The sequence below is a fragment of the Eleutherodactylus coqui genome, chromosome 9 (genome assembly GCF_035609145.1).
Source record: "Eleutherodactylus coqui strain aEleCoq1 chromosome 9, aEleCoq1.hap1, whole genome shotgun sequence".
Classification (NCBI taxonomy): domain Eukaryota; kingdom Metazoa; phylum Chordata; class Amphibia; order Anura; family Eleutherodactylidae; genus Eleutherodactylus; species Eleutherodactylus coqui.
Genome location: NC_089845.1, coordinates 71,860,763 through 71,932,851, shown reverse-complemented (window position 1 = coordinate 71,932,851; position 72,089 = coordinate 71,860,763). Strand labels below are relative to the sequence as shown.

The window sequence follows — 72,089 nt, the reverse complement described above, 5'->3', positions numbered from 1 at the left end:
CCCTCTGGCGGGATGACGGCGATCATGTAACAGAGACAGCAGATCCAGGAAACAATTTTGTGCAAGCCTGCTGTAACGCTTAGCTGCGTATTAATTAGGACTACAACCCCCAGCAGATAGATACTGTAGGCAGCGTATAATATTATGTATACTGTTTCCCTCTGGCGGGATGACGGCGATCAATTTTTTGGAAAAAGCCCACTGCGTATATAGCCTGAATATCTCTTTCCCTGCCTCACCAGTACTGCCCCTATACTCTGTACAATGACTGCAGACTGCGGACGCAATGCTCTGCGCAGCCGATATACAAAAAAAAAAAATTGTGCAACACTGCTAAAAGCAGCCTCAACAGTACTGCACACGGTCAGATGTGGCCCTAAGAAGGACCGTTGGGGTTCTTGAAGCCTAAAATAACTCCTAACGCTCTCCCTATAGCAGCAGCACCAGCAGCAGCACTTTCCCTGAGCTATGTCAGAATGCATCTGTGGCGAGCCAGGGGGGTGGTATAGGGCTTGAATGTCGTAGGGGGAAGTTGTAATGCCTTCCCTGTCTTTCTATTGGCCAGAAAAGCGCCCTAACGTCTCAGAGATGAAAGTGAAAGTAACTCGAACATCGCGTGGTACTCGTCACGAGTAACGAGCATCTCGAACACGCTAATACTCGAACGAGTATCAAGCTCGGACGAGTACGTTCGCTCATTTCTATTGCCTAAACTTTTATTTCTGCGAGGAACACATAATACACCTTGTTCTAAGATTTTTTTGACGCCAGAATCTTACTTTAATATTAGTAAAAACATGTAAAATAATTTTCCTATTTCTGAAAATTCTTTACTGTAAGCAGTTACAAACATGAGGCCAGAAGATCAAATATACTTACCTCGCCGGACGCTGCGGGTCTTCCCTCCGTCGCGGCCAGATCTTCTTTCTTCGACCCGGCGTACGCGCTCGGCACGCCGGCTGCAAGCCGCTCGCATGCACTGTGCACATTTCTCTTTTTTTGAACTCATGCTTTCCCGTGGTCCCACAGCACATCAGAAATACAGTGCCGCTGGACCAGATGGCTTCAATGGAAGCCACGGGAGCTGTCCATGCGGGAGACCGACACAAAATGAAGCATGCTTCAGGTGCTTTCCCGCGCTCCAGGGAAAAATGACATTCACAGGTATTTAATTACTTGCAGGTGTCCAATAATTCCCTATTGGCGCGGATCACGTGTGCGGGACACCCGCACTTATTTCTAAATTCCATTTTGCCTGTGGACATTCGGCCTTAGCCCTGATTAATTCACCTGTGGATATAGCATGAATAGTGTGTGTCGGGTTGCAGCTATAAGCTTGTAGAATGGTATTGCCTGACCCAGGTTTGCGAAATAATGAAATATCAATGGTGTTTTTAGACAGATTGACCTCTAAAAAGAGATCCAAAAAGGCAATATGCTTGAAGTCACAATTAAGTGTAAATTTTCAATTGTAATCATTATTATTGACGTAACTCAAAAAATCTTGAAGTACCAAAGAAATATGCATAGTGATGTTACTGGAAATGTCTGATTGAACATTATGATTCCATATTAGGATGATATCGTCTATGTACCTGGCATACCACACCACACTGCCAACAAATGGATTCTCAAAGGAAAAAATATGGTGCACCTCCCACAGGGTCAGATATAAATTTGCCAAGGTGGGGGAAAATTTAGAGCCCATCGGGGCTCTGACCAGCTGCATATAGAAACAGTTGTTGAACATAAAAAGATTATGCTTGAGCAAAAATTCAGTACAAATAAGGATACATTCTTTTAAATTATTACCATAATTACTGTGCATAGTTAAATGAAAATGTAAAGCTTGTATGGCAGTGTGATGTGGTATGCAGGTGTACAAACCCACCACATCCCAAGTGATCCACATATATTCATTGCACCAAGGAAAACCTTCTAGTTGCTTCAGCACGCTCCTACTGTCTTTCAAATATCCAGGAATTTTCAAAATGAGAAGTTGAAGAGCTTTGTCTACCCATGTGCTCAGTCTCTCACAAAGAGAATGAATACCTGATATAACTGGGTGCATTGGAGAAGGAAAACCTGCTTGGTGAATTTTGGTAAGACCATACATGATAGGTATAGTGGGATTTTCAGGTATGAGATATTCAGCCTCTTTAGGGGTTAACACACCCACACTTAGACCTTCATGTATAATAGCATCCAATTTGTTAGAAATTTTTTTGTTGGATCAGAATTTAATTTTTTGTACATAACCTGGTCCCACAACTATGTTTCCTCCTTTGTTGGCCTGATGTATAATGATACTGTTATCCTTTGATAAATTGGATAGTTCCACTTTTTCTCTGTTAGTAAGGTTCCTCAAAATAGATTTTTTTATATTTTTCCTCCTGTGTTTGTTCGTAGAATAATCTTAGTTCTTTTTCCATTATTATTTGGAAATCTTCCACTGATTGAGTCCTGATTAGAGATGAGCGAACGTACTCGGTATGGGCGATTTCGCAATCGAGCACAGCGATTTTCGAGTACTTCACTACTCGGGTGAAAAGTACTTGGGTGTGCTGTGGGGCGGGGGGTTGCAGAGGGAAGTGGGGGTAGCAGCGGGGAACAGGGGGGAGCCCTCTCTCTCTCCCTCTCCCCCCCCCCACTCCCCGCTGCAACCCCCCGCTCACCCACAGCGCACCCGAGTACTTTTCACCCGAGTAGTAAAGTACTCGAAAATCGCGGTGGTCGATTGCAAAATCGCCCTTACCGAGTACGTTCGCTCATCTCTAGTCCTGATATTTGTGGGATAAAACTGTGCAGAGGGAATTCTTGTGTATACCATCTCAATTGGAACTGGAGTTGTAGCAATTTCTTTCTCTAATTGCTGCAGATCTTAAAGCAGAGAAACAGCCACCAGATTGCAACCAATAAATTCATTATCAATTATTTGAGATGTTGTGGATCCCTGTATGTTCTGTGGGAAAGTTTCCGAATTGTTGAAAAAAAATTTTAACCATCAAACTGCGCACAAATGTATTGAGGTCCAAGATGGTTTCAAACAAATTGAAAGATACATCTGGAACAAAATGTAGTCCTTTGTTGAGAACATTGATTTGACACTGCGTGAGAATGCAAGGGCTTAAGCATATAACGTTATTTGTTTCTACTTGCCCTTCCTCACACAATATTTTCTTCTTGGTTCTTTTGCGCTTTCATCGTTTTTTGATGCCTGTGACTTGTTTTGCATCCTAGCCTCAGAGTCATCCGAATATGAATGCTTCAGGCTGGATGTTTCATAATGTTGATCGGATTTTTCTTGTACAGAGGAATAGAGAGTAACAGTGGGTTGTTGTCTTTTGGATTGCTTCCTTGTTTTTAAGATGGACCTGGGTCGGTGTGAAAAAATTATTTTTCCATGTATAGATAGTGTTGTCCATATAGTCCTTTCTATATTGAATTCAATGCCTGTGATTGGCTGAGTGCTGTGACCAATCACAGGAAGCGCTCAGCTGTCATTAAATGAATGGCTGAGCACTGCCTGTGATTGGCTGAGCGCTCAGCCAATCAGACACAGCCCTTTCAGCAGGCGAGGATTTTAAATCCCGCCTGCTGAAAGAACTTCATTACAGTGCCGGGACCCAAGCGGCTAGACATGCCTGACCCCTGGCAGCGGCGGGGAGGTGAGTATATATATTTTTTATTTTTTACACAAGCTAGGAATGATTTTCAGGGAAGGGCTTGAATTTAAAGCCCCTCCCTGAAAATCACTGCAGGGGTGTTGGCATCTTATTACTTTCAACAGGTCCGCCGACAGCAGCTGCAGCCCCATTGGAAGCAATGGCAGAACATCACGATCCTCTGCCACAACTGTTACAGCGGTGATAGCTGTGGCAGGGGATTCTTTACCCCCGCAGAGAGTCCACTTGTTAATGAACACAGTGACAGTGCTGTCACAGTATTCAGTGACAAGGGGACTCTCCGCGGGGAATATTAATGTGCACCACGGACCAATGGTGCACGCATGTCCTATGTTTTGCAGGTACGTACGTTTGCACGCCTGTAACACAGACATGTGAATACACCATAGGGAATCAATGGTTCTGATAGACATGTGGTTTTGTGCGGACGTATGTACGCACATAAACATGCTCGTCTGAATGAGGCCTTAAGTTGTTTTCTTCTAGTTTTTTTTAAGTTGTTTTTAATTTTTTCTTGAATATTAACATACTCTGTGGTGGCAACCATATTTTCTACCAACTAAGGGAATTCCGAACAGCAGCACATTTTACATTTAAGAAAATTGTCTATTCTCGCTATATTTCGTGCAAGTAGCCGCAATTTTTTAGCGCAGCTATTAGAATGCGAGAACGACACCCATGTGTTGGAGCCCTTAGGCATTTTCAATGAGAAACAAGCGAGTTATTTATGTATTCAGTCTCCCATCACACCAGTTTTTCATTTTCTACCAAAGATAAACAAATAGATTACAAAACCATTACTGTGTCCTATTATTGCTGCTGTAGGTTCGCTAAATTAAAATTTGTTTGTTTGGGTAGATACTTTGTTGCAACCTTTGCTTGAGTGAGTGGCTGGATATATTAAGGATATCAAACAAGTTTTGGGAACCTTTCATATCCTAGCATATGGCATAATATTGCTTTAACAGCATTGGCTTTCCATCTCCATAACTATAATGAATATACTTACAAACTAAATGAATAAATCATAACAGCTGTCAAATATTGATTGGAACATCATTTCTTTTCATATTTGATCAACAATATTATTCACAGGTTGGGTGCCAAATTTTCACAGTTTCTTACTTATTTATTTTTTTCATGGTGAGAAGAGAATGCAGTTTTTTTCATTTCACAGGCCAACAATTTTTTTTTTTACTTTCTGTTACATGAGATTTTTTAACTGTTTCTATGTGCATTTTCAATGCTGATTTCAAATCTGTCACCCATTTTTGTGTGGATGCTATAGTTTTCTTGCAATTTGATAGTTTTGATTTAAGTCGGAAAATCTATGACCAGAGGCATGAATTCATGAATGGGTGTGAGTGAGAGCTGCCTCCGATTGGTCAGGCTGTGACCAATCAGAGGCAGCTCATTCAGCAGGCGGGGATTTTAAATCCCCGGCTGCTGAATACTACAGAGAGTAGTTCAGGAGAACTGCCGCCGGCCGCGGCTGGACTCAGTCTGCCGGGACAAGGTGAGTATATATATATTTTTTTGTTTTTACACATTTCTGGATGAATTTTAGGGAAGGGCTTATATATTTATCCCGCGATCGCCCGCAGCGCATTGCTTTCAATGGAGCCGGCTGTATGGCCGGCTCCATTGAATTCAATGCGCTGGACAGCTCCGGCCCGTTTCTATTGAAACGCGGCTAGGAGCAGTATTTTTGGGTGATTTTTCGACCCCGGTCACGTGATTTGCGGATGCGCATCCGTCATGCGATCCGCAAAAACGCCCGTGTGACTAAGCCCCCAATCTGCATTTCCTTAACAGTTATCTCGATCAGTTCCCAGAAAACCTTGGGGATGTTAGTGATGAGCAGGGAGAACACTTCCATCAGGACTTGCGTACAATGGAGGAAAAATATCAAGGACGATGGGATAAGAACTACTGCTGGTCCATAAAACGTGATTGCCCCTAGCAAGTACATAAATGCAAAAGCTATAAATGTAACTTTTTGCTGGACTAAAACTAGTGCCGATTGTAATGGCCTGTCAGAAAGTTGTTGTTCATTACCCTACACGTTTTGTAAATAATAAATACATTTGCATCATATCAACTTAGGTTTTTTTATTTCCCTATGTACCATGTACTTAATTGTGTCAAAAATGCCTTAAAGTGAAATATTTAAATGCTAAATTGCAAAAAAACTAGAGCTTAAAGTAAAAAACTAACTTTAGATTTTATATCATCATACTCAAATTATACTAAAACAAGTGTTCATATACATGCAACAAAAAATTTGTTGGCCAGTGTAAGTATCTCCGTCACATACTGTGGTATCCTCATTTCATAAATGACATACAAATAGCCTCAAACAAATGTTGATCAAGTGATAAGAGTGAGACTACATTACTGCAAATAAGCAAGATTTAGTATGTATGACCATTTTAGAACACTTTAGGGACCTTTTAGGGATGGATTTAATCTGTGCGGCAACATAATGTTATCCCTATGGGGCTTGAATTCCGCACCTGTTCAAATCTTCACATCTTAACTTGAAAAACTCAAGTTTAATTCTGCAGCAAAAAAGGTTTCTGTTGCAGAATTAAGGATGTCTTGCAAAATTGTTGTTGTAGATTTCTAACATACAGGAGATGCAATTCTACAGATAATTCCTGCCCATGTGAAAGGTCCCTTACCGGGGTGGACGAGACACAGAAAGACACTTCAACAGAAACAGCAGGTGGCGCTATTCTAACATTACTCCTGGAATATCTGGGGATAAAAACATTTCCTAATAAGTGTAAATACAAAAAGTGTGTAGACTTATAGACTGGATTCAACTAGAAACAGTATTTTGTGTGAGACTATAATATAGGCTCATAAATATGTTTATGTAGAGGTTTTATTTCTTCACCCAAATACGGTGTGGGAATGAAGTTTGCTATGAAATTTCGGAAAGAGATTTACTAATTATTAACAGAGGCATATAACAAAATGTATACAGGGATTGCAGTTCTATTTTTCCTGTCTCTCTTCATCCTTTTATCTTTGGAAGAGCAGCATGGCAATATATTTCAGTCTTAAGAAGCTTATTGTTGCAGGATTTTGTTGATAGCAGTGCTTTTCATTGTAAATTTTATAATAGTGTAAGCTCCTTTAGCTTTCACAGTATTTTGAAGACTTATTTGCTAAAAGTCCTCTTGAAGTAAGAGCTCCTCTATGTATCACAATGGTCCTATACTCTTCGATTCAACATTCATATTTATTACTTAGGGTTTTTTTCATTTAATATAAATTACATTTTTAAGGGCATATGATATACAGTAAGTTTGCTGTCAACTTCTGCATGCTTCTACCCTTACCTGGCATTAGACATGTGTCTAATAACTTCATTTGTATAGCCTGGAGGAAAGAAAAGGGGATCATAATCAAAACCTTTAAATATGTTAAAGGTATAAAGAAGGTTCAGGAGGGAAGTGATTTTACTAGGGGCTAAAGACTGAAACAAGGGGACACAATCTGAGATTAATTAGGGAAAGTCAGAAGCAATGTCAGAAAATATTATTTTACTGAAACTTTCAGGAGATGTTGGAAAATCAACATACATGAATTCAAGCCTGGGATAAGCATAGATCTATCATAAGCGATAAATAATATAATTGCAGAAAGGGTGTGACAAAGCACAACTAGCATGCCCTAGCTTTGAGGCTGCTTTCAAAAAAACATATTGTAATATCTGTAATACAGATCTGCATTAAAGGCATGTTACAGATGACATTACAACCATATGTTATCAGCATTTCATCAGTTTTGATCTGTTTAGCCTCCTTATATTTTATTTTCTACTGGACGAATACTAACCTATAAGTGCCCAATACCACAAGCTGGAGTTGGCAGGGAGGTAGCTCGAGCGGTTGTGCCAAATCTGTCGTGGTCATGGTAGTTGCTACTCTGCCTAAAAATGGTGGCTTGTGCAGTCGGTGGATTGCAATAGAATGTTTAGTCATAATTAGAGATGAGCGAGCACCAAAACGCTCGGGTGCTCGTTACTCGAGTCGAACTTCCCACGATGCTCGAGGGTTCGTTTCGAGTAACGAACCCCATTGAAGTCAATGGGCGACTCGAGCATTTTTGTATGGGACCTATGCTCCGCTTAGGACCTATGCTCCTAAGGCGAGGGGCTACATGTTGGGCTGCATCTCAAGTTCCCAGGTCCCACTATTAAGCCACAATAGCGGCAAGAGTGGCCCCCCCCCCTCCCAACAATTTTTACTTCTGAAAAACCCTCATTAGCAAGGCATACCTTAGCTAAGCACCACACTACCTCCAACAAAGCACAATCACTGCCTGCATGACACTCTGCTGCCACTTCTCCTGGGTAACATGCTGCCCAACCACCCATTTCAGTAATAGTAGCAGTCAAGACAGGCCCCAGTAACAATTCCAAAGCAGCAGTATAGGGGGAGCACAGTATTAGCTCCATTTCAGTAGTAGTAGCAGTCTAGACAGGCCCCAGTAACATATCACTAGCAGCAGTATAGGGGGAGCACAGTATTAGTTCCATTTCAGTAGTAGTAGCAGTCTAGGGTATTAATGAGCGACTACTACCCCCAGCAGACACGCAGTAAACTGAACACGGTCACAGGCAGCCCAAAGATTTTTTTTTCCAATTTTTTTGAAAAAGCCCACTGCCTACATAGCCAGTATATCTCTTTCCCTGTACCACTGTCCCTGCCTCACCAGTACTGCCCCTATACTCAGTAAAATGACTGCAGACTGAGGACGCTATGGTCTGCACGCCCGATATACAAAAAAAATGTGCAAAACTGCTAAAAGCAGCCTCAACAGTACTGCACACGGTCAGATGTGGCCCTAAGAAGGACCGTTGGGGTTCTTGAAGATGAAGATAACAGCCTAACACTCTCCCTGTAGCAGCTACAGCAGGACGGCAGTTTCCCTAATGTCTCTCAGCGTGCATCTGTGGCAAGCCGCGGCCGGCCCCAGTTTATAGACTCGGGTGTCACCTGATCTCCCCAGCCACTCACTGCAGGGGGGTGGGATAGGGCTGGAACTTCACAGGAGGAAGTTGTAATGCCTTCCTTGTGTTTCTATTGGCCAGAAAATGGCACAAACTTTTCTGGGAAGAAAATGGAACTGACTCGAACACCGCGTGGTGCTCGTCTCGAGTAACGAGCATCTTGAGTACCCTAATACTGGAACGAGCATCAAGCTCGGACGAGTACGCTCGCTCATCTCTAGTCATAATGATGATTAGTTTGTGTATTATCTGATGTGAGGCCAGTGCTTTTGAGTGTGATGCAACAATGAAATAAAACAGTCCAAGACAAGCAATTTACTTGCGGCTTGGAAAACAGGTTATAGTTAGAGATGAGCGAGCATGCTCGTTCGAGCATTAGCATACTCGAAAGCACTCGTTACTCGAGCGAGCACCACGCCGTGTTCGAGAAAATTTCGCCCTCTCTTCCCCACATGTTTTAGCTTGCTTTTTTAGCGAGCTTGATGCTCGTTTGAGCATTAGCATACTTGAAAGTACTCATTACTCGAGCGAGCACCACGTGGTGTTCGAGAAAATTTCACCCTCTCCTCTTCACATGTTTTAGCTTGCTTTTTTAGCGAGCTTGATACTCGTTCAAGCATTAGCATACTTGAAAGCACTTGTTACTCGAGCGAGCACCACACAGTGTTCGAGAAAATTTCACCCTCTCCTCCCCACATGTTTAGCGGCTTTTTTAGCCAATGAACATGCAGGGAAGGCTTTGGCACCTCCTGCTATGACGTGCTAACCCTATGCACATCTATAGCAGTGACTGGCTGGCTGGATCAGGTGACCTAGGATCATAAAAACTCAGGTCACCTGATGCTCGCCTCACACGGAGGCTGGATTAGCTGAGGGACAGAGCTGCTGTGAATGAGGGAGAGCGTTAGTGTAGGTTAGAAGGAGTGTTTAGGCAGGGATCCATCTGCAAAGAACCCAACAGTCCTTTTTAGGACTACAACTCCACTTTTGTGCATTATTAGTTTGGCTGCCTGTGACCAGTAGTGCACACAAAGCATTCACAAGCATCCCGGCTGTATACTGCATACTGTTAGCGGTTCTATACAGTATACTGCTACTGGTCTACACAGACTATATAGGAACTAACAAATCTCCTCTCATTTTTCATATTTTAATTAGTTTTTGGCTGAAAGCATACGCAAAATACCCTTAGTCTGTGTCCTCTCAATCTGCACTATATAACAAGACTGAACAAATTTTACACTGTCTATTTTTGGCTTAAAGCGTACGCAAAATACCCCTGTGTGTGTCCTGTTCGATCCACACTATATAACAAGACTGTACGCATTTTACACTGTCTATTTTTGGCTAAAAGCATACGCAAAATACCCATGTGTGTGTCCTGTTCGATCCACGCTATATAACAAGACTGTACGCATTTTACACTGTCTATTTTTGGCTTAAAGCATACATAAAATAGCCTTAGTGTGTGTCCTCTCGATCCGCACTATATAACAAGACTGTACACATTTTACAATGTCTATTTTTGGCTTAAAGCATGCAAAATACCCTAAGTATGTGTCCTCTCGATCTGCACTATATAACAAGACTGTACAAATTTTACACTGTCTATTCTTGGCTTAAAGCATATGCAAAATTACCCCTGTGTGTGTCCTGTCGATCCACACTATATAACAAGACAGTACGCATTTTACACTGTCTATTTTTGGCTTCAAGCATACCCAGAATACCTCACAGTTTGCGTAGCATTTTGACGCAGTGCATTATACAACATGATCAACACTAGGGGTAAGGCTCAAGGATGAGGATATGGACGTGGACGTGGGCGTCCGAATGAGGGTGTGGGCAGAGGCCGAGGTCCTGGGCAGGGTGAAACATTGCCTGCTGCTGAGGGAGAAGGAGAACGCCGCCTATCTACGCTCCATAGCTTCATCTCACAGTTTGCAGGTCTGCGTAGTAAACGATTATTAAAACCACAACAGTGCAATCAAGTGATGACGTGGATAGCGGATAATGCATCCAGTAATTTATCCACCATCCAGTCTTCCACACAGTCCACTCACACTAGCCAAGGGACTGGACCTGTGAATCCTCACGCTGATCCTCCTTCCTCCCAGCCTGCTCACGCCAGGAAAAGGAGAGATTCAGAACAGGCATACTCACAGGAACTGTCCTCAGGTCCCTTAACTGAGTCCCAAACAATGGTTTATGAGCCACCTGAGGAGTTTGTCATGACCGATGCCCAAAATTTGGACCTTTTACAGTCTCAGGGTGATGAGGGTGGGGACTTCCAAGTAGTGTCTCAAGAGGTATTTGTTGATGATGATGATGAGACACAGTTGTCTGTCAGTGAGGTTGTTGTTAGGGTAGTAAGTCTAAGGGGGAGCAGACTGAGGATTCAGAGGAAGAGCTGGTGGATGATGAGGTGACTGACCCCACCTGGGTTGGTAAGCCTACTGAGGACAGCGTTTCAGAGGGGGAGGCAAGTGCAGCACCAGAACAGGTTGAAAGAGGCAGTTGGGTGGGCAGAGGGAGAAGCAGGGCCAGAGCAAGTAATACCCCAACTGTTCCCCACAGCACCTTCTCGCAGCAAGCTCCTGTGCAGAGGGCTAGGTGTTTGAAGGTCTGAAGGTTTTTTAATGAGAGCACGGACGACCGACGAACAGTGGTGAGCAACCTGTGCCACACCAAGATCAGCAGGGGAGCCACCACTACCAGCCTGACCACCACGAGCATGCGCAGGCATATGATAGCTAAATAGTCCATATGTATGTGAAACAGCATCGCAGGGTATCTTCCTTACTGTAATTCAACTTTATTGTGCCCAGTAAAATGACAATGTTTCAACCACAACAGACGTGGTCTTTGGACGTGGTCGAATCGTTGTCATTTTACTGGGCACAATAAAGTTGAATTAAAGTAAGGAAGATACCCTGCGATGCTGTTTCACATACATATGGACTATTGAGATTTACCGGCACGGGATCCAAAACTGGGTGAGAAGCGTGCATCTGTCAAATATTTGGGAATCCCACCCTCTTATTTGAGGTACATGTGTGTGCTGCGACCACAATTACAGTTTCGGCATATGATAGCTAAGCACCCGACGAGGTGGAACGAAGGCCATTCACCGCCTGCGGGTCACACCACTGCCTCTTTCCCTGTGTCACATGCTGACACTGAGATGCAATCCCCCTCCCAGGACGCAGGCATGAGCGTCTCCCACCCTGCACCCACCCCTTCACCTACACGGTCCTCCACTGCCTCCACCAATGTGCCCCAGCAAAACATTCAGCTGTCCATAACACAAACATTAGAGCACAAGCGCAAATGTGCAGCCACCCACCCACATGCACAATCGCTATTCGTGCATATCTCCAAACTGCTGAGCCTGGAGATGCTGCCATATAGGCTGGTAGAAACTGAGGATTTCCGCAACCTCATGGTGGCTGCCATCCCTTGGTACTCGGTCCCCAGTCGCCACTATTTTTCCCGCTGTGTCGTCCCCCCCCCCCTACACAAGCACGTGTCACGGAATATCAACTGTGCCCTCACCAACGCGGGTATTGGGAAGGTCCACTTAACCACCGATACATGGACAAGTGTTGGGGGGCAGGGCCACTACATCTCCCTGACAGCACATTGGGTTAACCTGGTGGAGGCTGGGACTGAGTCTGACCCACACCGAGGATTGTGGTTCCTACCTCGGTCATGGTTTCTCTGGCTTATTATGCCACCTCCTCCACCCCTCCTCCTCCTCTTCCACCTCCCAATTACCATCCGTGAGCACGTTGCCTTCAGTCGGTAGCTCGAGGCGCTACAGCACTGCCGTGGGGAAGCATCAACAGGCCGTGCTGAAACTCCTGAGCTTAGGTGACAAGAGGCACACCATTCAAAAGCTGTTACAGGATTTGACGGCGTAGACAGATCTCTGGTAAGGATGAGCGAGTATACTCGCTGAAGCACTACTCGTCCGAGTAATGTGCTTTAGACGAGTATCTCTCTGCTCGTCCTTAAAGATTTGGGGACCGCTGCGGAGCAGGGAGCTGCGGGGGAGAGCGGGGAGGAACGGAGGGGAGATCTTTCTGTCCCTCTCTCCCGCCCGCTCTCCCCTGCTCCCCGCCGTGACTCACCTGTCAGCCGCAGCGGTCCCCAAATCTTTATGGACGAGCAGGAAGATACTCGTCTAAGGCACATTACTCGGACGAGTAGTGCTTTAGCGAGTATACTCGCTCATCCTTAATCTCTGGCTTTTGCCGCTGAACCTTCAACCAGACATGCTCGTGTGTGACAATAGGCGTAACCTGGTGGCGGCTCTGCAGCTTGGCAGACTAACACATGTGCCATGCCTGGCCCACGTTTTTAATCTGGTGGTTTAGTGTTTTCTTAAAAACTACCCCAATTTGTCTGAGCTGTTGTGCGACATGCCCACGTGCTGGAATTCAACTTTGCACATGTTGGCCAGGGTTAACAAGCAGTGTAGAGCCATTGTTGAATACCAGCTGCAACATGCCCGTCAGAGTGGTAGTCAGCCTCCGCACTTCTTCACAGAGCAGTGGGCATGGATGTCTGACATCTGTCAGGCCCTAGGAAACTTTGAGGAGTCAACACAAATGGTGAGCGGCGATGTGGTCATTATCAGCGTAATTATCCCGCTGCTTTGCCTGCTGAGAAGGTAGCTGCTAAGCATTAAGGCTAACGCTTTGGGGATAGAACAGGAGATGGGGGATGACAATATGTCACTTGATAGCCAGACTACCCTTAGGTCTGTTTCTCAGCGCATATTGGAGGAGGAGGAGGAGGAGGGGGAAGAGACTGCTGTCCTCACTGCAGAGGGTACCCATGCTACTTCCCTCATATCTATTCAGCGTGCATGGGCTGAAGAGGAGGAGGAGGAGGAGACAGAAAGTCATCCTCCTAATGAGGACAGCGATGTGTTATGTCCTGGGACTCTGGCAAGCATGGCTGTTAAGCTGCCTTTCCCGTGACCCATCGCGTTAGATGCATTCTGGCCAACATGGATTACTGGGTGTTCACCCTTCACAACCCACAGTAAAAGGAGAACCTTTCCACTCTCATTCTTGAAGAGGAAAGGAGTGCAAGAGTGATGCAATACCACAAGGCTCTGGTGGAAAAGCTGATACTAAAGTTCCCATCTGACATCGCTAGCGGTAGAGGACATAATTCAGTGGGCCAACTAGCAGGGGAGATGAGGGGAACACTCTCCAAGGCCTTCGCAGTTTTATGACACCCCAGCCAGACTGTGTCACCACTCCCCAGTCTAGGCTGAATAGGAAGGAACATTGTAAAAAGATAGTAAGGGAGTACATAGCTGACTGTACCAACGTCCTCTGTGATGCCTCTGCTCCATACAACTATTGGGTGTCAAAGCTGGACACGTGGCACGAACTTGCGCCTTGGAGGTACTGGCCTGCCCTGCCGCTAGCGTGTTATCAGAGAGGGTGTTTAGTGCTGCTGGGGGGATTATCACGGATAAGCGTAGCTGCCTGTCAACTGACAGCGTTCACAGGCTTACACTTATTAAGATGAACAAAGGATGGATTTCCCCAGACTTCTCTTCTCCTCCGGGGGAAAGCAGCTTAACATAAAGTATCTTTAAGCTGGAATTGGAGAACCATGCACCCTCTATCACCCCAAAAAAGGGCAGAAGTAGCTTGGTCTATCCTTCTCTGATCTTCCTCCTCCTCCTCCTAAACCAGCATGTCAGCACTCTGAACAGCCAATTCTTCAGAGGGCCAAAAGGCTCTGTAAAATATTTTTTTTTCTGAGGGCCGCCTTCAGGTTCTCGCCCCCAATTTTGAAGAGGTTCACCACTAGAGTTCAGCAAACGTGCTGGTTCCTACTTCAAACGCCCATAGAGTCTACAAATGTATCCCAGCGCAGTGTCCAGCTATCTAACACTGAGACAGAATGAATTGTCCTGGTTTGGCCACTCTAATTTCTTCATAGTACATGCTGTCTTTCCCTGGGGCACTGGTTAAAAAGCCCCTCGGGGAGAGGCAGAGGCTGAAACAGGCGGTAGCTTGCCTTCAGTGGACCGCTACCTGGATCCCATTAAGCAAGTACGAGCTCTATGTTAAAAAAATATTTCAGGGGTTCACCTGCACTCCGGGTAAACAAATCTTTCAGGGGTACACCTATACTCTTGGTACACAAATCTTTCAAGGAGTCGCCTATACTCTTGGTACACAATTTTTTAATGGGTACGCCTATACTCTTGGTAAACAAATACCCTGCACTCTCGCTCAAAAAATCTTTCAGGTTCTCACCTGCAATCTTGGTAAAAAAAATTCTTCTTTTTAAAATGGGTTGTTTTCTTCATTAAAAAATGTAGAAGTACTGGCCTCTGAGTCCCCCCAATCTTGGCGTTTGTGAATAATGAAATGCTGCGACAGAAGTGGCATGGGCTGGCACTTACAAATCATACATTAATTTGTCTGCGATTTGTCAGCTATGAAGCACAATTTTAAAAGCGTCACACGGCGTAAAGATATCCAAGGAGGCGGCAGCATCAACGGTGTAAAGATAGTAAAAAAAGGGTTTTATTGCTCCATAAAATGGCGACGTTTCGACTTAATCTAAGTCTTTTTCAAGGCTTGAAAAAGACTTAGATTAAGTCGAAACGTCGCCATTTTATGGAGCAATAAAACCCTTTTTTTACTATCTTTACACCGTTGATGCTGCCGCCTCCTTGGATACCATTGCATTTATTTGGGGTTTGGTTCATGACCCCACAGGTGGCTTGGCATATACAGACTGGAACCTCTGCACTGAAGTGCATGTGTTAGGTGTGCTGCGGGATTTTCCTATTTCTACTGACACGGCGTAAAGAAACTTATCCCAGCGCGGTGTCCATCTTTGGCTACTAATTTCTTTACAGTTCATGCTGTCTTTCCCTGGGGCACTGGTTAACATGCCCCTTGGGGAGAGGCAGGGGCTGGGACAGGCGGAAGCTTGCCTGTCAGTGGACTGCCACCTGAATCGCATTAAGCAAGTATGAGCTGTCGATCAAAATATCTTTCGGGTTTTTACCTTCACTCTTGATAAACAAATCTTTCAAGGGTGCACCTATACTCTTGGTAAACAAATCCTTTTAGGGGTTCACCTATAGTCTTGGTGAACAAATGTTTCAGGGTTTCACCTGCACTCTTGGTAAACAAATCTTTCAGGGGTTCAACTATACTCTTAAGAAACAAATCTTTCAATGGTTCACCTATACTCTTGGTAAAAAAAATCTTTCAAGGGTTCACCTGCACTCTGGGTAAAAAAAAAAAATTGTTTTAGAATGGGTTGTTGAATTGTAGAGATGTGTAGAAGTACTGGCATCTGAGTCCCCTTTATGCCCACCTTTGTGGCTCATGAAATTTTGTGACAGGTGGCATGAGATTGGAATTATAATCATACGTTAATTTATCAGGAATTCTCATCAGCATTGTGGGCTATTGCCCACAATTTCAAAGAGGGTCGCTGCCAGGCTCTGCCAACCCTCTGCAGTGTGTGTCTCCTGTTCCTCCTCATCTAATACGCACTTATAAATAGACATGAGGGTGGTGTGGCTATCAAGCGACCGTGTGGCATGAGGACAGCTGGACGCTGCACTGGGAAAAATTTCAGTACACTGTGGACTACTGAGTATGCGAAGGCATGCGCCTTACCCCATCTGGGATGGGGACAGCTGGATGCTGCGCTGGAAAAAATTTCAGTACGCTGTGTACTACTGAGTAGTCGAAGGGGTGTGCCTTACCTCGTCTGGGATGGGGACAGCTGGACACTGCGCTGGGAAAAATTTCAGTACGCTGTGGACGCAGGTTCGTGCCTGCGTCCTGGGGGTGATTGGACAGCAATGCCAGCATGGAACACAGGAGAAGAGGCAGTGGTGTCACCTGCAGGTGGCGATTGGCCTTCATTCCACCTAGTGTGGTGCATAGCTAAGATGTGCCAGCGCATATGCCTTGCTGATTAGGGTCTGGCCCAACTAAATTGTTAGGAGGGTGACCACCAGGCTTTTGGCCACAATTTGGCTTAATAGTGCAACCTAGGAGCCTCAGATGCATCCATGCATGTTGCCCCTGCTGTTTCCTATCCGTTTCTGTGGCGTTTCCATGACTTTCTGATGTTTTCAGTTGATTCACACAACCTCCCCTATACGGAGCATAGGTCACCTTGAAAAATGCTCGAGTCTCCCACTGATGTCAATGGGGTTCATTACTTGAAATGAGCTCTCGAGCATTACACAAAGCTTGTGTAATGGCAACTATGTACAGACTCACTTCCCCATTCTTAATGAAAGTTAGAAGCATGGTAGCTAGGCTAAGTTATCTGGCAGCTAGACTTAGGCAGTTATTCATGGAGGAATGGAGGGAACAATGCAGGCTCTCCTGTAGGCACTTGACTTTCTAACACTACGGGGACCATTTAGACTCATGATTGCAGTGTTCCTTCCCGCTGACAAGCTGACCTTCCCTGGCATTAAATGCTTCAGAGCAAGGTTGCAGATAACTGTAAGAGACTCCTCTCCGTCTTGCCGTATTCCTCTCCCTCTGGCTTCACATCCAAGACTCCTCTATGGCTTGGCTTCCAGGCCCAGGAAAGGCACCCTCCAGGCCTGAGTTAGACTTCTGCCTTACTCTCTAATCTTTGTTTTCTCTTCCAGCTCTTCTCTCAACAAGAAAACCTCAGAACTCTCCTAACCCCACCCATGCACTGTCCTTTATACTCCCCTCCTAACCAATCCTGGGTAAAAGGGAAATCAAGCTACCCGATAACAGGAATAGACAGGAGTGACTGACATGCAACAGGAGGGACCTGGGTAAAATTCTGCAAAGTCACGCAGACACATACCACACAGACACCAGACGTTAACTGTTTAGTAACTATACAAAGCAAATACACAAACACAAGGGTTAGTACACAGACACATACACCGAGACATAGACAAACATAGACATACCTCATAAGGCAGTTGAAAAAGTGCTGTGGGGGCCCCAATAGAAAATAGAGTTCTCTCAGACCGTTTGGCACTATGCCTTATGAGATCTCTGTAAAACGACCTTCCCATGGAGAACCAGCACTCAAAATGAAGGTTGCGTATTTTGGTCCTCCTGTCTCAAAGCATGGAAAGTATGGGATGTTCTGACAAAGCAAGATTATACTAGATGTAATATCTGCAAAGTTCTCATTTAGGAAAATGCCAAAATATAATATGACAAACTGAAACATACAAAATTGAAGATGGATATAAAGATACCATTTTAAAAAATGAAGTCATATTTACTGCCCTAAAAGTTCTTCCTTTTGCGACTGTTTTATTATGCTACATAGCCCCCACACTAACACCAACATGTCTACGACACCCAACTCCCTGTCTAAACATGGCGCTGCTCCCCAACATCTGCCTCTTCCTCTTTCCCTGGAAGCTGCAATTATGATTCTCCCTGTTTGTCCATGTTGGGTCAAGCACCTCATAATCTTCCACCTCTTTGTCATCCTTCTCCTCCTGAGTGGACTCTATGTCACAGTGGGCACTGGGAGCTGGCACCTCCGTTTCCACATCCTCCTAAGTATACATTGACCCACTCTCATCTTCCTCTTCGGAGTAAAAAAAAAATGGTCGGGCCCCATTCCCTTTAATGTCTTAGCCTCGTTCTCTACCACCTCCATCACCAGCCCAGACACTATCTGGCCCTAACAACAGACTATGTCTTATATAGGCATGTAAATATGATGGAGTTTTCTGCCCTGTGCTCAACTTTAAAATGGCTGATGGTTACACTGTGCCTATGTTATATATGGCTAGGTCATGTGATGCAGGCATCCAATGAAACTGCTACCCATATGCAAGACGGTGGATACATTTGGTGACATGGTCAAGGCACCCTTGCTGATTATTGACTCCACGCTGACCTCTACAGAAGGCAATATGGGAAATTCGATTTTCCAGTGATTTTCACGAAAAATTGGTTAGGCCTAATCTGATTCAATTTTGTGAAAATGCGGACGATTTTATTCACCGACCGATAAAGATGAGTATCACTACAGATGAGTATGAAAACCACACCCTTTTACTTAGTGGTCCCTGTCCTATTAGCCCTGTAATGTCACAGTCCATACAGAACACTACAATTATTTTGTAAATACTTTAACATATTGATCATCATGGTTTTTGCTAAATGATTTAAACTGATGATAATCCCCGGTGTAAGGAAGTTTTGTCAGGATGTTAAAAATTCTATTTATCCTTTCTTCCTAAAAATCTGACAATATGCCACCATTAGTGCTCCCATAGGAGCTGTGATAGAAATCTGCTTTTAGGCATTGATAAATCTTTTCTCCGTTATCACTACATAAACAAAATCCCCATGGAATACAAAACCAGTGAAAGTTAAAAATATACATATTTAGCATCGCTGCGTTCATAATGACAGATAAAATTACAAAGGTATACCACATAGTAATCAATCGTTCAAAAGTGAATCCCCAAAATATTTTTTCTTCAGTTCTCCCTACCTCTAACAGAGTTAGTAAAAGTATGTCTCAAAATGTTACAACAGGGCCATGTTTATCATTGTGTAGCATCCCCTCTTTTTTACAATAGGCCCCATTGAAAACATAGGGAGTAAATCGCGGACTTCTGCCACAGCTGTGACAGCTCTGACAGCCATGGCAAAGGATTCCGTCATCCCTGCGGGGAGTTGGGGCTGAAGTCCTCGATGCTATCCTATTGCTTTCAATGGGGTCGGCACTACTATTACCCCATTAAAAACAGTTGGTTACAGCCAACCCCTGCAGTGATGATTTTTGGGGAAGGGCTTGAAATATACGCCCTTCCCAGAAAATGATCCCTAGTTGTAAAAAAAAGGAAAAAATAATACTTTCAGGCTCTTCTGTCGAGCCCCGGCAGTAATCAACTGTCTTTCTGTCTTCTGGAGGCTGGGGATTGAAAAGAACCCAGAAAGCGCTGGTCTCATTAGCTGAGCGCTCAGCCAATCACAGGCAGCGCTCAGTCCGGGGCTGGACAGGAAAGTCAGATAGCTCTTCTAGGTGAATATAATTATTTTTTTTACTGTTTTTTTTCCAGCTAGGGCTGATTTTCAGGGAAGGGCCTATATTTCAAGCCCTTCCCCTGAAAATCATGACTGCGGGGATTGCCTGCTTTCAGCAGTGCTGACCCCATTGAAAGCAATAGGATAGTATCACAGACTTCTGCCATAGCTGTGACAGCTGTAGCAGAGGATTCCTTAATCCCTGTGATCCCAGCGGGGATGAAGGAATCCTCTGCCATAGCTGTCACAGCTGTGGCAGAAGTCCGCAATGTACTCCCTATGTTTTTAATGGGGCTGGCGCTACTGCTGCCAGCCCTATTGAAAACACTGAGCGATATTGCAGATTTTTTCTCTGCGCTGCAGGGCTTTAGAGTAAAAATCTCAAATGATTATGAAACTATTGAAAATCATTGGTCTCATAATCATATTTTTTTTGCGATACGAGAGCGAGTAAAAAAACTCATATCACTAGTGGGTAGGCACAGCGCTGCACTGATGTGCAAAGAAACACGTGAACAAAGCTCCATGCCCATTAAAAGCACAGGGGTGGTGACAACCCCTGCAGTGCTTTTTTAGGGAAGGGCTTCAAATATAAGCCCTTCCCTGAAAATCCTCCTTAGCTTACGTAAAAAATATATGCTCACCGATGCTGTCGGGGCACAGCGCGTCTTGTAGCTGGGCTACCCGACACTGTACTGAAGCTCTTTCAGCAGGCGGAAATTTAAAATCTCCGCCTCCTGAAAGGCCTGTGTCGGATTGGCTGAGCGCTCAGCCAATCAGAGGCAGCGCTCAGCCATTTATTGAATCAATTGAAGTGATGAGGTGACTCCCCACAGGGAATATTTACGCACAGCACGGACCTTCCTGGCGCGTATGTATCATCTTTTGCAGGTGAGCGAATTTGCACACCTGCAAAAGACGGACATGTGAACACACCATTGGGAACCAATGGTTCTAATAAACGCACTGTTTTGGGCGCACATAGGTGCGCGCAAAACAACGCTCTTGTGAACGAGGCCTAATGGTGTAACATTGGAAAATGTTGACCATTTTAACTACCTTGGTATCCATCTATCCACAAAAGGCTAACATCAACACCGTCTAAGCTCCGTGAGTGAAGCATTTTTTCCAATAAAGCAGAGAGTGTTTGAGGATCGGGACATTCGTAGGGATACCAAGATGCTTGTTTATTGTCCTTCCAACCCTGTTATATGCCTGCAAAACGTGGACCATCTACAAACATCACTCTCAACTTCTGGAATGATTTCAACAGCGTTGCCTTTGAAAAATCCTGCAAATCTCTTGGGAAGATAGGCGGACAAATGTCAGCTCTTTCTGAAAGAAAGGATCCTTCGCCATCAAGTTCGCTGGATTGACCATATTGTGTGAATGCTCGATTACCATTTCCCAAAGCAATAACTATACTCTCAGCTCAAGAACAGAAAATGGAATGCTGGTGGACAGCAAAAGAGATTTAAAGTGGGCTTAAAATTAACATTAAAAACTGTGGCATAGACATCGAGAACTGGGAAGCCCTAGCCCTCAAGCGTTCAATTTGTGGGTCAGCCATTACCAACATCGCTGTGTATTTGGAAGAGGCATGATTGGGGGTCAAAGGGAGCAATATATCAAGAGGAAAGCACCTCAAGCCAGCCCTTGTCAGGACCGTCTTCCATTTGGAAACCGATGTCCCCACTGTGAAAGAACCTACGGATCAAGAATAGGTCTCTATAGTCACCCACGGACCCAGCGCAAAGACTCCATACTTGGAATGCAATCATGATCGGTCATGCTTCAAACTCTATTCCCTAATTGTCTGAATTGAGAGCTGGATATGATATTCTGATATCTAAATCAACTTTTTACTATTGTATCAGCATGGTATCTCAGTAGTTAGCACTGTTACCTTACATTGCTGGGGTCTTGTGCTACAATGCATGCATCTGAGGTCCATGCTGCGAGAAAAGAAAGGACCTGACCTATCTTTGGTGCATGATGTGCAGGAGTTTCCATAGACTCCTATGGGAGCAGGACAAAAAGTGAGGGGGAGGGAGTTTAGCTATGAACCACACTCTGATAAAATTTCAGCTCGGTTTAATTAGGCATTTAATTGTGAGTGTGTGAGCTGTTGTTCTATTCGCCAGAAAGCCACCCAACGAGAAAAGTTTTTGCCCTATATCCATCAGGTGTTTTGACGGCTTCCTACTACACTCTCTTGTTTGTTTGCATGTGTAAACATCGCTTTTCCCCAAGCGAAACGTTCTTTTGCAAGAACATTTTAAGTATGTTTAATTATGCATGCAGCTCCGCCTCTATGGGTCTCCACTATAAAACCCTCATTGCATAGCAGTTCAAGTATGGCAGACATTTAGATTTTGTGTTTTTGCACAAGGCCTATTATCCTGGGATTTTCCACCTAAAATACTTTTTTGCAAATATGGAGAGAAGACTGTGCTGATAGCCACGCCCACTCCCTAATGTAAATGCGCAATTTTTGAGCGAATGGAGTTTGGGCCTTCTGTACAGAAAATTCCTCCGTTCAAGCAATTTTCGGCCAAGCTAGGTTTTTTTACGCACCTATTCTGTGCTAAAACCATGCTCCTGTGAATTAGACCTTATTCTGCATGAGTTTTTTTTGTTTTCTCTTTTAGACCTGCTGATTTATTGAGCTGCACACGTTTTTGTATTTCCTATTTTTATTTCTATTTGTACTGTTAGTAACAATATAAGTATTTAATATGTTTTAAACATCCTTAAAATATTATGTAACCATTTACCTCCTGTCCGTATATTGTCATATGTAATACTAGAATTGTTGATTCTACTATAGAAGTAATATATCTGTTGTTCCGTCAACCTTCATAAACCTTTCACATTAGACTAGCGTTTCCCAAACTCCAGTCCTCAGGGACCCCCAACAGGTCATGTTTTCAGGATATCCTATAGTACGAACACCTGTGGCAATGTCTGAGGCACCGACAATAATTACATCACCTGTGCAATACTAAGGAAATCTTGAAAACATGACCTGTTAGGGTCCACGAGGACTGGAGTTTGGGAAACACTGCTATGCAATTAACAGGCTTTTGCGACATTATTCTCTCTAGTTCACATTCTCTGTTTTTCAACCCTTAACGATAAATGAGTTTGTTTTAGTTCAATACGACATTATAAGAAGTAATGTTTTCTCTCCATAGTGACTATTTACTCTAATAGCACCAAAAGGCACAGGCACAAACTGTTCAAACTCAAATCTTTGTCTGTATTGTTACCATGGAAATTGACCACAGCTGCTTGCAATGAAAATGCTACTCCATGCTAACCTACAGTACCAGACAATGAGCTGCCATTTATTTGCTCAAAAAGCTGTCCCCAACCTGTACTATGATTTGCGTGATAATGTGTCCCAGGCATGGAAGAACATTGTCAGTGGCAGGGTGCACCTGACCATGGACACGTGGGCCAGAAAGCATGGCCAGGGCATTACATATCCTTAACAGCACACTGGATCAATGTCCTGCAGGTGGGCATGAAGCTGAAAGTGGTCGTACATGTTCCATGGTACCCCCAAGAGTTGTGAGGCAGTCATCCTTGATTGTCCCCTCCTCACCCCCCTCTTTCTCATCCTTCTCTCAAATGAAAATTTTCTACATCACAAGAAACAGCTGTAACTCTACAGCTTTTCCTTGGAGAAGGTCCGTGCTTGGCTGTTCTGTTCATCTGGTAAAATTTCTTCTTTTAGAACCTTATGACATTGCTTTTATAACAAGTAGCACACCTGCTGTCTCCCTTGGCATCATTTTTGGTAACTCTACTGTTTATCCGAGGACGAGGAGACCCGTTCTTGACTTTTGTGTTCAGCTTACAGAATTTGTAAAATTGATAACAATGCTTTTAAAATAAGCAGCACACCTGTTGTCTTCCGTGGTGGAATTTTTGATCTAGTAGACTCTATGTGACCTTCTTTTGTTTTCAGTGACAGCCCTGTGCTATGATTAACCCCTACACTACTGTACACTATTTTGACCAATTTTTGCAAGAAGCACATTGTACCCCAAATTTGTGGCTGTATTCCCATGAAATTTAGGGGGCTTTAGTTGCATTGCAGGCCTATTGGTGGGAAAATGAATTAACCCAATTACCTCCCACTTACTTTAATGGAAGTCTAAATTGGCTGCCCTGATTCATGACGATTTTCATGAAATTAACTTGATACTGACACAAGCCAATTATTCTACTAATCATTCATCACTAATCGGGAAATGGTGCATTACATACTAAATGGCTGAACATGTAATACATGGAAAAATAATTTGCATAGTTTTTGTCTGTATGAGACAACCAATTTAATAGATGTAAGAAGAAACATGACGTATGAGAGTTGTCATGTTTGTCAAATGGCCTAGCTATAAATATACATATTGGGTGAAAATAGCTATATATTATATTGTAGATTTCAGATAATAAGAAACAGATGGATGTAAAAGCTCTATTCAGTCACCCGCTCACTCACTTTTACAGAATCCTAGAGATCACATACACAATTTTTTTTTTAAATACTCAGCAAAGTCTATTCTATTGTTCGTCAGACTTTAATATATCGATACAATTTAATGATAGCTGTAAGGCACATTCAGAGATGTGTGTTCATGTGTATCCATAATTATGCTACATTATTATGTTGTTCTGTTAGAAAGGTGTTGTATTCTTTACCCATAATAACTCAAATTGCTTTACATTCACGTCATTCACTATAAGAAACCAAATTCTAAATATTTATATTGGATGTTTCTTTAGTCAGTATTAATAGCGGATCAATAGATTATTTCTGTACAGAACAGCTTCCTGCATATCTCGGCAAAAGATAAAGCAAGATCTATCTTTTGATGCGGCGCATAACATCGGTGACCGACTACAGTCTTGTATGTGTTATTTTTCCTGGCACAAATTTTTACTTGCCAAAAAAATATTCGTCTGAATGAAAACATTGAAATCCAAGTGTAGGAGCAAAAATGCTTGCTCCAGCACTATTAAGCCAAATTAGGAGCCAGTGCTCACAGGTATGCGCAGTGGTTTCCCATAGAAGTGTTCACATGAAGGAATTTTAGATGCGCTAAATACTTGCACTAATCAAAGATAGGACATACAACTGCAAAGCTCGCATCCAAGGTCCATGACCTATCTTTGGGGTGTGACCTATCTTTGGTGTGCGATGTGCAGGACTTTGCATATACTCCTATGGGAGCAGGAGTCTATGGAAACTCCTGCACAGGAAAATGAGATTACAATTCTCATTAGGAGGATTTCTGATGATGGAAGGAATTCCCTGCTGCTTACAGTGGGACATTTATAACATGCTGCCCAGAAGCGCATTTTAAATGTCCCGCTGTAAACTCCTGTTAGTCCCCATGGGGATGAGGGGAAGCAGCTTGGAATTCATCGAGCTATATTGCTAGGCAACTCCCCAGCAGTGGGGGAAAGTAGGGGACTTGCTCCCCCTCTATTCCCAAGGGTTTTTCCTATAGCTGGGAGAGAGTAGGGGGTGGGGTTACAAGACTTCCCTAAGAGCGTGGGAGAGGGCGGGGGTTAAAATATTCTCCCTCTAGCCCCGCCCCTCTCTCTTTGCTATGGGGAATCCCTGTGAGAAACCTTATAGCCACGCCACTTCTCTACAGCCTAATAGCCCCGCTTTGTCTCCGTAATAGTAAGGAGTAAGAGTGGGGCTATGGGGGATTAACCCATAGCAGGGAGAGACAAAGTGGGGCTTTGGATTATTCTCCCATAGCAAAGAGAAAGAGCAGGGCTATGTGAGATTAACCCATAGCAGGGAGAGACAGAGTGGGGCTATGGGTTAATCCTCCATAGCCCCACTCTCATTCCCTGCTATGGGGAAATCACGAAGCCCTCCTGGGTTTCTTCTCTCTCTACTGCCGGAGCAGCTGTGCTTTTTTAGGCACAGCTGCTCCAGTGAGCTGCTGCACGTTCATGTGATTTTTAGTGCAGTATAGACACGATTTTTTTATGCACCTATACTGCGCTAAAACCATGCCCTTGTGAACGAGGATAAACACGGGGAAAGACAGGGCAAAGCCTATCTTTCCTCAGATGCTTAATTTGCAGGCGAGAAACACGCTTGTGCGAATGAATCAATTTAGATCAATTTACGGACGTGAATTTCACACGTGCAAAAACCTCCTAAACACGTTCATCTGTTTAGCGTATGTTCACATGGGTGAATGCAGTTTCCTCCTTTAAAACAAATCTGTGGCTAAGGGCTCCTTCACACGGGCATTTGGGCACGTTTCAGTGCAACGTATTTGCACTGTGAATGAGGTTGATTTGAGCGTGTATCGGTGCATTGTAATGTATTTTTTGCATACACATGGTATATATTCATTTTTTGGCAGCAGACAAGCATGCCCTGATTAAATGACTATTTAGCCTCATGGGGTCCAAAAGTGTTCTTTTCCCAGCAGAATTGCGTAGCATATTGAACATTTAAGCACTCATTGAGTGCGCATTTGCGCACCTCCTATAGCGACCTTTGCTACACAAATGCTCAGGAAAATAGAGTATGTTCTATTTTTTTGCACACATTAGAAATGCACGCAAAATTGTGAAATAAGAACATGAATTGTGCGGACAAATTTTGCATGCGCAAATACGTGCATGAATACGCTTTTGTGTAGGACCCCATATTTTTAAAAAAAGTCTTGTATTGAACCCTACAGACTGTAGTTTGCAATCCTCACATTGTATAACATGCACCACTAACCTTTTTGTTATAAGGAAAAGTTCAAGGAAGAAAAGAAAAGGACGTGCAGTGACAGCGCACAAGGGTAAGTGGTTCAATATAGCAATCAGTGGAGGGCAAAAAGCACAGAACTTGTGTCATGGTGGGAGGATAGTGAATATCACTAACCCCAAATCCAGGGACACCTTCCAAACAATCCTCTAGAGGGTCCAGATAACGCCGATATGAACATCTAGACATTGTTTAGAAGCCAAGACTTTATTGTAGTGAACAGGAGAAACAGCAACGCATTTCAGGGGACTACAGTATACTCACCCCCATTCGGGGCTTGATAAAGGCGTCAGTGGACGCAGAAACGCGTTGCTTTTAATATATCTGTTATGTGTAATATGGGGAATAAAATTATAGCTTACTATTGACTTATGTTTTTAGTAGCTTATTCCCACAGGACGGTTTGGGTTGGGAGTGTAGCGCAGTGAAAAGTTTTTTTCTTTTTGTATCATTCGGAGATTGTAGCGCTTTCCTTTTGTGGATGTTTCTGGGTGGATCGGGTACTTGACCGGAACTGGTTTACTGACTTGATTCAATACTCCTCGGCATTGCAGATCAAGCCTTAATCACACGACCGTATATACCCAGCTATTGCAGCTACATTAAAAAATCATGACTATATTCATTCAGATGAGTGATTTTTAGGTGAATATAAAAAAATACGTCGGAAAGAATAGCACATCGACAACCGAATTTGGCAACCGATTTATATACGGCACGTGAAAAGATCGGTTTTGCCCTATCTTTACTGAGATACGCTGGAAGCTGCCGTAGACTCCTATGGGAGATGAAAGGAAGGGAGCGGAAGGGAGTTTACCTGTGTCCAACGCTGGGAAAAGAAGACATATTTAAGCATTATAATTTAGGCTACAAAATCATCACTACAAAACGCATGTATGTGAAGCCAATGTTTTCCAATGGGTTCATCCACATAAGAGATGTTTTGTAGCCTGAAAGAACCCATTGGAAATCATGAGCTTCACATACATGTGTTTTTTAGCCATGATTTTGAAGCAAGATTTTGTAGCCCGTGTGAAAGAAGCCTGAATGCACATACGTGTCAGGTTTTCTAGAGCAAGAGACACTCTTTGTAGCTGCTATCTGCTTGAGTTATTAGTGTTCTCAAGGAGATCCCCCTCTATGTAATTTCCTAGTAGAGTATTTTAAAAGAGGGGTAGCTAAAGCGGGACATAACTTTAAGAAAGCCACAACGGATGCTATTTTGAAGGATTCAGCACATCTGATGTATTATTCCTAAGCACATCCCATGTGGCTACTGCATGGTAGCATTGTTGCAGTGAAAAGGTTGCAAAATGCATCAGTGTGCTGTTGTCACTGTATTTAGTGTTTACCCATGTGTGGTTGCATTTGGCGCAACATGAAAACATAGAAATGCCAGAATCAGGAAAAGATTTCAGGTAGAGAAACACAAAGGTATCAAAATATTCAAAATTTTTAAACTCCTTATGTAAATAGTCACATGTATTGTATTTAACTGCCCTATACCTTTAATTACGAATTTGTTCTTCATAGTTCAGTATTTACAGAATTATGTTTCATGTTTGTTAACCCCTTCACATCCACCATCTATCTATCTATCTATCTATCTATCTATCTATCTATCTATCTATCTATCTATCTAAAAGATTTAATTGTTGAAGATGAATAATAGATAAAGTAGCAAATCACAATGAAGTAATTATTATGGGAGACTTTAACCTTCTGAATATAAAGTGGGAAGCTGAAACCTGCGGATATCATAAAGGTAACAACTTCCTGCGATTACTAGAGATAATTGCCTTACCTAACTTGTATAGGACCCAACTAGAGGGATGTCCATTTTGGACTAAATATTAACCAACAGACTTGACAGAATAACAAGGGTGCAGGTTGGGGGCATCTGGGAAATAGTGACTATAATATAATAAATTTCAACTTGTCTTTCAAGAGAGAGTTTTATAGGGAAACTACAAAAATACTTTAGGAAGGCAAATTTTGATTAGCTTAGTGATGCCCTTAACCTTATTGACTCGGACAATGTCCTTAAAAATAAGAGTACAGATGATAAATGGGAAATGTTTAAAGACATTTTAAATACTTACTGTGAGCGATTCATACCTTACAGGAATAAAAGAATTAGTAATAGGAGAAAACCAATTTGGCTCAATAGAGATGCAAAGTAGGCAATAAATTACTAAAAACCTATAGAAAAAAAAATTATGTAAAAATCAGATAACACCAGCAAAGATGGAGACAGAGACTCAATGCCAAAGAGAGTAAAACTAACCCTAAACTATCCTTCAACTATATGAATAATAAAAACAAATAGTGAAACTGTTGACCCTTTAATAAATAATGTAGGAAAATTGTAAAGGCTGATGAGGAGAAAGCAAAAGCTTTTTCTCCAGTATATTCACAAAAGAAAATGAAATGTCAGATGAGATGTAGAGTGATAAAGTAAACTCTCCACTAAATATCACCAGTCTAACCCAGGAAGAAGTCCAGAACCGTCTTAAAAAGATTTAAAAAGACTAATCGCTGGGTCCAGATGGCATACACTCCGGGGCTTTAACCTTTTTCAATCCAATTATTTTTTCTCATCCATTCTCCCCAGCTCCAAATAAATTGGAGCTGATGAGAATGGATGAGAAAAAATACATTTCCCTGCACCCTCCTGAACTGACAGAGTTCAGGAGGGTGCAGGTGCTCACTGCACCGTGGGGGACCTGCTTACCTGTCCGGCGTCTTCCGCATTCTCCCTTCTGCCTCCCGGCTCGGCGATCATGTGACTGCTGGGGGTCAGGTGACACCAGCGGTCACATGATCGCCGGCCGGAATCTCTGTGCATTACATAGCGCTAATTGAGTGCTATGTAATCTGTAAAGGAGAAGGCAGAAAGGGTTAAAAACCCTTTCTGCCTTCTCCTCGGGGGTCCTCAATGAGAACCAGTGCAGGAGTGTATCTGCACCCGATGTGTCTGATGATCGAGTGCAGATGCAGTCCTGCACTGCAGTGTCGGGCCTGTCCCGACATCGGAGCTATGGAGGAAAATGATGATGTTGGGGCAGGCCCGACATTGGATTGGAAAGGGTTAAGGGTATAAAATAATGTGATAGACAGACTCTTGTTTCTTTTATTGAGGCCTCATTCACACGAGCGCTGTCTGTACGCACAAATAGCCGCGCAAAAAAACCCACCTCTCTGGTGTGCAAAAATCCTGTGAACCAAGCAGAAGGCGAGATCTACATTCGCGCATACTTCGTGTGTTTACACAAGTGAATGTGCGCAGCTAGCAGCATAGCAGCACATAACACTATGAACGGCCTGATCTACAGAACAGAGAATCCTTGTCCAGCACACTGCAAGTTGCTGTAAAATGGTGACAAGTATGGCTGCGCTTTATTCTGCTTCTGGTTCTATCTGAATTTGCAAGATAGTGACTGCACTTGGAGGCATGTCGTCGCAAGATAATATTCTTTTTGGCTGGTTACTGTTAAGCGCATTTGAGGAGTCGCCTGAGACCTCAGAGGAGGTGCGTAGTGACCAACCTAGTAGTAGCAATAGTGCTGGGGCGGTGAGGATAAGTAGGTGAACTAAGAGGTTCTGAGTGCATCCGATGGTGTCGCAGCTTGACAGTCTTAGACAGTTTTACTCCCTTCATAACGCACCACAAGTCTCCATTCACACGGGACATTTCGGTTGCATTAAAAACTGCACCAAAAAGTGTTTTTGCCAAACTGCATGCGTTTTTCCCCTCATTTTATTAAATACATAGTAAAAACACACATGGTATCACCAATGCCCTATTTGGTGCGGATTGTATTGCCACCAAACTGTCCTGTGTGAATGGAGCCTAAAGGCAACATTCACATGGGGTGTTTTGTTTGGGCTTAAAACTGCACCTAAAGCTGCTTTGGTGAAACTATGTGTGTTTTTTTCCATGATTGTAATAAAATGAGGGAAAAAAACACACACAGCTTGCCAAATGCACTTTGTGGGCCAGTTTGTATTGCCACCAAACTGCCCAGTGTCAGTGGAGGTTACAAAGTGTATACGGCAAACGTTGTACGAAAACACATGGTGTAACCATGCAGTTATTGCTTGGGGTTTTTGCCCCCAACCAACCACGCTGTCAGTCCTGGATGGTAAGCCACTGTGAGCCCACTCTGCGCTGATGTGCGTGATAGTTTTTTTTTTTTTTTATTTAAATTTGGGGGGGGGGGGGGGGGGGGAGGTGGGAAATCCAGTGCCTTAAAATCTATTCTCACCTGTTGTGTATGATAAACCGTGAGTGTTGAAATTTGTTTGTAATATCTGTACTCTTTCTCTTCTTCACCCCGGTTCTTTGCCACTGGGAATTTATTTGCTTCACTGTATTTGGCTTTCTGGCTTGGCATCTCTAATATCTCTGAGATTGTCAGGGAGACCTGTGATGTGGGGGCGTGGCCTGGAGCGAGACCGAGACGGCCGCATCTCTGTAATCTCCGCTTGGTAGCGGCTCCCAGCGACGTTCTAAGCAGGCGGAGGGCAAAGAAATACTTACCCTCGGCAAGGCAAAACCTCTAAGAGCATGGCGGCAACCAGGAGGAGGAATTCTAAAGCGGTCCCGACGCAGCTGGAGGAGTTCTTCGGTCCGCGCGGCTCCCTCCCCGAAATGGCGGCAGAAGGGACTCCTGCATCTACAACCGGAACCCCGGTAAGAGACCTCCGCAAACCCCTAACGTTGCTCCCGACCAGCAGAGATGTAGAAGACAGGGAGCAGGAGGGGATAGTGGCACCGGGAGACGAAGAGAAAGGGACAGCAGGAGAGCATACAAAAAAGAAAGGGTCCCCCTCAGGCCGCACGGCCAAAAACAAAATGGCGCCGGCGGTGATGCAGGGAGAGCACTCCACATCTAACAGCCCTGCAAAGCACAGACAAAAGATGTCAGACACTGCAGTAAATGATCCCCCTGCAACCAACTCTCCACACTTCACAAACGAGGGTGACATAAATAACCTGACAGCGACAGATAAGCCAGCCTCTGAATGCTATATTAAAGAGGCGATACTTGCGCTGAGGAATACAATCCAATCTGATTTGAAAAGCCTCTCGCAATATGTCGACAAGTCAGTTTCAGAAATCACCAACAGAATGACCAACACTGAGAACAAGATGGAGGAGCTTGTGAAATCGCACAACGAGCTCATAGATGCCCATTATGACTTGGAGGGGGTGGTCACCAAGCTGCAGAGCAAACTAACGGACTTAGAGGACAGGAACAGACGGAACAACGTGAAAATCCGTGGCGTTCCTGAAAGTGTTTCTAACTCTGAGATCCCTGAATATGTTACACGTCTGATACAAAAAGTCCTTCCAAACATCACAGAGCACAAGCTCAAGATTGATAGAGCTCATAGGCTCCGGCTACCGAAATTCCTGAAGGAGAACACCCCCAGGGACATCATAGCACGAATTCATCACTACAGCACAAAAGAGGCCCTCATGAGTGCAGCGAGAAAAATGACGTCCCTGCCAAGCCCCTATAGCGACATCCGGCTGTTTATTGATCTGTCTCAAGTCACCATGGAAGCGAGACGAAAATTCGCATGCGTAACACTCGCTCTGAGAGAAGCTAACATTCCATATAGGTGGGGCTTCCCCACGAAAATCATTGCTACCAGAGACAATACGTCCCACGTGTTTCAAGATCTTGCCTCAGCGAAGAACACCCTAAATTTGTGGGGTCTGAAGTTAAAAGAACTCCCTTCTTCCCGCGTCGAGGGACCTCCGGGCAGGAGCCGCGAAAGAATCCCTTAAACCCACAGTAAAGCAAGCATTTTGCCTTTCCCCTTTACCTAACAAGCCCTCCTCTGATTTGATCTTACGGACTTGAGGGCCGCACCGTATACTCCGGTGAACTTTTACCCCCCCCCCCCAAAAGATGTCGCAAGCATCGGCTTGCCCTTTTCATCTTATGCTATTATGTTGTTTTTTTCTTGTCTATCGCATAACTCTGATACAGGTTCTATCATATGTTATCTGCATGTTTCTAGGTGTAACACCATCTTGTTTCCTATATAGTTCTGTTATACTAGGCATCGTATACCACCCAAGGTCCCTGTCTCCTAGCTCCAGAGTGCAATCTCCAGCGGTATGGCTTTGAAAATCTGGTCGCTGAATGCCAACGGGGTCAACCAACCACAGAAAAGAAGCTCAGTGTGGAGGGACGCCCTCCGTGAAAACTCCGATATCGTATGTATACAAGAAACACACCTACTAGACGCAGACACACACCGCATGGTCAATAGAAAATTCCCACACACTATATTTGCATGTGCCACCAAGAAACAGGCTGGGGTAATGATAGCGATTAGGGACTCCATGTCTTTCTCCCTTGAAAAACAGCTATGCGACCCAGGCGGTCGATACATAGTTTTGGTCGGTGAACTGAGAGGCAGTCCGGTTACTCTAATTAATGTCTATGTCCCAAACAAAAAGCATCTGAGTTTTTTAAACAAGCTCATGAAAAAGGTGCGTAAAATAGCGAAAGGCCCACTGATTCTCTGCGGGGATTTCAACTTAATCCCGGAGAGATCCATGGACTCCACCCAACAAACAAACAGATCAGGCGCCAATTTAAACAAATGGCTAAGAAACAACGCACTGTTCGACACCTTCCGTTGTCTCAATGCCGCGGCGAAGGAATATACATTCTATTCCTCCCGGCATAGGACATTTTCGCGCATTGATCTTTGTCTGATCGATAAACGACTTATAACAACAGTAGTGAAGGCTGCAGTCGGTACGGCCACGTGGTCGGATCACGCCCCAACAGTGACGTCGGTGGCCTGGAGTGGCCTCCGACAGACAGCTAGAGTGTGGAGAAATAACACCTACTTAATGCAAATCCCCGAATATAAAAAAGAAATCCAAAAAAATATTGAGGAATTTTTTACTTTGAATGCCTCCCCTGACGTGGACCCATGTATTCTATGGAACTCCCATAAGGCATTTATGAGAGGGGTCCTTATTAAGCTAGGGGCCAGATATAAAAAAAATAAAATTAAATAGGACTACGTCTTTGCTGTCGGACATACAACGCTTGGAAAGTGAGCTGCAACTTAGGCCTAACTCGACCACTCATAATAACTTACTCAAAGCTAGACTTGAACTTCGCAAGACGTTACAAAGCGACTTTGATAAAGAAGTCACGGCCCACAGAGCCAACATATATTCCTCACTAAACAAACCATCGAAATGGATGGCCAACCTAGTAAAAAAGAAGACAGTCAAGGTGTCTGTCCCCTTTGTGTGGAGCTCAAAAAAGAAGGGAGACCTGTGATGTCATTTGGCGGTGTCTAGTGCTTTCGCTTATGGCTACGCCCTCTCGTCAAGATTGGATGGGCGTCGCTGCGGGATTTCTGGATGCTGCACAGTTTCTGAACTACATCAGGGAGCTGGATAGGAAGCATATTTGTGTCAGAAAGCCACTGCACTCAGGCTTTCAGTATTTTAACTATAGGCAGCTTTTTGAGGTGTTTTTTTTGGCAGTAGCTGATATTAACTATCGATTCCTGCTGGTTGAAATTGTTGCCTTTGGGATTCCTGGGGAAGCTTGCATTTTCAGGGCCTCCAGAATGGTTTGGCGTCCTATGACCAATCAGCTCTCTGTGTCCGAGCCCCAGAACCTTCTTGGCTCAACAGGTCCATATGCCCTATTAGTCCTTGTAGTAATTGCGGGATTTGGCGTGGTGACTCATGTTATGCATCCTTTTGCTCGCAGGGACATGGACACCAGGAGGCAGGTGTTTAATTATTGCCTCACACGTGCCCGGCGTTATGTGGAGTGTGCGTTTGGGATTCTCGCCAACAGGTTGAGAGTTTTCCTAAGTGCCATTCAGCTGGCTCTGGACAACGTGTGTGGTAATTTGCACCTGCATGGTTCTACATAATTTTTGTCAGCAGAATAATGCTGTTTGGAATGCAGAGGAGGCTGAGACAATTTTTTTCTCAGGGGAAGCGGTGGAGGAGCCTGTACTGTATGGTATACCTGCAAATTCTGGTCTCCAAGTCAGGGACATCTTCACGGACTACTTACTGATGCCTCAGGGAGCGGTTCCATGGCAGACGGACCATGTGCAAGGAGGAAGATGAGCTGGTTTCTCCAGACAGTAGTTTTTCTTTTGTTTCTTAGTTAGCTACTTATTGGCACCTGTTTATAGTTAGGGACTCAGAAAACAACGAGGACCCTTGATGTGGGTTGTGAGCTTGTACTAAATTGGCCAACTGCCGCTCCCTGAAATGAGTGTGTGTTATTGTTTGAACTTTCAAACACTTTGGCAACAGGAGTAGAAAGTGGCCAATGTAGTAAAACAATGGCTTGTTTCTTTGGCCCTCACAGGGCCCATTGTCAAAAATGTTAGTCGACACACTAAGTGTAAAGTTATGTTTCCCTCCTTCCAGGGTCCAGCAAGGTACAGTATTGCTTTAATACTAGGCAAACACAATTCTGGGATGTATTAAGAGAATCATAGAGTCTAGATCATGTGAGTTATTTATCCCCCTTTATTCTTCCTTAGTCAGACCTCATCTGGAATACTGTGTCCAGTTCTGGGCACCCCACTTTAAAAAAGACATCGACAAACTAGAGCAAGTTCAGAGAAGAGCTACCAAGATGGTGAGCTGTCTGCAAATCATGTCCTATGAGGAACTGTTAAAGGATCTGGGAATGTTTAGCTTGCAAAAAGAAGGCTGAGAGGAGACTTAATAGCTGTCTGCAAATATCTGAAGGGCTGTAACAGTGCAGAGGGATCAGCCCTAATCTCATTTGCACAAGGAAAGGCTAGAAGCAATGGGATGAAGCTGAAAGGGAGGAGACAAAAATTAGATATTAGAAAAAACTTTCTGACAGCGAGGGTGATCAATGAGTGGTACAGGTTACTACGGAAGGTGAGTTTTCCTTCAATGCAAGTGTTCAAACAAAGGCTGGACAAATATCTGTCTGGGATGATTTGGTGAATCCTGCACTGAGCAGGGGGTTAGATCAGATGACCCTGGAGGTCCCTTCCAACTCTACAATTCTATGATAATATGCCTTAATGGGCCAGCAAGTGGGATAATTTGCCCTGAAGGGCCAGCCTCGTCTTGCTGGGTCCGAGCCACAGGGCTTCATCCTGGGTCCCTAACTCTTGCAGGAACCACTAGTGGCTCCGGAAGTTGGGGGGGGGGGAACCACAGGGGCCTCTATTGGAGGTGCCACCCCAGCAGTAGGCGCTGTAGATGGGGCTTTGCGCTTAGCCGTTTCATCCCTCCTTACTGCCTGTGCCTCTGCCGTTGACCTGATGGAGGCCTGGGAGGCTCCAGAGCTTAAGTGCACGGGGGGGGGGGGGGGAGGTCTAAAAACCAAAACACTTCCTCTGCAGGTTGAGGCTATAGGGTGGTGGCAAAAAGTGTCTCAACGGACCCTCTGATGGTGGTAATGAAGCTCTCGGGGAGCTTTTGGAAGAGGGGGTCAGCGACTAGCAGTAAAGGTCTGCACAATCCTCATCCGTCCAGTATTTCAGGTAGTTCAAGACCTCAAGTTGGACCAGCACACTGGACGAAGAAGAATTGGTTAGCACTGCCAGGGGTGCCCGAGGTGGAGCCCTGGATCCGAGATCTGACTGAGTTGGTGGCTCGACTCTGGGGAATCCTCCAAAGTCATGGAGCCAGTGTCCAGGTCTCTGCTTCCTCCTCTTCTTCCCTAAGTGTCCTAATGGGAGGAAGGGGAACCAAAAGAAAATGTTAGCTTCTGCATATAAGAAAAATTGCATGTCAACTTGCAAATGACTCACCAAATGTCCCAAATTAGTAATGCCCAGTGTGTAAGCTTTATTGCCCAAGGCCACTTTGGTTGTGGTCCCAAGGAAAGAGATTGCTTGGTCCATCTATCTTTTAACTATGTTTGGCGTGTTCACTGAAGCTAAAAGCACACAGCATATAAAAAGGCAATACTTGTCTAATTTGCAGAGGAAAGGGAACCAAAAGAGCCTGTGAGTGCTCATTTCCCTAAGCATTGAAGATGGTGGAACAGCATTCAGCAACTTTGCTCTAACATTTAATTTCTAGCATATTGGAAAGGGAAAAGAAGAGGGCCTGAGATATTGCCACCATTTGCCTGTAGTAAGTTGTAAGGCCACAAAAAGGGCCATTAAGCGGGCTTCACACACTGCCTGCGTACTTGCGGCAGCAGAAAAAGGGTACCAAAACAATGTCATTTTGGAAAAAAGTCTAGCTATTTCAAGGCCTGGGTGGATAAACACCCTGCTAGTGCCTGCAAAATACATAACCACACCTACTGATTTTTACGACAATGACTATGTGCTAAGGGGACTTGTTATTTGTATAGTATCAACTTATTCTGCAGCGCTCTCAGGTAATTTATTTATTACCTACTCATTTTACTGTCCCCAGAAGGATGGAAGGCTGAGTCAAACTTCAGCCAGCTACCTGAACCAAGCAGGGATTAAACTCGCAACCTTCAGGTTGCGAGTGAGAACTTTCAACTGCATACTGCTGCCTTAACACTTTGTGCCACACAAGGTTTATAAGGTCTATTTCCAGACCACCACTTTCCCCCAAATGCACAGTGACTTGAGATACTTACTGGGGCAGCTCAATGAGAGGGTCCAGAAAGCCAAGTAGGTAGCCAAACGTATATGACTGCCTACAAGAAGGTCCAGCCCGGGCTAATCGTGTTTGATCCCTCTTATACTTGACCCGGATGGACCGCCAGGCAATCTTCACCAGTTTTTCTATAGGGGCGGAACAACCACACCAAAAAGGAAAAAGAACAAAAATTAAATACCAGCCAAAAAAGGAGAGAAAAATCCAAGGCTGGGTCCAAATAGAAGGACCGTGAAAAGGGTGACAACAAATGGGGGACCAAGATAGATATAGATAGATAAGATACAAGGTAGAAAGTAATTGCATACAGGTTGTAGGGCCCAGATGCAAAACACCATCAAAAAGGGTACAGGAGCCATGTCTACATGCAGGGCCATCCGAGTGCATGTACAAAGGGGGCCAAAGACAGCCACACAATAGACCTTGAAAACACTATTTGCATTAACAGAGGTAATTTCTAGATGGTCAGATATTGCATCAGCTCAAACATAAATTGCTTATGGCAAAACACATTAACCCAAAAAGACTCACCATTTTTACTCCATGTAGACTGATACTGTCCCACCACCGTCCGTATATCAGGGTGCACACATCCTGCCCAAACTGTTCCATTCTGGACGCGATTTTTATACGCGCAGGTGTGCGTGTCTCAAAGGGCAGGCTGGGCTCCTATTGACTGTCATGTCCTTGTAGAAAAAATTTTACCTTTTTTTACAAGCCAGAAAACAGAAAACGTGTCCCAAAGGCCAATGTATAAGGCATTATTCATTTGGGCTACAAACTCTCGCTACAAAATCATTGCTACAAACCGCATGTATGTGAAGTCCATAGTTTCCAATGGGTTGTTTCAGGCTACAAAACATAGCAATGATTTTGTAGCCCATGTGAACAAGGCCTTAATGTCTCCCATACTTGACCCACCATGCAATGAGGTTTTTTATAGTGGACGCCCAATGAGGCAAAGCTGTATGCATAATTAAACATCTAATATAAATAAGCCTACATGCTTTTTCTTGCACCACACTTTGACCCCTTTGCTTTAACTAAGCAACACAGCATACACTGCTAAAACAGACAGAGAGAGAGCAAAAGAGAGAGACAGAGAAACACAGAGAGAAAGAGAGAGAGATGGAGAGAGAGTGCTAGACAGAAAGAGCTAGATAGTGAGACAGACAGAGAGAGCAATATAGAGACAGAGAGCGATAGAGAGACAGCGAGAGAAGGAGTTATAGAGACAGAGAGAGAGAGCAAAAGAGAGACCTAACACAGAGAGAAAGCAATGGAGAGACAGAGAGAGTGATAGACAAGAGAGCAATAGAGAGATAGTCAAACAGACAGAGAGAGCAATAGAGAGACAGACAGAAAGAGAGAGCGATAGAAAAACAGACAGAGGTAGAGTGACAGAGAAAAAGAGAGAGCAATAGAGAGACAGACAGAAAAAAAGAACGATAGAGAGACAGAGACAGCGATAGAGAGACAGAAACAGAGAGAGAGTGTAGAGAGACAAAGAGCGATAGGAAGAGAGCAATAGAGAGACAGAGAGAAACAGAGAGAGTGATAGAAAGACAGAGAGTGAGCGATAGACAGTCAGAGAGAGAGATTGAAAGAGAGAGCGATAGAAAGAGAGCAATAGACAGTCATAGACAGACAGAGAGCATGATAGACAGAGAGTGCAATAGACAGACAGAATGAGAGCGATAGAAAGACAGAACGAGAGCGATAGACAGAACAAGAGTAATAGACACACAGAATGAGAGCGATAGACAGACAGAATGAGAGTGATAGAAAGAGAAAATAGGCAGCAGAGTCCAAATCTTCAGGTGCAATAAAAGACTTGTATTTTCATCAGAACATCACATCAAAGGACACAGCGGCGATTCGACCGTGGGATTAGGATTCATTCCCAGTTAGGCGTGCAGTACCCTGCGTGTGGAAGAACCCCCCCCCCCTTATGGGTTATGGTGAGTGCTGCTGAATACAATTTTTTGTCTAGAATGAGAGTGATAGACAGACAGAATGAGAGTGATAGACACAGAATGAGAGTGATAGACACAGAATGAGAATGATAGACAGACAGAACGAGAGTGATAGACACACAGAATGAGAGCGATAGACAGACAGAGAGAGTGAGCGATAGACAGACCCAGAGAAAGCGATGGAGAGAAAGAGAGAGAGCAATAAAAGACAGAAAGAGAGAGCAATAGAGACAGTGAGAAACAGAGAGGGACAGACAGACAGAAAGAGAACAAAAGAGACAGAGCGATACATAGGCAGAAATAGAGACAGAGAGAGAGAGAGACAGAAACAGAGAGAGAGAGAGACAGACAGAAACAAACAGAGAGAGACAGACAATGAAAAAGACAGACAGAGAGAGAGGCAGACAAAGAGAGAGGTAGACAGAGAGAGACAAACAGAGAGAGAGAGAGAGACAGAGAGAAAGACAGACAAACAGAGAGACCTGTAACCAACCAGATTTAGAAGTTCACAACCACCGCTTTTGAAATATTCTATGTTCGCATAGTTTACATCGGGTCAATCTAGTACTTTAAACATTCTTGTGAGAGAACTTTTGCGTCGGGAAGTGCAACGTTTTAACTTATGCAAACAAACAGGAGCATTGTAGGCATTGCCAATGTAATGCCCCGTATGAATGCAGCCATTCACACAGGGCAGGTCGGTTGCAATTAAAACCGCACCAAAAAGTGCATTGGTAAAACAGCCTCCATTCACACGGGGCAGGTCAATTTTGTAACGATGCGACTGCGCTACAAAATGCATGTATGTGAAGCCCATAGATCTGTGTCAGGAGTGTGCCGAGTATGATGCAGCAAGGATGACGAGGATTATATGCTAATTAGCTGGTAATAAGACTTACCTGGTGCACGGTGGGACAACCCTGATAGAGGAAGCCCACCAGCACCTGTTGTCCTTGTTAGCATGTAGATATGTCTTTCATTCACGATCCATGTATCAGGAGAAACATAGGAGGACCAAGCGATCCAAATGGGTGCTTGAAAAGTAAACTAACCGGGTAAAAGAAAAAGTCTCCACGCTCGTGTGGATCAGACTGCCTGAATAAAATCTTTTGAATGTCCATTTAACATCAAACTTTTATTAAAATTCTGAACAACGCGTTTCGACTGGTGTGCCTTTCTCAAGAGCTTGAGAAAGGCACACCAGCCGAAGCGCGTTGCTCAGAATTTTAATAAAAGTTTGATGTTAAATGGACATCCAGAAGATTTCATTCAGGAAGTCTGATCCACACGAGCGCGGAGACTTTTTCTTTTACCTGGTATGTGAAGCCCATGCTTTCCAATGGGTTCTTTCACATTAGTGATATTTTGTAGGCTGCTACATTGCGTGAATACAAAATTGTGGCATGCTCTATACTGCCACGATTTACGTTTTTTTGTAGCCCATGTTTCCCTATGGAGCCTCCTTGTTTATCGCACCGCATATCATGAACTTGCGATTTTCGTGCGATGCAATTTTAACATTAGAAGCTCCTATTAATGTTACCCTGAAAAATCGCACAATTTTATCACGCAAGAAAATCGTGGGTAGCAGCGATGCAATGCTACATTTTTCCCAAGAAAAAAGCATTACTGACTATACAAAATCGTGTGTACATAGCAGTGATATCACAATGATCTTGTAGCAGCGATATCATAATCATCTTGTAGCAGCGATATCACAGTCGCTCATGTGAAAGAAGCCTTAGGCATCAAATGTCTCGGTCAGGAAAGGGTTAAGCTCTGCCCATTACCAGCTGTCTGCAAATGCAACACTTCTTGCATCACACCAATTCAGGTCAGATTGCACTGTTCTCTCAAAGGGAGGAATACATCCATTCAACAGGTAATTTCCTGAAATTAACAATGAGTTTTTCTTTCCTAGGTGGAGAAAATGAATAGAGCTAGTTTATATAAGGTTATTGTTTACTTAACACATTTATTTTGGGGTACTGGAAATCTTCACTTTCGGTGATAAATTGGTAGCTAGGAACAGTTTATCTGCGTATGTGAGTCAAAAATACACCATATAAATGTTGTCATTTATGTTCTCTATTTCCCAACACATTTAATCCTCTACATGCTGTTGTGTCCATTTTCACTTGTCCCTAATTCTTGTCTTACTATTTTGTAATTATTACTGTATTGGAGATTTGTGAGGCTGTACTTACTAAGACTTCCAAACACAGGCAAGCACGATATTGAGCTGTTAAAACTCAGGGCGATTTCGGGCTCGTGAACGTGCAATATCCCCATGGATGTGGGGAGCTTTTGTGTTAACACCTCATCACTTCTGTACAAGTTGCGATTCTCCAAAGTGGCGTCCTCCCATCGCACTGCTGTGCAAATTGCACGGCATGTGATGTGTTTTCCAGCCCCATTGAAAACGATAGTCGATGCGTTCTGGGCATAGAGCTTGCCACAATTTTTTCCCTACATCGTATGGCTTGGAGAAAAAAAAATCACTCCTGTATATGACTCCATTCAAAAGAATGGGGTTCATATTCGTGCAAGATTTGTGCGTCTCGAAGTGCACAAATCATACATGGTTTTCTCGGCCGTGTGAAAGTGGCCTAAGAGATATAACATGCATCTTCAAGACTTGTTATATGTGTAAATATTATTTAGTAAAATTGATTAAGCAGCTTATTGCAAGTTTTTACTGTATCTGATTTAACTAAAATGTATGCATCTGAATGATGCAATGTAATAAATTTGATTTTTAGCATAATGCGTTCGTTTTCAGTAGACCCACATCTAGTAGTCCTTAAGCTAGTATTCTCCTCATTTTTATTACTCATTATTTTCAATAAAATCCTAAAATGTCATAAAATGATTTACAAGTAGAAGAAAAATATATTTTTTTCTATAAAAGGGTCTTGGTATTTTTCTTAAAGTAGATATTGTATCTCCAATTGCTATAATTACTATATCAGCTGTTAACATTGTTCAAGTGTCTGCAATACCTGCAAGGGTAGCGGAGCTCATGCTCCTCAGAGCAGAAGATTATTTGTTGTATAAAGGCTTCAATAGACAAACGTATGCTCAAATATGTTCGCCGCAATGGAGTGTATTTGTGTATAAAAAAGGTTCAGAGAAGGCAATAATCGGGCTGATATGCACGTCAGTGCACAGTAACGGGACAAAACGAAACCGCTGATTTCAATAGGATTTCAGTGGTTTCGTCTTCATTAGCTCTTTTCTCGGCCGATAATCGTACGGCTGAGAAAAATTGGACCTGTCCTATCCTTACCCGCATGTAGTGAATACCACATGTGGGAAAGATCTGGCGGCACCTATCTTCCTGTGGTTACTTTCAAACTCCAGCGCTTTGGCGCAGAGTTTGAAAAGCTGATAAAGGGGAAGGGTGCAACTCCACTCCATACCACTGAACATAGTTGTGCCCACACTTATCTGAATAAGCTCTAAGCCTTAAGGATGTAGCATACAAGTAGACAATAAAACAAAGCAAAATATGCTGCTGGTTATTGTAACATGTTTCACAGATACTTCAGCATTTTCACAGATCCTTGAACAGTGCAGCATTTACTAGTCTTGTCCTTTTATCTGGATGCAGACCAATTGTGCGTATAACATAGTTTGAATACATTGAGTATTACTATAAGGGCAAAAAGTAAAAAGCCCATGAGATGCCTTGCCTGGCTGATGGCATTCTCCCCCCTCCTTCTGCCTCTCTGTGTCTCGTTCTCTTTACTGACTCCCTTGTTTCCACCTCCTAATTTATAATTATCATGTGTGACACAGATGAGGGTTACAGGAAATACCCCCCTTATTCTCCTGAATAGTCCACTCAGGGATCTTATTTCAGCTTGGCTGTGGTTGGTTATATGATATATGACAGTGGAATGACTAAGCTAAATTAACTATTTAGTTCCCTATCCTGACTCCAACTTCTTATTAAACGAAATCCAGCATAACTACCCTTTGTGAAATGAGCTGTAGTTAGGACAGCTGCTCTTGACTTGCAGTTACGTACTTTTATACTGTAGTGTCACACTTCAGGTCACTACACTACACTACACTCACTGCTACGTATTCCAGCCTGCCTCTTTTACGTGCAGCTGGAAAAGATAGGATGTGTTCTATCTTTTGTCGGTATACATAGCCAGTTCCCACAGACTCCATTGGGAGCAAATGACAGCCATCAGAAAAGGGCAGGGGGAGGGAGTTTAGCAGCAGGTCGCTGAATTTCCTCCCCCTCCCTTTGCCGGAAGCTTCCATAGGTTGGGGAGAGAAGAGAGGGAAATTAGCATGGCAAGCCATGCTAAAGTCCCTCCCTCCCTCTTTCCTTCTGTTGTCACAATCAGCTGGCAAAGGGAGGGGGAGTGAGAGTGCTGCAAAAGTTTCTCGCCCCGGCCAACGGAATTCCAGGCAGCTGCGTATATATGCCACAGCCCAGCCATCTGAATAGGTGAGAAAACGGGAGGTTTAGTCATGACTTGATCGCAGCTTTCTCTCATTCATGCGATTTTCCCCTTCCCTGTATTTTCACAAAGCCCGTGTGAAAGAGCCCTGACCAAGGCCCCCCTTTGGGGTGTGTGATCTGTGTGATTGCACAGGGCACATCACTCCACTGAAATGAAGGAGGTGCCACCAGGTCCACATTGGCAATCTGCCTGACCAGACAGATTCCCAGTGGGCCGCGCTGCTGCCCAGGCTTTGTGGGCTACCAATGTGACCTGCTGATTATCTATGGCTGAATTTGCAGTTAATTGTACCTGCATCTTTAGGACATAGATGCATTTAATAGTAACAACGCCAGTGCAGAGAGCAATGCTGGGCTCCCTGCATCGCTGAACAACATCTTCTATGTGACGCAGGCAGCGCGATGATGTCACGGTTACTACTGAATGGGACATTATGGCTTCTACAGGGGGTGCTATTGCTACTGAAGGGGATGCTATGGCTATTAATTGTTACAGGGGACATTATGGCTACTACTGAAGGAAACATGATGGCTATTAACATAGGGTATACTGTGGTTATTACTGAAGGGGACAATATGGCTACTAAAAGGGGCATTATGGCTATTATTGCAGGGGGAAATTATGGCTTTTACTAAAGGGGACACTATACATTTTACTAAAGGGAACATCATAGCTTTTACTAAATGGGACAGTATGGCTCCTACAGGCAATAGTATGGCTTTCACTAAAGGAAACATTATGGCTCTTACTAAAAGATACTTTATGACTACTACAGGGGACAGTATGGTTATTACTAGAGATGAGCGAACGTACTCGTCCGAGCTTGATACTCGTTCGAGTATTAGCGTGTTCGAGATGCTCGTTGCTCGTGACGAGTACCACGCGATGTTCGGGTTACTTTCACTTTCATCTCTGAGACGTTAGCGCGCTTTTCTGGCCAATAGAAAGACAGGGAAGGCATTACAACTTCCCCCTGCGACGTTCAAGCCCTATACGACCCCCCTGCAGTGAGTGGCTGGCGAGATCAGGTGTCACCCGAGTATAAAAATCGTCCCCTCCCGCGGCTTGCCACAGATGCGTTCTGACATAGAGGAGGGAAAGTGCTGTCTTGGTGGAGCTGCTATAGGGAGAGCGTTAGGAGTATTTTAGGCTTCAAGAACCCCAACGGTCCTTCTTAGGGCCACATCTAATCGTGTGCAGTACTGTGGAGGCTGCTTTTTGCAGTGTTGCACATTTTTTTTTTTTGTATATCGGCCGTGCAGAGCATTGCGCCCTGCAGTAATTAGACATAGTGCAGGGCCAGTAGTGGTGAGGCAGGGACAGAAGACATATATTGTGAGGCAGGGACAGAACACATATATTGTGAGGCAGGGACAGAAGACATATTGATTGAATATGGGCAGTGGGCCTTTGCAAAAACATTTGGGGAAAAAAATCTATTTGGGCTGCCTGTGACTGTCCTCAGTGTTCTGGGTCTGTGCTGGGTGTAGTAGTCCTCCTAATTCATACGCAGCCAGCTAAGTGTTACAGCAGGCTTGCGCAAAATTATTTCCTGGCTCTGTGTTGGCTGTTAAATCACAGCTGTATTGCAGTCCACAGTGCAACACTCTGCAGTTATTTGACATACTCCAGGGCCAGTAGCGGTGACGCAGAGAGAGAGAAGAGATATATTTATTGAATATAGGCAGTGGGCCTTTGCAAAAACATTTGGGGAAAAAAATCTATTTGGGCTGCCTGTGACTGTCTTCAGTGTTCTGGGTCTCTGCTGGGTGTAGTAGTCCTCCTAATTCATATGTAGCCAGCTAAGTGTTACAGCAGGCTTGCGCAAAATTATTTCCTGGCTCTGTGTTGGCTGTTAAATCACCGCTGTATTCCAGTCCACAGCGCAACACTCTGCAGTTATTTGACATACTCCAGGGCCAGTAGCGGTGACGCAGAGAGAGAAGAGATATATTTATTGAATATAGGCAGTGGGCCTTTGCAAAAACATTTGGGGAAAAAAAATCTATTTGGGCTGCCTGTGACTGTCCTCAGTGTTCTGGGTCTCTGCTGGGTGTAGTAGTCCTCCTAATTCATACGCAGCCAGCTAAGTGTTACAGCAGGCTTGCGCAAAATTATTTCCTGGCTCTGTGTTGGCTGTTAAATCACCGCTGTATTCCAGTCCACAGTGCAACACTCTGCAGTTATTTGACATACTCCAGGGCCAGTAGCGGTGATGCAGAGAGAGAAGAGATATATTTATTGAATATAGGCAGTGGGCCTTTGCAAAAACATTTGGATAAAAAAATCAATTTGGGCTGCCTGTGACTGTCCTCAGTGTTCTGGGTCTCTGCTGGGTGTAGTAGTTCTCCTAATTCATACGCAGCCAGCTAAGTGTTACAGCAGGCTTGCGCAAAATTATTTCCTGGCGTTCCGTAAGCGAAGTCAGCCTCCAACCACAGGCCAATAAGCGGCACATTTAATTACAGCGTTCTGTTTCTGCACTACTGGTAATACACCATGCTGAGGGGTAGGGGTAGGCCTAGAGGACGTGGACGCGGGCGAGGACGCGGAGGCCCAAGTTAGGGTGTGGGCACAGGCCGAGCTCCTGATCCAGGTGTATTGCAGCCGACTGCTGCAGGATTAGGAGAGAGGCACGTTTCTGGCATCCCCACATTCATCTCACAATTAATGGGTCCACGCGGCAGACCTTTATTAGAAAATGAGCAGTGTGAGCAGGTCCTGTCGTGGATGGCAGAAAGTGCATCCAGCAATCTATCGTCCACCCAGAGTTCTGCGACGTCCACTGCTGCAACTCTGAATCCTCTGGCTGCTGCTCCTCCTTCCTCCCAGCCTCCTCACTCCATTACAATGACACATTCTGAGGAGCGGGCAGACTCCCAGGAACTGTTCTCGGGCCCCTGCTCAGATTGGGCAGCAGTGGTTCCTCTCCCACCAGAGGAGTTTATCGTGACTGATGCCCAACCTTTGGAAAGTTCCCGGGGTCCGGGGGATGAGGCTGGGGACTTCCGGCAACTGTCTCAAGACCTTTCAGTGGGTGAGGAGACCGATGACGATGAGACACAGTTGTCTATCAGTGAGGTAGTAGTAAGGGCAGTAAGTCCGAGGGAGGAGCGCACAGAGGATTCGGAGGAAGAGCAGCAGGACAATAAGGTGACTGAACCCACCTGGTTTGCTACGCCTACTGAGAACAGGTCTTCAGAGGGGGAGGCAAGGGCAGCAGCAGGGCAGGTTGCAAGAGGCAGTGCGGTGTCCAGGGGTAGAGGCAGGGCCAGACCGAATAATCCACCAACTGTTTCCCAAAGCGCCCCCTCGCGCCATGCCACCCTGCAGAGGCCGAGGTGCTCAAAGGTCTGGCAGTTTTTCACTGAGAGTGCAGAGGACCGACGAACAGTGGTGTGCAACCTTTTTCGCGCCAAGATCAGCCGGGGAGCCACCACCACCAGCCTCACCACCAGCAGCATGCGCAGACATATGATGGCCAAGCACCCCACAAGGTGGGACGAAGGCCGTTCAACACCTCCGGTTTGCACCGCTGCCTCTCCCCCTGTGCCCCAACCTGCCACTGAGATCCAACCCCCCTCTCAGGGCACAGGCACTACCGTCTCCTGGCCTGCACCCACACCCTCACCTCCGCTGTCCCCAGCCCCATCCACCAATGTCTGTCAGCGCACCGTCCAGCCGTCGCTAGCGCAAGTGTTTGAGCGCAAGCGCAAGTACGCCGCCACGCACCCGCACGCTCAAGCGTTAAACGTGCACATAGCCAAATTTATCAGCCTGGAGATGCTGCCGTATATCGTTGTGGAAACGGAGTCTTTCAAAAGTACGATGGCGGCGGCGGCCATGTGCTACTCAGTTCCCAGTCGCCACTACTTTTCCCGATGTGCTGTCCCAGCCCTGCACGACCACGTCTCCCGCAACATTGTACGCGCCCTCACAAACGCGGTTACTGCCAAGGTCCACTTAACAACGGACACGTGGACAAGCACAGGCGGGCAGGGCCACTATATCTCCCTGACGGCACATTGGGTGAATTTAGTGGAGGCTGGGACAGAGTCAGAGCCTGGGACCGCTCACGTCCTACCCACCCCCAGAATTGCGGGCCCCAGCTCGGTGGTGGTATCTGCGGCAGTGTATGCTTCCTCCACTAAAGCACCCTCCTCCTCCTCCTCCTCCTCCTCCTCCAACGCAACCTCTGTCCCGCAATCAAGATGTGTCAGCAGCAGCAGCACGTCACCAGCAGTCAGTGTCGTGCGGCGTGGCAGCACAGCGGTGGGCAAGCGTCAGCAGGCCGTGCTGAAACTACTCAGCTTAGGAGATAAGAGGCACACGGCCCACGAACTGCTGCAGGGTCTGACAGAGCAGACCGACCGCTGGCTTGCGCCGCTGAGCCTCCAACCGGGCATGGTCGTGTGTGACAACGGCCGTAACCTGGTGGCGGCTCTGCAGCTCGGCAGCCTCACGCACGTGCCATGCCTGGCCCACGTCTTTAATTTGGTGGTTAGCGCTTTCTGAAAAGCTACCCACGCTTGTCAGACCTGCTCGGAAAGGTGCGCTGGCTCTGCGCACATTTCCGCAAGTCCCACACGGACGCTGCCACCCTGCGCACCCTGCAACATCGGTTTCATCTGCCAGTGCACCGACTGCTGTGCGACGTGCCCACACGGTGGAACTCTACGCTCCACATGTTGGCCAGGCTCTCTGAGCAGCGTAGAGCTGTTGTGGAATACCAACTCCAACATGGGCGGCGCAGTGGGAGTCAGCCTCCTCAATTCTTTACAGAAGAGTGGGCCTGGTTGGCAGACATCTGCCAGGTCCTTGGAAACTTTGAGGAGTCTACCCAGATGGTGAGCAGCGATGCTGCAATCATTAGCGTCACCATTCCTCTGCTATGCCTCTTGAGAAGTTCCCTGCAAAGCATAAAGGCAGACGCTTTGTGCTCGGAAACAGAGCCGGGGGAAGACAGTATGTCGCTGGATAGTCAGAGCACCCTCCTGTCTATATCTCAGCACGTTGAGGAGGAGGAGGAGCATGAGGAGGATGAGGAGGAGGGGGAAGAGACTGCTTGGCCCACTGCTGAGGGTACACATGCTGCTTGCCTGTCATCCTTTCAGCGTGTATGGCCTGAGGAGGAGGAGGAGGATCCTGAATGTGATCTTCCGAGTGAGGACAGCCATGTGTTGCGTACAGGTACCCTGGCACACATGGCTGACTTCATGTTAGGATGCGTTTCTCGTGACCCTCGCGTTAACGCATTCTGGCCACTACGGATTACTGGGTGTACACACTGCTCGACCCACGGTATAAGGAGAACCTTTCCACTCTCATACCCGAAGAGGAAAGGGGTTCGAGAGTGATGCTATACCACAGGACTCTGGCGGACAAACTGATGGTAAAATTCCCATCCGACAGTGCTAGTGGCCGAAGGCGCAGTTCCGAGGGCCAGGTAGCAGGGGAGGCGCGGAGATCAGGCAGCATGTACAGCACAGGCAGGGGAACACTCTCTAAGGCCCTTGACAGCTTTCTGGCTCCCCAGCAAGACTGTGTCACCGCTCCCCAGTCAAGGCTGAGTCGGCGGGAGCACTGTAAAAGGATGGTGAGGGAGTACGTAGCCGATCGCACGACCATCCTCCGTGACGCCTTTGCCCCCTACAACTACTGGGTGTCGAAGCTGGACACGTGGCCTGAACTCGCGCTGTATGCCCTGGAGGTGCTTGCTTGTCCTGCGGCTAGCGTCTTGTCAGAGAGGGTGTTTAGTGCGGCTGGGGGAATCATCACAGATAAGCATACCCGCCTGTCAACCGACAGTGCCGACAGGCTTACACTCATCAAGATGAACAAAGCCTGGATTTCCCCAGACGTCTCTTCTCCACCAGCGGACAGCAGCGATACCTAAACAATACGTAGGCTGCACCCGCGGATGGAAGCATTGTTCTCTATCACCATCAAAAACGTGGACCTTTTAGCTTCATCAATCTGTGTATAATATTCATCCTCCTCCTCCTGCTCCTCCTCCTGAAACCTGACGTAATCACGCCGAACGGGCAATTTTTCTTAGGCCCACAAGGCTCAGTCATATAATTTTTGTAAACAATTTTTATACGTTTCAATGCTCATTAAAGCGTTGAAACTTGCGCCTGAACCAATTTTTATTTTAACTGGGCTGCCTCCAGGCCTAGTTACCAATTAAGCCACATTAACCAAAGCGATTAATGGGTTTCACCTGCCCTCTTGGTTGGGCATGGGCAATTTTTCTGAGGTACATTAGTACTGTGGGTACACCACTTTTTGGGGGCCCTCGGCTACAGTGTAATCAAATTAATTTTTAGCCCACCTGCATTACAGCTGACGTTACATCAGCTGGGTTGGGCACTGCAATGGGATATATTTATGTACCGCCGGTGGCTTCCTGGCACCCACCCATGCTCTCGGTCCACACGGAGTTGTAACTGCATGTGTCCACTTCTAAAGAACCCCAGTCTGACTGGGGCATGCAGTGTGGGCCGAAGCCCACCTGCATTAAGCACGACATTACCTCAGCTGTGATGGGCACTGCAATGGGATATATTTATGTACCGCCGGTGGGTTCCAGGGAGCCACCCATGCTGTGGGTGCACACGGAATTCCCATTGCGGAGTTGTACCTGCCTGTGACTATTTATAAAAAACCGCGCTCTGACTGGGGCATGCAGACACCTTGACAGAATGAATAGTGTGTGGCACATAGGTTCCCCATTGCTATGCCCACGTGTGCAGCTCCAGATGGAGGTGGCACAGGATTGGATTTCTCATTGCTTCTGTACAGCATTGTGGACTATCGCCCCGCCCCTTTTAAAGAGGGTCGCTGCCTAGCCGTGCCAACCCTCTGCAGTGTGTGCCTGCGGTTCCTCCTCATGGCAGACGCACTTATAAATAGACATGAGGGTGGCGTGGCATGAGGGCAGCTAAAGGCTGGGCAGGGACAGTTGGTGTGTGCTGTGGACATTGGGTCGTGCGGGGGGGTGGGGGGGTGGTTGGGCAGCATGTAACCCAGGAGAAGTGGCAGCGGTGTGTCATGCAGGCAGTGATTGTGCTTTGTTGGAGGTAGTGTGGTGCTTAGCTAAGGTATGCATTGCTAATGAGGTCTTTTCAGAAGTAAAAATTGTTGGGAGGGGGGGGCACTCTTGCCGCTATTATGGCTTAATAGTGGGACCTGGGAACTTGAGATGCAGCCCAACATGTAGCCCCTCGCCTGCCCTATCCGTTGCTGTGTCGTTCCCATCACTTTCTTGAATTGCCCCGATTTTCACAAATGAAAACCTTAGCGAGCATCGGCGATATACAAAAATGCTCGGGTCGCCCATTGACTTCAATGGAGTTCGTTACTCGAAACGAACCCTCGAGCATCGCGATAATTTCGTCCCGAGTAACGAGCACCTGAGCATTTTGGTGCTCGCTCATCTCTAGTTATTACTAAAAGGGACATTATCCTGATTTATTCCTACATGGGACATTATAGCTACTACAGGAGACAGTATGGTAACTACTAAGGGGAACAGTATGGCTATTACTAAAGGGGGTATTATGGCTATTATGGGGGACAATATGCATATTTATAACTACAGGGGGACATTATGACTAATTCTACAGGGGAACATTATGCCTCCTTATTTACTATAGTGGCACAGTGTGGATCATTATTACAAGGGGACAGGGCAACTTGTTGCTTGTTACTTAGAGGGCGCTATGAGTTGCTCTTTCATACAGTATTTAGGAGATGCAATGTGTGGCACTATTAACACTTCATCTTAAGGGCTCAGTCACACGAGCGTTTGTATATACGTCTGTCAGTTGCGTTTGCGATCAGCATCTATATAGAACCAATGCTTTTCAATGGAAGCGGTCACATGTGCGACTTTTACATGCGCACAAACACATGTGGCAAAAATTATAGGACACAACGATTCACAGAACGCGGCTATCTGCATTCTGCATTTCAATGTTGCGCACAAACATATGTTTTGACCACGCCGCACTCCACTCCCTTCATGGAGCGCGACAAAATTTCGGGCCGCTTAAAGATTCATGAGCATTTCGATGCGCACTGCACATATACTCAGGTCATCTGGGCATTTTACCGGTGCGGATAAACGCTGCTAGGTGCAGATTTTTCCTCGTGACGCCAGCTTCGGTCATGCGATTTTTTTGAACGCATCAGTTATGCACACAAAAAATCGTGTGACAAAACGCCCGTGTGACTGAGCCCTAAAATAAGGATTAAAGATATGAAAAAGCAACAAGCCAAAGACATCGGTGAGGCAACCTCTGAAGAGACAAGTTGTGTCCAAGAGAAGCTATCTTGTCCGTGTGAAAATCGCACGTTCCTGAACGCAATATCGGGCCGAGTTTCACAGTACATACAGGTAGTCCCCGACTTGCGAACAGGTTCCGTTCCGGGAGCCCGTTCGCAAGTCCGTTTTGTTCGCAAGTCGAACAAATGGTAGTATGGAGCGGGATTGGGGTGGATCCTGCTCCATACAACGTCGGGTGCCGGCTGTTCTTACAGCGGGCACCCGGCGGCAGCAGTTCCGACGAGCTGCGCCGCTTGTCAGAACTGTTAACACTTTAAATACCGCTCTGACAGTGGTATTTAAAGTGTTAACAGTTCTGACGAGCGGCGCGGCTCGTCGGAACTGCTGCCGCCGGGTGCCCGCTGTAAGAAACAGCCGGCACCCGACGTTCAGGGGGCCCGTACAGCATCCCACGATGAGATCGCGGGACGCTGTGCGGTTGCTAGGCAGCCAGGGACCTCCTGAAAGGCCCCAGGGCTGCCTATGCAGAGCGCCTATCAAGCGCACGGACTGATAGGCGCTCTGCATAGACAGCCCTAGTGCCCTTCAGGAGGTCCCCGGCTGCCCCGCAACCGCGATGTGACCGGACAGGCTTCTATCAGGCTTGATAGAAGCCTGCCCGGTCCCTGCACAGTATGATGTAATGCCGTAGCATTACATCATACTGTGCTGTACAGATAGTTCGTATCTAGCGAAATTCGTAACTCGAATGTTCGCAAGTCGGGGACTATCTGTATTTTTAAAATCATAGAATTGTTCTGTCAAATATTTTATTCATTTTAAGAATTTAATTGAACGCTCGATGATTAGAGATAGAACTGTCGTCATTAAATAGTCATTTTCACAACATATAGTATGCAGCAAGTCGATTATTTCAAGTCAGAACATCATTTCGTGTTGAACATCAATCTAAACTGACAGTTTCCAAGGCTGTGAAAACAAGATGCAAGCCATTTGCCTTGACGGATTTTTCCACTGAGTTATTACTATGTATAGAGCTTCATTTCTCAGTAAGATTTTGATCTAAGAGCAGTGCGCTGCTGACTGATGAGATAAATGCCTGTGGATTAAGGTATGTTACAGGAGTAAAAAACGGAATAATTTTATTTCCATTCATAGCGGTGTTATTATATGCAGGGTGTATATTATCTGGATATTCTTTCATTTTTAATGACAATGTAACACTCTATTTTTCCCTACATGCTTTTGTTACGAGATGGTTAATCATTTGTATGAGAGGCAATAATTAAAGTGCTCATGTGGATGTCTGATTGATCAGTGTTCTGCTGTTTCATCTCCACGTGAGATTCATACAGCCATAATGTTCTGTTGTAAGATTATAATCACTGATGTAAAATTACATGTTCCATCTATGATTCACTTATCTGCTGGGCCCCTTATATTCAGTGGCACATAATACAGCTGTAATATTCCTAGTACATAACAAATCGTGTAGTGGGTAAATATAATTAAAGGCAACAACTTGTAACAGCACCATAAACTAACCGGGTGTGATAGGAAGCGGATGTCATTTTTATATTCGCCAACTCCATGGTTCCCGCGGTGTCCACCGGGTAAGATTGTACTGGGCACAAAGATAAGACTCTTCCATAGACTTAAATGAGAGCACATGTCACTCAGAAATGAGGCTTATCTTCATCTCCAGAGTGTTCTTCACTGGCGAACATTGCAGGAACTTGGGAGTTGGCAGGTATAAAAATGACATCACTCGGCTCCCCATGACCTCCCAGAGTAGCACCATAACTTAGCTTATAGTACAGTAGGGAAGTGACAGGTTACCTTTAAGAATTGCTTTAATTAACAGTTTAAACAAAATGCTGACTGTTGAGTTGGCACTGCCATTGTGATTCTATTGCATTCTGAGAGGCAGAATGACAATCGGATGCTCTGTTCTACGCAGTTTAAGGGCTTGTTCACATAAGCATCAAAATCCCGCAGAAGTTAGCTGCGCAAAAGAATTGCAGCTAACTCGCCCGAAAATCGCGTGCATAGACGATTTTCCGCAATTAAGTCCCAAATTAATTAGCATTAAAATTTCCCATTTACTCAATTGGGAGCTGCGTCTTGCGGCAAAAAAATGCTGCTGCTATGGGATGAGAGAGAGATGAAGGGCATCCCTTCCCTGTGATTCAGTTCAGTACTGAACTGCTGCTATTTACACTGAGTGATGAGCTCATCGTACATCATTTATTCTGCATAAATGATGGATGAAGAGCTGAACGAGGAGCGCTCAGTGTAAATAGCAGCCATTCAATATTGAATGGCCGCCATGTTAAGTCAATGGAGAGGGGTGGGGGAAAGCGAGGAGAGAAATCTCCTCCAGCCGCCCCACTGTGAGCCAGCGATACTCACTTTCGTGCAGCAGCACGGGAGCTAGTATGTACGGGGACGAGTGTCGGGCATCATTTGCCCGACATTCGACCTGTCTAAATGGGCCTCAATTAGCATTTTCTCATCCATTCACACGGGCGTATTGCGTGAAAAAATGCACTGCAGTTCGGAAACCCCTTGATTGGCAGAAATCCTCAGAGTGACTGCTAATGCTTAAATAGTGGCAGCTGTCTTCTTTGGCGAGTGCCGGACGCAGGTTAACTCCCTCTCTCTCCTTGTTTTTTCAGCTCCCATAGGAGTCCATGCAGCTGCCGCTGGCGTAAAAGCACTCGGCCGAAATGCACTATCATGGCTGGCTGGGCGCTTTTACGCCATAGAAATACGCCCATGTGCACTGATGCATTGTAAACCCATCCGATATACACTCATGTGAATCCAGCCTTAGGGTGCATTCAAACGACCGTATATCGGCTGGGTTTTCACGCCCAGCCAATATACGGCATCACTCTCTGCAGGGGGAGGTGGCTGGAAGAGTCGGGAGCAGTGCTCTGAGCTCCCGCCCCCTCTCTGCCTCCTCTCCACCCCCCTGCACTATTTTCAATGAGGAGAGGCGGTACGAGGGCGGAGCTAATTCCCGGAACTTAGCCCCGCCCCACCTCCTCTCATTGCAAATAGTGCAGAGGGGGTGCAGAGGGGGTGGAGAGGAGGCAGAGAAGAGGCGGGAGCTCACTGCTCCCGTCTCTTCCAGCCTCCTCCCCCTGTAGAGAGAGACGTAGAATATCGGCTGGGCGTGAAAACCCAGCCGATATACGGAGTCTGAATGCACCCTTAAAAAGACGACCATATTTTTGCAAAAAATGTGATGAAGCAAAGCCATTGATTTCAATGGTTTCGTTTTCACGGGTGTGTTTCTTGTGCGATATTCCTATACATAAGAAAAAATAGGCCTTGTTTTTTTTCCCGTGTGCAGTAGAATGGAGTTTTAATGGTAAAAAAAAATGACTGGGTCATGCACAAATGCGTTCCATAGCAGCGAGCGTAGTTGCGCATGCACTCGTCTGTTGAAGCCTCAAAATTATATAGAGTTTACGTGTAACAGCAGATAGCAGTTACTAAAACTGCTAAAAACCTAGTATAGACTGTGAGGAAGCAGTAAAGAACCAATATTATTTGTTTTATATTAGACTTTTTTATACTTTTCATAGATCATATCTTTTACTGAGCCCAGACTGCTCATAATCTCCATTACTGCTTCTGCAAGTTAATATGTTCCTTCATTTCCTTGTGTACATCTTTCTGCATATTGCTTTGTTTAATGTGTTTCCTTGGTTAATGATTCTCCAAATCCCTGACTCCTGCCCAACAAATTGCTGCCTGCTTTGATTGCTCCATGTCAGGCGATGACCAACATCTCTGGCTTTTCAATTTCGTTGTGAATAAAACCGAAAGTATATAAGTATAGAGATACCTTGCACTAAAAAAGGACAAATTTAGGAAAATTACCTTTTTTCTAAGCTATAAAATTTTATCTAGTGTGGCAAGAAGCATTCTCAGAGATGGGCCTCCATTAACCTCTTAGTGACCAGCCTATTTAGTGCCTTAGGCCTTATTCACCCTACCGTATTTTTGCAGGTATTTTATCGTGTTAAAAAGAAAAAAAAGAAAGAAATCGTCCAAAAATTGCGACCATGTGAAGCATTGGATTTCAATGCATTTATTCACATGAACAAATCGCGTCAGGAAAAAATGGCACAGACGCAACAGTTTTTGATTGCCGATTTTATACGCCGCATAAAAAGATAGATCTTGCCTTATCTTTTGCTAAACTACAAAGCAAACTCCCATAGGCTTCTAAGGAAACAGGAAAAAGGGGAGGGGAGTTAACCTGCGTACAACGCTGGGAAAAGTAGACGGCTCGCCCTACGTAGGAATTATTAGTCATTCTGAGGATTTCTGCCAATCACTGGTTTTCCTTGCTTCAGCATATTTTTCTGCCTATACACAGCAGCTCCCTGTGTAAAAGGCGTGAAATACGCTAATTAAGATCAGGATTCGATCACTGCAAATCTTCATTCACGTGAATAAGATATGGCAGATGAACGTAAAAATGCATACGGCAATGTTAATAAGGCCTAAGGGTGGGTTCGCACAAGCGTGTTTTTTTGCGTACTTAGGTGCTTACATACATGCACACCTAGGCACGAGCAAAAACATGCGTGAACACAGCTGCGTGCTCGTTGTCAATGAAGCCGCGGCTGCTGCCGGCGGCTCCATTGAAAACAATGCTCTGCCGGCACCCCTGCATTGTTTTTCAGGGAAGGGCTTTACATATAAGCCCTTCCCTGAAAAAAGAAACATTTTAGTGCAAAGAAAGAAAAAAACTTACCTCTCTGCCTCTGCCGTGGCCCCCGCTGGCATGAAGAACACATCTGCCGCATGCGGCAGATGTTTCCTTCACCCCCGCTAGTTAAAAGAATTCTCTGCTGCTACATCTGCCACATCTGTGGCAGAATGTGGCAGATGCAGCAGAGGAATTCTTCGATTCTCAACCGCAGCTATTACACATGACAGTTGCGGTAGAAATTCCTGCTGCTAGCATCCCCGTCAATGGCTTTTCAGGCAAGGGCTTCATAAGCCCTTCCCTGAAAAGCCATTTAAAAATGGGTATTAAATAAATAAATAAATACACATCCCTCTTCAGCTGCCGGGGCTAGGCCGCGACTTCTGGCGCTGTTCTCGGCTCTGTAGTTCTGAGCCATCAGCAGCCGGGGATTTAAAATAGTGTGAAAAATAAAAAAACAGGCAGGTGAGTATTTTTTTTTTGGACACTATTTTAACAGGCTTTTCAGGGAAGGGCTTATGTTTAAAGCTTATGAAGCCCTTTCCTGAAAAGCCATAGACTGCTGCCAGCGCTCAGTGGCGACTTCTGCCGCTGTCCCCGACTCTGCACTGCTGTTTTGAGCTATCAGCAGCCAGGGATTTAAAATCCCCGCCTGCTGGTAGCTCTGATTGTGATTGGCTGAATCGCTCAGCCAATCACAATCAGAGCTACCAGCTGGCGGGGATAGCTGAGAACTACAAAGCCGGGAACAGTATCAGAAGTCGTGGCTGAGCCCTGGCAGCTGAAGGTAGGTGAGTATGGGTTTTTTTGTTTTTTTTTTACACTAATTTTCTTGGATTTTCAGGGAAGGGCTTATGTTCCCTGAAACCCAATGACAGGAATACTGGCAGTGGGATTCTCTACCGCAGCTGTCTTGTGTGACAGCTGCGGTTGAGAATTAAAGAATCCCTCTTCTGCATCTGCCACAGATGTGGCAGATGTAGCAGCAGGGAATTCTTTTAACTAGCGGGGGCGAAGGAAACATCTGCATGCAGCAGATGTGTTCTTCATGCCACGGGGGTCACGGCAGCGGCAGAGATGTAAGTTTTTTTTTTGTTTGTTTTTCTTTACACTAAAGTGTTTCTTTTTCAAGGAAGGGCTTATCTGTAAAGCCCTTCCCTGAAAAAGAATGCAGGGGTGTCGGCAGACCATTGCTTTCAATGGAGCCGCCGGCAGCAGCCGCAGCTCCATTGAAAGCAATGCATGCATTCCCAATGGAGCACGCATGTCCTAGCTTTGCAGGCATGCACCTGCAAAGTACAGACATGTGAACACACCATAGGGAATTCAATGTTGCAAATACTCACTCTTAGGGCTTATTCAGACAGGCGTATATCGGTTGGGTTTTCATACCCTGCCGATATATGCTGCCCCTCTCTGCAAGGGGAGGAGGCAAGACAAGCCAGAAGCTAGTGCACTGAGCTTCCGTCTCCTCTCCGCCCTTCACCAATGTTTGCAATGGGAGGGGTGGGGCGGGGGCAGAGCTAATTTCTGCCCCCGTCCTGCCCGCTCCCATTGCAAACAGTGGCGAGGAGCGGAGAGGAGGCGGAGAGAGGGCGGAGAGGCGGCAGGAGCTCAGTGCACTAGCTCCTGTCCGTCTCCTCCCCTTGCAGAGAGGGCCAGCATATATCACCCGGGTGTGAAAACCTGAACGATACAATAAGCCCTTAGGCTGCTGTCACACAGACGTAAGTGTATTTGTGCCATGTATTTGCATAATAGGCATTGCGTATTTGTGCGCACGTGTACATGCTTTACTGTACTTTTTGCACACTCAAAAAATACACAACCATGCTGCCATTGATTGAAATGGTCAATCATACTTGAAAACTCATTGACATAGTTGTATGATGGCTTGTTTTTTGCGATTTAGAAAAACAAATAATTTCCAAAAAAAAGGGTTTTTTATTGTGGAAAAATGGAAAACCCCCAAAATTTAAAAAAACGAATTTCGGTACAGTTGTAATCATACCGACCCACAGAAATGTATTGTGTCATTTATGCTGCCTGATTACTGCTGTAAAAAGCCCCCACATAAAGGCCCTCTGTAGGGCCATTTAAATGCTGCTGTAACTAAGCCCAATCCGTACAATGGCACTCAACTTCAAACCACATACATGGTGGTTTGCATAATGTAGGGATTAATTGAAGTAGTTTAACCTATTAAACACCAAGCACCGTAAATATATGGCATTAATCCTGGATGATAGTAAAAATACAGCATGGGATTAATGTTCCTGCTCCAGCAATCTAGCAGGCGCAGGTCGGATCCTTGGATATCAGACACAGTCGAAGACCCGGTGGAAAAGTCTGAAGCAGCTTTAACCCCTTAGTGACCACCCTATAGTGTTTTTACATCCTGCAGCTGCAGGACGTGTATGGAGGGAAGTAGCGCCGCTATCTCCCTCCATACAGCGCGGGCGTCAGCTCCTTTATTACAGCTGACACCCGCGGGCAATAGCCGTGTTCGGCCGTTCGGCCGATCGTGGCTATTAACCCTTTAAATGCCGCTGTCAATTCTGACAGCAGCATTTAAATCCCCCGAAAGCTGTTTGGGGGTCCCGCACGCCCCCCCGCGGTGAGATCGGGGGATCCGTGCAGGTGTCATGGCAACCGGGGGCCTAATGAATGGCCCCAGGGCTGCCTTAGCAGACTGCCTATCAAGCTATCCACACAGGGTGGCTTGATAGACTGCCTGTAAAAAAGCAGTATGACGTAATGCTATAGCATTACGTCATACTGCAGGAGCAATCAAAGCATCGCATGTTAAAGTCCCCCAGGGGGACATCAAAGTAAAGTAAAAAAAAGATCAATAAAGTTTTTTAAATTGTAAAAAAAAAAAAAAAAGTTATAAAAGTTTAAATCACCCCCCTTTTGCCATATCAATTACTAAAAAATCTAAATCATAAAATAAAAATATGTATTTGGTATCGCTGCATCCGTAAAAGTCCGATCTATCAAAGTAGTGCATTATTTTTCCTGCGCGGTGAACGTCGTCCGAAAAAAAAAAAAAAAATGCCAGAAATACATTTTTTTAGTTACCCTGTCTTCCAGAAAAAATGCAATAAAAAGCGATCAAAATGTTGTATGTATTCAAAATTGATACTATCGGAAACTACAGGACATCCCGCAAAAATTGAGCTCTTGCACAACTACGTTGACAGAAAAATAAAAAAGTTATTGCGCGCACAAAATGACTGCAGAAAATAATTGAAAAAAATTAAATATCTTAAAATAAAAATACAAGTACTACAGCAAAAAAAAACTATAAAAGTTTGTATCGTAGTAATCATACTGACCCATAGAATAAAAATATCAGGTCGTTTTTGTTGCAGTTTGTGCGCCGTAGAAACAGGAGGCACCGAAAGATGGTTGAATGTCGTTTTTTTTTCCATTTCTCTCCGCTAAGAATTTTTAAAAAGTTTTTCAGTACATTATATGGTACAATAAATAGTGCCATTAAAAAATACAACTCGTCTCGCAAAAAACAAGCCCTCATACAGCGAAGTCGATAGATAAATAAAGGAGCTAGGATTTTTTAAAAGGGAGTAGGAAAAAACAGAAATGGAAAAAAGCAAAAAAGCCTGTTCACTAAGGGGTTAAGTGCCTCTGCCTTTTCCTTTACAGGCTACCCAATGCTCAATGAGCACTATGTAGAGAATGCAGACCTGGCGTTCATGTGACCAGCTCTAATAGTGACTATTATCACACTGGGAGGCTGTTTTCTCTTGTAACTAGGGCTCCTATAGATGCAACAGTTACAGTGGAAAAGTGTGAAAGAAAAATACAGTGTAAATGTTCCCCAATAATCTTATATGATATCATGGGGGACACAGATGCTAAAAAAAAAGTTCCAAAAATAAGTTAAGAAAATTACAGAATAAAATAAAAATATATATGAAAAAATACAAAACACCCCATTGCCGGCGCCAACATAAACCGTCGCCATATCCATTATACAAATTAATCAACACATTAAAAAAAAAATTATGAACTCATTCACATACTTTATTTGAATGTAACTAGAGATGAGCGAACGTACTCATCCGAGCTTGATGCTCGTTTGAGTATTAGCGTGTTCGAGATGCTCGTTATTCGAAACGAGCACCACGCGATGTTCGAGTTACTTTCACTTTCATCTCTGAGATGTTAGCGCGCTTTTCTGGCCAATAGAAAGACAGGGAAGGCTTTACAACTTCCCCCTGCGACGTTCAAGCCCTATACCACCCCCCTGCAGTGAGTGGCTGGCGAGATCAGGTGTCACCCGAGTATATAAATCGGCCCCTCCCGCGGCTCGCCACAGATGCATTCTGGCATAGTTCAGGGAAGTGCTGTCTTGCTGGAGTTGCTATAGGGAGAGTGTTAGGAGTTATTTTAGGCTTCAAGAACCCCAACGGTCCTTCTTAGGGCCACATCTAACCGTGTGCAGTAGTGTGGAGGCTGCTTTTTGCAGTGTTGCACTTTTTTTTTTTTTTTTGTATATCGGCCGTGCAGAGCATTGCGTCCTGCAGTAATTTTACATAGTCCAGGACCAGTAGTGGTGAGGCAGGGACAGAAGACATATTTAGTGTATATAGGCAGTGGGCCTTTCCAAAAACATTTGGGGAAAAAAATCTATTTGAGCTGCCTGCGACCGTCCTCAGTGTACTGGGTCTCTGCTGGGGGTAGTTGTCCTAATTCATACGCAGCCAGCTAAGTGTTACAGCAGGCTTGCGCAAAATTCTTTCCTGGCTCTGTGTTGCCTGTTACATCACCGCTGTATTCCTGTCCACAGTGAAACAGTCTGCAGTAATTTTACATAGTGCAGGGCCAGTAGTGGTGAGGCAGGGACAGAAGACATATTTAGTGTATATAGGCAGTGGGCTTTCCAAAAACATTTTGTACTGGGTCTCTGCTGGGGGTAGTTGTCCTAATTCATACGCAGCCAACTAAGTGTTACAGCAGGCTTGCGCAAAATTCTTTCCTGGCTCTGTGTTGCCTGTTACATCACTGCTGTATTCCTGTCCACAGTGAAACAGTCTGCAGTAATTTTACATAGTGCAGGGCCAGTAGTGGTGAGGCAGGGACAGAAGACATATTTAGTGTATATAGGCAGTAGGCCTTTCCAAAAACATTTGGGGAAAAAAATCTATTTGAGCTGCCTGCGACCGTCCTCAGTGTACTGGGTCTCTGCTGGGGGTAGTTGTCCTAATTCATACGCAGCCAGCTAAGTGTTACAGCAGGCTTGCGCAAAATTCTTTCCTGGCTCTGTGTTGCCTGTTACATCACCGCTGTATTCCTGTCCACAGTGAAAGTCTGCAGTAATTTTACATAGTGCAGGGCCAGTAGTGGTGAGGCAGGGACAGAAGACATATTTAGTGTATATAGGCAGTGGGCTTTCCAAAAACATTTTGTACTGGGTCTCTGCTGGGGGTAGTTGTCCTAATTCATACGCAGCCAACTAAGTGTTACAGCAGGCTTGCGCAAAATTCTTTCCTGGCTCTGTGTTGCCTGTTACATCACTGCTGTATTCCTGTCCACAGTGAAACAGTCTGCAGTAATTTTACATAGTGCAGGGCCAGTAGTGGTGAGGCAGGGACAGAAGACATATTTAGTGTATATAGGCAGTGGGCCTTTCCAAAAACATTTGGGAAAAAAAAATCTATTTGGGCTGCCTGTGACCGTCCTCAGTGTACTGGGTCTCTGTTGGGGGTAGTTGTCCTAATTCATACGCAGCCAGCTAAGTGTTACAGCAGGCTTGCGCAAAATTCTTTCCTGGCTCTGCTGTGCGTTCCGTAAGCGAAGTCAGCCTCCAACCACAGGCCAATAAGCGGCACATTTAATTACAGCGTTCTGTTTCTGCACTACTGGTAATACAGCATGCTGAGGGGTAGGGGTAGGCCTAGAGGACGCGGGCGAGGACGCGGAGGCCCAAATCAGGGTGTGGGTACAGGCCGAGCCAGTGTGGTGGCCAGGGGTAGAGGCAGGGCCAGACCGAATAATCCACCAACTGTTTCCCAAAGCGCCCCCTCGCGCCATGCCACCCTGCAGAGGCCAAGGTGCTCTAAGGTTTCCCCGAAACCTCGTCCACACGGGACGGCTAATCCGCAGCGGTAAATCCGGTTGAAACCGCGGCTGCGGCCGCGGCGGCCGCCGCAGCCGTGGTTTTAAAAGAAGCAGCATGTCTGTTTACAGTCAGTTTTTTGTTTATTTATGTTATGGCCGCGCTCTCCTCTATGGAAGAGCCGGCCGCAACGGAAAAGCATGCGGCCGGACCGCTTCAAAGCCGCCGCGGCTTAAACCGCGGCGGTTCTCCCGGCGGTAATCTCACGGTTTTTGCTGCGGCCAAACCGCGAGATTTTCGACAAAAATCCGCCCCGTGTGAACCCAGCCTTAAGGAATGAGTAACTTAGCCACCATTAATAAATTTGTTGGCAAGTCATCCTTCCTCGGAGTGAAGTTTTTGGATGGAAGCCACAATAATATTTCCTTGGGTGCCAGGTTTAGTGAGGTTGAGCAGATTTTATTGACTTGAGAGAATATTTGTTTCCAATAGGGGACTATTCCTGGGCAGTTTCATCAAATGTGGAGGAGGGTGCCTCCGTGGAGTCTGAATCTCCAGCAGGTCAGAGAGTGCTAAATTTAGTTCAGATAGTTGCTGAGTAGAGATGAGCAAGCACCAAAATGCTCGAGTGCTCGTTACTCGAGTCGAACTTTCAGTGATGCTCGAGAGTTCGTTTCGAGTAACGAACCCCATAGAAGTCAATGGGCGACTCGAGCATTTTTGTATATGACTGGTGCTCCGCTAAGGTTTTCATTTGTGAAAATCTTAGCAAATCACCAAAGTCATGTAAAAAACACAGAAATGGATAGGGCAGGCGAGGAGCAACATGCAGGGCTGCATTTCGGGCTCCGAGGTCTCACTATTAAGCCACAATAGGGGCAAGAGTGAGACCCCCCCCCACCCCGCACTGTCAGCATAACGATCGTTCTCGATCGTCAGCATAACGATCGTTCAATACAGCCGGCTCCATTGAAAGCAATGGGCTGCCGGCGAGCGCGGGATGAATTTTCGGAAAGGGCTTAAAAATATAAGCCCTTACCTGAAAATCATCCTAAAATGTGTAAAAAGTAAAAAAAAAAATATATATATATATACTCACCTTGTCCCGGCAGAACGATGTTAGCCCATTGAATTCAATGGAGCCGGCAATACAGCCAGCTCCATTGAAAGCAATGGGCTGCCGGCGATCGCACAATGAATTTTCGGGAACGGCTTAAATATATAAGCCCTTCCCTGCAATTCATCCAGAAATGTGTAAAAATAAAAAATATATATACTCACTTGGTCCCGGCAGACGGAGTTCAGCTGCGGCCAGCTGGCAGTTCTCCTGAACTGCTCTCTGTAGTATTCAGCAGCCGGGGATTTAAAATCCCCGCCTGCTGAATGAGCTGCCTCTGATTGGTCACAGCTTGACAAATCAGAGGCAGCTCTCACTCACACCCATTCATGAATTCATGAATGGGTGAGTGAGTGCTGCCACTGATTGGCTCAGCTCAGCTGTCATTCAGCTGAGAGCTGCCCTGAGCCAATCAGAGGCAGCACTCACTCACCCATTCATGAATTCATGAATGGGTGTGAGTGAGAGCTGCCTCTGATTAGTGAGGCTGTGACCAATCAGAGGCAGCTCATTCAGCAGGCGGGGATTTTAAATCCCCGGCTGCTGAATACTACAGAGAGCAGTTCAGGAGAACTGCCAGCTGGCCGCAGCTGAACTCTGTTTGCCGGGACAAGGTGAGTATATATATATATTTTATTTTTACACATTTCTGGATGAATTGCAGGGAAGGGCTTATATATTTAAGCCCTTCCCGAAAATTCATTGTGCGATCGCCGGCAGCCCATTGCTTTCAATGGAGCCGGCTGTATTGCCGGCTCCATTGAATTCAATGGTCAGTGCTCGTTTAATCGAGACGAGCACCGTGTGGTGCTCGTCTTGAGTAAGGAGCATCTCGAGCACCCTAATACTCAAATGAGCATCAAGCTCGGACGAGTATGCTCGCTCATCTCTATTGCTGAGGTATCTTGTACCATCTTGTTAAAAGTTTGAATGAGTTTTCTTAAATAGGTTTCCATCTTGAGAAACCATGAGAGTTGCTCGGGATTTTGTCTGTGTTTTCTTCAGCCAGGGTAATGTTTAATGCTCTTTCCCATTCTCTCAGGAATCATGGTTTTTGCCCTCATGTCCCCATCAGGGATTGGAAAATTTAGAGTGCTGCTGCACGAAGTGCCTCATTAGCCGCAGATTCTGTGAGACCGCAGAATCTTATATTTTTGCGCTGGCTCCTGGCTACCCTCCTGGTAGGGCTTGGTTTAGATGCTCTTGCTGAGTGATTAGGTTTGCTTAGGCGACACTGCTGTGTTTGAGCAGGGTGTGTTGTGGATTCTCCAGAGTGTCTACTCTGTTGCCTATTTGATTCATGTCAGATTTTATGTCTGCCAGTTCTTTCATTACTGGAGCGACTTGTAAGGATTTTTTTTATGAAGGAATGTGAGATTTTTTAATGGTCTTGATCTTCTGCCTGTTCAGAGCTGATTGATGTGCACTCCATATCTGATTTGTCTAGATCCTGCTCCTGCAGGTTGTTGTGTGAAGTTCTTTTGTGCAGAAAGCAAAGTGTGCTTTTTCTTTGGATATTTGTCTAAGTCTGCTTGGTTTTTAGAGGGTTTTGGCATTTCAAGGAGATCTTTGTTTCTTTCTCTGCCTGTTTTCACCATTTTGAAATATTCTGTAGGTTTATGCGGTTCCCTGTGGTGATTCGTGAAATTTTATTTATACGTTCTTCAGCGGCATCTGGGTGATGGTCGCTAAGAGTAGAAAAGGTATACAAGGTTTGTCAGAGCGGGCATCCTATCAGAGGAGGGGGGGGGGAGAGGTTCCGTCATTTCCCTGGTCGCACTGGCCCTAAACCAGTTGGGGACAGGATGTATTAGGTTGCCCCAACAGGCAGCTAGATGTTTATTAGGTAGTTGGAGCTCCGGAGGCCTATCCAGGCTTTGAATGGTGCGGTACTTCCACACCTGTGGGCCTGCTTCCCCCTGTGCATCTGCTGGACAATGATTGGGGTGAGGGGCCTCCTGTGCAGTGTCCTCACTGCTGTGTGTGTCTGGAGGGGCTGTGACAAGGGCTTCCCACCCTCTGAATGGCCCCTTCCTTGGCCTCTGAAGCAGCCTCAGGCTGAAAGAATGAGGGCTTGGACCTTTTTATGAGGGGTGCTCATCTCCTTTTGGGCTCCTGAGGACCCTGAAGCTACTTTGGATGGAGGTTCTCTGCCACTGGCAGGCCCACCATTGTGCCAGGATTTGGCTGCATGGGACCTCCCGCAAATCTAGTTCCTGGCTTCTACGGGTGTGCTAGGCCACAGCTTTCAGTAGGAGCCAAGCAGGCCATGGGACCCCTCTTTTTGCTTCCCCCAGCTCAGGAAGGATGCCAGTGATGGTAGGGAGAGCTTTGGAGGTACAGGTAAGCCAGAAAGCTTCAGACTGGAAATTTGCAAGTGGAGCTCTCCTACTGAGCATCTTTCCACCTCGTTAGCTAGGCCAAGCCCCTTTTACATGAGTGTATTTTTCATCAGTATTTTGTGAGCCAAAAACAGAAGTGGAACGTACAGAGAGAAAGTATAATGAAAAGATTTGTATTTCTTTTGAATTTTGACCCACTCCATGAGATAATGGATAAATGTCCAACACTCTCTAGGAAAAGGGTCTGAAATTTATCTGTACAGACCATTGGTGATTGGCTGGCTGGAGCAATCCAGACCCTAAGACAGCTCAATCATCCCATACCTGTGGAAGTGTGCTCCTGTTCACCCATAGAACAGTAGGTCCCATGAGCAATGCGTAACACTTCCTTTAGTCTGTATCCAGAGTGGTCTGCCAGATGGCACCAGGCAGGCACATTGACTGCATCACACTTGTCTATGTTGAAAAGTTGCCCCCCTGTAGGCCACAGCTCTAAAATGGCTGCGGTCTATGTGGGTGTATGTTGGGTTCCTCCAGTTGTCAATTTCATCTGTAGCCTTAGGATATGGATTAATTTGAAAGTGATACTTGCCATCATTGTCTAGTCTACTTGAGACCCATTGACAATCGTGTAATCTATTGTGATTGACGGGTTGTCAACCAGGGATTTATCAGGTGTCTACCTATTGACAGGAATTTGATTACACTATGTTGTGTTAAGGAATATTCTGTATTTTCGATCTAGAATTTTTATGGTCTTGTCCTTGAAGATTGCATCAGATATAAAGCAATATACTAAAAAAACATATTTGTATTGTTTTGCAGTGCAAGTCAAAGTACATTGTGAATCAACAAAATCTAAAGATGGATAGAGCGACAGAAATGCTGAAGGAAAATATTACTTCTGTAAATGGAACTTCAGTGCCTCCAAATCATACTCAGTGCTTAACCATCAATGTCCCAGAGGAAATCTTCTTCACTATATCAGTTATAGGTGTACTGGAAAATGTTCTTGTTTTCACTGCTGTGATCAAAAATAAAAAACTCCATTTGCCCATGTACTTTTTTATTTGCAGTTTGTCATTTTCTGACATTCTAGGAAGTCTATACAAAATTCTGGAAAACATTATGATGATTTTGGCTAATCATGGTCATCTCCAGAAGAAAGGCAACATTGAGAAAAAGATGGATGATATTATGGATTGGTTTTTCGTTTTGTCTTTACTTGGATCTATTTTCAGTTTGTCTGCTATTGCCGCAGACAGATATATTACCATCTTCTATGCCCTTCGCTATCACAACATTATGACTATTAGAAGAGCTTGGATCATCTTGACAGCCATATGGGCTTTAGGTGGTGGCTGTGGAATAGTTATAGTTATCTTTTTTGATTATATGATTACAGTAATGTGTTTTACGTCTTTATTTTTTTTACTGTTAGTCTTTATAGTATGTCTTTACATCCATATGTTTCTTCTAGCGCAATCTCATGCACGAAAAATATCTTCACTCTCTGGGCAATGGAATACTGTCCAGCAAAAAACAAATATGAAAGGGGCTATTACATTGACCATTTTGTTAGGTGTTTTTATTTGTTGTTGGTTTCCATTTATTCTGCATCTTTTCTTATTCATATTTTGCCCTCAAAATCCTTACTGTGCTTGCTATATGTCAACTCATTCCATAAATTGCACTCTAATATTGTGCAATTCAGTGATTGACCCTTTGATTTATGCATTCCGAAGTCCAGAATTGAGAAGCACCTTTAAGAAAATGTTGTGTTGCTAGAGACTTAGAAATTAATGCATGCGATATATAAAGTATACAGTATATACAATAGTTGTGGGGGTAGAAAAGTCAATTTAAACTCATTGCCTATTGAATGTTCAATAGAATATTCTGAAGATATTGAACTTAGCATTGCTATTTGTTTCCATTGAACTGTACTATTTTTAGCATGTTATGTTAGCATAACTATGTTATGTAATAAAACTAATGAAAACTACATTGAGATTGCAATATGTTTATATTCATTTCTGTATTATGAAGTATTAAGATTGATAGATAGATATGAGGTGGTAAAGTACAATATAGGTTAATAAAGTTTTATTAAAGCGTGCAAAGGGGTTCCATTTCAGACCGTTTAAAGGATTTTGATTGTTTGACCTTATAAATTATGGAAACCTAGATGAACAAGTAGCAAGTGTCAGAGATAATTATTCTGTCCTTTATTTTACTCTACATGTCACCAGCAAGAGCTCAATGTTGTAAATGCACTTGGTGACTTTTTAGACTATGCTGCTTAAATTTTAATTTACGGAAACAAGTCAGCATTCATTTGAACATGACAGGTTTCATATAAACAATTCAGAAGCAAATGGCAAATGGTATTCTTCATCCACTTATTGTACACTGCAATTTCAAAATGTCAAAATGTTAACATGTTTACATGTTCTTAAATAACCTGCAATTGTAACTAGAGCTTAAACGTATACAAAATGTGAATGTTCACATATACTAGAGAGTTACACACATACTGTTTTTCTTGTATGACACTATGATTTGATTTTAAGGAGGGCACAAGGGGCATGTGTCTCATGGCTTTCATCACCTAGGAATCCTTCAACCATTTCTGCCAGTATATTTCTTGTATATTTATCAATATATTAAAGTCAATGATTCTTCAAACATACATTTAGGAAAAAAGAACCTACACTAAGGCCACTCTCACAATTTGTTTAGAAAATGCATTTAACCGTGATTTCGAGTGTTGTTTTTGAACACATTGTACAGCTTTTGACAGCACTTTTTAATGTGCCCCATTATTGTGCTGAGTGATGAGGCGCATTTAAAATTTGCTAAAATGCGCAAAATAGAACAGATTGTGCTAGAAAATTGTGGCATTAGAAAAAACGTGTTTGAGCGCAGGTCTGCGAAACCCCAGTGAAATAAAAGGGAGCATTGTACCGCTGTTATGCGCAGCATTTGGGACGGGATAAAAAGTGGTGAATATGAGAGTGGGCTAAGGAAGGAAAGGTCTGTTGCAGGATTTATAAGGGTGCAAAGATTTGAAAATGAGGGACTTTTAAAATCATGGAGGACAGCATTTTCTTATTATCACCCTGAAGTCACTACTCATATATGTAGTACTAGCTGATATACCCGGTTTCACCTAAGTTAATTTGATACAAGTGTTTACCTGTTGTTTGAAAATTTTATCGAGTCATGGTTACTTCAGAGGAACTGAGGAATAAAATATTTATACAGAGAGGAGTGTTAGATTCTCTTCAGACTGCATGTACCGATGTCCCTCTGCAGAAAATGCCACCCCTCCCACTCTGCTCACTTTTTACTTTTAAAGGTAACACCCATTTTTATTCAACTCCAGACTGGAGGTTGCAGCCCCTTCTTAGCCTTAAAGACATGCTCCATCCCTGCAGTTCATGGCCACTTCCTTATGTACTTAACAGCCTTTCAGAATATACACAGAGGTCAGTAAGATTCTCCTTAGTATATACACATGGAGCTGAGGTAGATTCTCCTCAGTATATGCACACAGAGGTCAGTTAAATTCTCCTCAGTATATAAACATAGAGGAGCATTAGATTCTACTCAGTATATACACATAAATGTGAAGTAGATTCTCCTCAGTATACAAATAATTTCCCTAGGCTTTATGGTTTCTGAGAAAAGAACTGTGTCATGTATCACTGATTTTCACACAATTAGAATAGAATAATGAAGTTGAAACCTCTTTACTTTTCCTATTAGGATGTAAAGAATAGTCATGGCAAATTTCAAGTTTGTACGACACTGGGAAGTTACATAACATAGGGGAGCACTTACGTTTGCATTTAACATTGAATAATCAAATTGTAACCCCTTTACTTATCCTATGTAGGACCAAAAGAATGCTTGTGCCAAATCTCAAGTTTGTACAACACCGGGAAGTTACCTAACATACGGGTGCACTTACTTTTGCACTTAGCATTGCATAATCAGATTGTGACCCCTTTGCTTTTCCTATTTAGAAGCTAAGACATGGTCATGCCAAATTTCAAGTTTACACAAGATCAGGAAGTTAGAGAATTAAATTAGGCACATTACATAAAGGTGCACTTACTTCTGCACTTAGTATTGAATGATCAAGTTGTGACCCCTTTACTTTTCCTATTTAGGACCTAAGGAATGGTCGTGCCACATTTCAAGTTTGTATGACACCGGAAAGTTACATAACATAGGGGTGAACTTGCTTTTGCACTTAGCATTGAATAATCGAGTTGTGACTTAGTTTTATTCCTATTTAGGACCTAAGGAAGGGTCAAGCCAAATTTCAAGTTTGTACAATACTGGGAAGCTAGAGAATTAGATTAGGTACATTACAAACTAAAATCTTTACCAACTAAAATCTTTACCAATGGGCCTTACATTGCAGGAGAAGAATGAGTATTAGCAATATAATTGCATGGACTAATCACTAAAGGGGTTTCCAAGATCCAGCTTCTTTATAAAAATGTGTGCAAAACATAATAAAGCGCTCACAGAGCTCATATTCCCCACTCCACACACATGTTCGTATCTGTCTTGGCACAATCAGCTGGTTTGCTGAGGGCAGCTGTGGTCATACAAGTTTTTTCGATGCAGCAATGTAGTATTACAGGACGGCAAAAAAATGGGAGCCGATCTTACTGAGCAGTTCTGGGTCATATAATGGTCTCTCGCTGGGATGACCCCACTCTCTATGACATTCATATGCCCTAATAGGGTATATGAACAAGGGATGCCATCTTGGTTAAGCTTCTTAAAGTCGATCGCTCCAAAGGATTTTTTTTTTGCCATTGGCTCGCCCCTTCTCTACTTGCCAACGGTGCCCTCTATCTAGCCTGAAAGCTTCCTCATTGAGTAGTTATTTGCACCTTTTAAAAATGTTTTGCTCCGGGTTTTATCAGTTTTTTGTATATATTCATGGGATCCTTGCTATATTTCCTTTTTGTTTTTAAGCAGCCAAGAGCTACGGCTTCATTATACTTAGTATCCTCTGTATGATACTCTGTTCTATGGGACTGATGGTTTACTGTCGTGAGTGTATGATAATGACATGGACCATAAAGCTGTTCACCTGCCGTGACCTGTGAAATTTTTACTGTATGAACTCATACACTGCAATAAAACATGACATGTTTACAAGCATTCCTGTCATTTGCTGTGATGGTTTCCTTAACCTTGAAGGGGGAGGTATGGGAAGAGCCAAAAAGGCCTTTATTTTCCCAGAAGTAGCGCCACTCTTGTCCATGGGAATTGACTGATATTGCAGCTCAGTCCAATTCACTTGGTTATAAGCTACAATACCAAACCTATCCAAGAGTGGACCAGTACTGGAATAGGGCTGAGCTGCAATAGTGCAGCATGCAGCGCTATTTCAAAAATGCAAACCTAACAGAACGGACGCAAGCAAAAGCTTTCAGTTTGTTTTTCGTCTTTTAAAAACCCCATTGAAATCAATAGGGAAAAAAACATCCATTTATTTCTGTTTTAATTCCGTTTTTCTACTTTAAAAAACAGAGCAGAGAAAGCTCAAAACATATAAATGTCAGAGAAAGAAAAACAAACAATCAAAGGAAAAAACTCTGCGCTCCGTTGAACTGTACAAAATCACACTTGGGGTCTTACTTGTTTAGGGGTGCCGGACCCGTGGCACCCCTCACATCCAGGTAGGCGTAATAATATGTGCAGGCAAGGTTCCCATAAATATCCTGTTTATTGCGACGCATTTCGGCTCAATGTTGAGCCTTTTTCAAGCATAAAACATAAATATAACATACCTCGTTTTATATAAAC

The 72,089-nt window shown here is 44.6% G+C and overlaps 1 protein-coding gene across 1 annotated transcript; it reads left to right on the top strand.

Annotated features, from left to right (window-relative positions):
* Positions 1 to 32,716: 32,716 nt before the first annotated feature.
* On the top strand, positions 32,717 to 68,039 carry MC2R (melanocortin 2 receptor). The gene is made up of 4 exons (XM_066578848.1): positions 32,717 to 32,815; positions 35,027 to 35,037; positions 58,363 to 58,413; positions 67,181 to 68,039. The coding sequence occupies exons 1-4, from the start codon at positions 32,717 to 32,719 to the stop codon at positions 68,037 to 68,039; spliced, it is 1,020 nt and encodes a 339-aa protein (XP_066434945.1).
* The last annotated feature ends 4,050 nt before the right edge of the window (positions 68,040 to 72,089 follow it).

Bases quoted from the DNA above. Each gene is read 5' to 3' on its own strand.
- MC2R (XM_066578848.1), top strand. From the start codon at position 32,717: ATGGCTTTGAAAATCTGGTCGCTGAATGCCAACGGGGTCAACCAACCA. The intron at 58,414-67,180 runs CCCTTAGGCTGC...TTCAGTGCCTCC, and splicing joins AACCTGAACGATACAATAAG to AAATCATACTCAGTGCTTAA.